Source organism: Malania oleifera, chromosome 3 (genome assembly GCF_029873635.1).
Source record: "Malania oleifera isolate guangnan ecotype guangnan chromosome 3, ASM2987363v1, whole genome shotgun sequence".
NCBI lineage: Eukaryota > Viridiplantae > Streptophyta > Magnoliopsida > Santalales > Ximeniaceae > Malania > Malania oleifera.
In genome coordinates, this window is record NC_080419.1 from 81121006 (window position 1) to 81193094 (window position 72089).

Consider the following 72089-nt stretch of genomic DNA (forward strand, 5'->3'; position numbering starts at 1 on the left):
ACCGGATTCTATCTAGTTCGACGATGCGAAGCAAGTACGACACTCCTGGGGAAGTTCTTTGCATATCTGCTAGAGTAGATTGTTGGTGGGATTAGTTCAAAATTCATCCCAAATTTAGGGTAAGACTTTTTACTCAATATTTGATTTCTTGACAGTGGTAGAAAGCATAGTACGCGTAGAAATATTGAAGTTTAGTTATGGGGAATAACAGGGAACCCTGCGGGTGCATGACTGTTTATCTTAGGGGCTTTTTAGGAATCAGGTAAGGGGATAAACTAAGCTAGTTATTTTATGAAAATGTATGTATGTTATTACGTCATCTGATTTTAGGAAAATAAATATATTTATATATGCTTTATGTTTGGGAAATATTACTATAAAATATGATATGTTTAAATATGTATAAAACCTATTTCGTGTGGCATGAGTGGAATTTATAATGAAATACTATTTTCTAGGAATGTGATAATAATATAGATATGTTTGCCGGCGTACGGGCTGTGCTTTGGATATGATTTGCCAGCATACGAGTCATGTTATGAATATGATTTGCTGGCGTATGGGCCGTGCTATGTATATGATTTTTTGGCGTACAAACCGAGCTATGGATATGTTTTGCCAGCGTATGGGCCGAGCTATGATATGTTTTGCTGGCATACGGGCCGAGTTATGGTAAAATATGAAATACTGGCATACGGGTCGATGATTTTTATGATATATATAAATATGCAAAATGATGCGATGATATTGACTTGACAATTATTAGTATGAATTATCCATGTATCATAGTTTGATTATACGCTATATGTTATCAGAACTTGGTTGACTTGGTTTAGGCTAGCACTTGCATGGTACCGCTGCTATGTGTTCATGTTCATCATGATATTGTGTTAACGCTACTGTACGGAGTAGCGTGAGGACGGATGGTCTATGTGGTTTTAACTTTTAAGAAGTGTGAGCGCCCCTAGTGTACGAACCAGGTCTGGCAAACCCATCGAATTTACAGACTGTACTTTTGATTTGGCAATGGTCGGCCAACCGTTGTCAGCTCCCGCCTTCGAGCCACACAACCCAGTCATGTGGGGGTAATATATGACAACAATCAGCTAACCTACTAGAGTTGTTTTCGTATTATATTCTATGAGATGAATTATGCTTATGAAAATCCTGTATGTTCTGCCATGATATGAGAATATATGTTTCCTAGATATGATATAGATAGTTATACTGATATGTTTTTTTGTAGGATTATATATAGAACACGGAGATACTCATGTTGCCACACACTAGTGTTAGTTTATTTCCCTTACTAAGAGGTGTCTTATCCCGAATTACATGAAATTTTCAAGAGCCCCTGATAGGAGAGCTGATAAAGCTTCGCTAGGATAGATTCAGCTGACCTGCCCTTTTTTGAAGGGTGAGTATGTTGCTAGGGCCAGATGGTTGTGGTGAGAAGTGGCTCTAGAATTCTTTTTGGGATGTATATATATGAACACAATGGATGTAGTAACTCTAGTGTTGAGATGGATGGTTTTGTGTTTATGATATTATGATTTTATGTTTCCTGTTGCTTAGGCTTCCGTTTTGTGTTTCTGTTATATCCGTAGTACCCATGGGTTCAAGTTGATTATGATATGTTGGATTTATTATACTGATTTTTATTATTTAAAAAAAATGTATGAAATTAAGAAGATCGTTACATACATACCCTTTGACTTTCAAGTCTCCTTTGCCGAAACATAAGCACTTATCAATAGTGCCTTTGAGGTACCTGAAGATCCACTTCACTGCTTCCTAGTAAGTATTTCCTGGATTATAGATGAATCTATTGACTGCTCTCACTGCTTAGCCAATGTCCATACTGGTACAAACCATGGCGTACATGAGACTTCCAATGGCTGAGGCGTAAGGTACCTTAGCCATGAAGTCCTTCTCTTCATTTGTCTGGGGAACCTGATCCTTGGAGAGGCGAAAGTGTCCTGTCAAAGGTGTATTTACTACTTTGGTGCTGCTCATGTTAAACCTCTGTAAAACACGGCTAATGTACTCCAACTGAGATAACTGCAATGTTACTTGTCACTTATCTCTCGAGATCCGCATTCCAAGTATCTGCTTCACTGAGCCTAAGTCCATCATGTCAAACTCTGTTGACAATTGTTGCTTCAATTCCCTGATATCTTCTATAACTGCACGACCAGCATGTCATCCACATATAACAACAGAATAATATAGCTATACTGATACCTCTTGAAGTAGCAACAGTGGTCGGCGTTGCACTTTAGAAAATCATTCTTATGCATAAAGCCGTCAAATTTTCAGTACCATTGTCTAGGAGCTTGTTTGAGACCGTACAAGCTCTTATTCAACGTGCACACCATATTCTCTTTACCTTTCTCTGAGAATCCTTCTGCTTGATGCATGTAAATTTCGTCATCAAGATTACCATGAAGAAACGCCGTCTTCACATCTAACTGCTCAAGATATAGGCCCTCTGAGGCAACAATGCTCACGACTGATCCGATGGTTGTCAGCTTTACAACTGGTGCAAAGATGTCAATGTAGGCAATTCCTTCCTTCTGCTCAAAGCCTTTAACTACCAACTGAGCCTTGTACCTCCTAGAACCATAATGCTACTCTTTAATTTTGTACGCCCACTTGTTGTGAAGGGCCTTCTTACCTTTAGGCAACTCAGCTAGTTCCCACGTTCTGTTGGAGGTGAGGGACTTCATCTCATCCTTCATCGCAAGCTCTCACTTGCTCGTATCTGCCACCTGACATGCTTCATCATAGCATTCGGGCTCTCCTCTATATGTAAGAAGTAATTTATATACCTTCTGTTTGGTACATGGGGTCGAGTAGATCTCCTAAGCTCCGAAGCTGGAATAGGAGGCAGTGGTGCGACGATCTGCTCCAATGGTTCCTCCGCTTGAGGATTCTCGACATTCTTTTGTTGTGTCTCGACACATTCTAGGATATCATCCATATCTACATAGGTTGACTCTATCTGAACTAGTTCGATGGATTCTGCTGTGTGCCTGTCTTTGTACATCACCTTTTCGTTGAAAATCACGTCTCTGCTTTTGATAAACTTTTTATTTTCATCATCCCAAATGCGATACCCATATTCATTTTCACCGTAACCGACGAAGGTGCATTTTGGGACTTAGGATCAAGCTTGTTTTTTACATGATCACTGATATGTACATACGCAACACAACCAAAAACTTTCAAATATGAAAGTCTCACCTCTTTTCTGCTCCATACCTCTTCTAATATACGGTGGTCCAATGGTACCAATGGACCCCTGTTAATCAGGTATGCTGCTGTGCCGACTGCTTCTACCCAGAACTGCAATGGTAAGCCTGGCTATATATGCATGCTTCTGGCTCTTTTAGTCAACGTTCAGTTCATGTGCTCTACTACGCCGTTGTGATGAGGCATACCTGGCACAGTTCTTTCCATCCTGATATCATGCTCATAGGAGAATTTCTTGAATGCGATGTCTTCATACTCACCATCGTTGTCTATTCTCAGCTTATTGATTCACAAACCAGTTTCGTTTTCAACCATAGCTTTCCATACGCTGAAAGCATCAAATACTTCCGACTTATACTTCAAAAAGGAAACCCATACCTTCCGAGAGTGATCGTCAATTAACGTGATGAAGTAATTCCTTCTACTTATGGATGAGATGGGCGTTGGTCCCCACACATCTGAGTAGACTAGTTTTAGTCTCTTCTTCTTTGGGGCCGAGTGTTTGTCTGGAAACTGACCCTCAATCCTCACACATGTCAATCTACATTGATTATAGACCACTCAATTTTCCTTTTGAGTGCATCACCTTGAGTCATTTCTCGCTCATATGACCGAGTCATTGGTGCTAGATGTTGCTGTCGTCATTTCTTGTAGCAATTGAAATAGACATGGAGGCATTGGAGGTTAGATAAAGTGTTTTGCTTTTCTTACCTCACGCATTCGTTAGTACACCCTTTAAAACTTTTCATTCATCGCCAATGAATGTCGTCGTGTATCCCTCATCTGCCAGCTGACCAACTGAGATAAAATTCTTTCTTAGGTCTGGAATATATCTGACATCCTTCAGCTTCCATACTGACCCGTTTATATTGATCTTCACAACTCCCTTGCCGGTTATGTCACAAGGTTGATCGTTGCCATGGTACACCTTACTGAAATTACTTGGTGTGTACTCCTCTAGGCAATATCTGCAGCAAGTGGCATAAAATTAAGCTCCGGAGTCTAAGACCCAAGACTAATGCTTGCTCGCTAAAGAGCATATCAATGCATCTTTTTCTCCTGAGGAAGAGGCAAGATTTGCTTCCATCTTCCCCTCATATTCCTTTCTCGGACCTTTGCACTGGTTTCTGAAATGCCTGGCCTTTCCACAGTTCTAGCACTCAACGTTCTTTATGCCCTAGGAATCTCTAGTATTTCTGGATTTAGATAGCCTGGTCCTAGATCTGCCGCGATTGTTTGATCGTCCATGCCCACTTCCTTTTCCTCGGCTTTCCACATTCAAAGTTGAACTTGAAGTGGAGGCATTGTTCGACTGCATTCGGATCTCTTACATTAAAATCATGCTAATAACCTCGTCATACTTCAGCTTTGATTTTCCTGCGGAGCTACTAATCGCAGTAACAATACCTTTCCAACTCTCAGGCGGTTGACTGAGAATCAGTAGGACACGGATCTCACTGTCAAATGTAATTCCAATTGAGGCATGTTGATCCGACAGCTCGTTGAAATTATTCAGGTGTCTGTTGAAACTTTCACCTGCAAACATGCTCATGGTAAACAATCTTTTCATTAGATGTACCTTATTCGCGGCTGATGGTTGCTCGTACATAATAGATAGCGTATCCATAAGGGACTTGGTGGTTGTCAAGTGCTTGATGTTGAAGGCAACAGACTTTGCCAACATCATTCTGATAGCTCTGAGAGCTTTTCGATCAAACAACTCGCACTTGCTCTCCTTTATTGATTCTGGCTTCTCCTTCAATGGTAAGTGCAACTCCTTACGAAACAAGTAGTCTTCAATCTGTATTTTCTAGAAACTAAAGTTTGTGTCGTCAAACATCTCGATCTAAAAGCTCTTTTCATTTGACATCTTGATTTGCTGATTTAGAGATGGAATTAGCTCAAACGGACAACACAGTTGGATTCGGAATGGTCGAAAACCTTAGAAATGGCTTAAGTTGTTCAAAAAATGGACCCAAAATGGCTTCGAAAAGCCCAGTCAAACTCTCAGTCAAATCTAGTCAACTATGACGAAATATTCCTTTGACTGACGGAATATTCCTGACGCCGTTAATTGATGTGGTAGTGTGGGGCCCACTGCTGATGTGGCACTGTGGGGCCCACCAATTGGTGAGTGAACATGGGGCCCATAGTGGACCCCCAGTTGTTGACATGGCGCTGATGTGGCATGGGCTCGTGCTGACGTGCCGCTGGCTCAGCCACTGACGTGGGGATGACGTGGCTGCTGACTGGGCCGGTTCTTGGCGCCACGTGGCAGTGTCATGGATGGTTGACTAGGCGTGGGTCTCGACTGACTGAACGGTGACGTGGATGAACGATATGGCGTTGACATCACGTCGTCTTCTTCCCTCCGCAGATTCGTCAAGCGATCGCTGGCGTGTGACCGCGCGTGGAGTGACCCGTCGATGCTTTGTCGGCATGTGGAGGGCATGAAAACGTCCCCTGGACGTTGGCAGTGCGTTTAGGCACGTGAGGTCTCGTCTGAGGTTGTTTGGAGCTCCAGTTGCCACCGTTAGCTTCGTCTCGACGAGAGAAATGCGGTGGTAGCCTCAAAATTGAATTTTGAGTTATTGGACAGAGGCTCAAATCCGGGAATTTTTCTTTGATCTAGCGATTGTACTCCAACCAAGCTCTTATACCAATTGTTGGGGTTGAATGCTGGAGCAACAATTACACACGAAGAAAATAAACATTCACAATGGAGCACCGAAAATTACGTGGTTCAGTCGAATCGACCTACGTCCACGGAGCACACACCACTTCACTATACTGGGAGAATATTACAAGAAGGAGCTACACTGCTCAACTCTCTCTGTCTCTCTCTCTCTCACCACAACTCTCTGCTCTGCACACACACTCTTTGCGCACAACACAACACACTTCACACCTCTCACACACAGTAATAAACACACTGTAATCTGCACAACTCCACACATAGATATATATATATATATATATATATATATATATACACACACACACAAGGGGGAGAAAAATTCAAAGGAGGTGGCTGCAGATTTCAGCATAGTCTGCAGAAGTTGGTGGCCGCCAGTCTTCAATGTAAAAGATAACTGCTGGGCTGGTGTGGCTGTTAGCGACTCCACACCTCTAATCTCAACATTAAGTTCTCAGTTTATTTTTATTTAAAGTTAAAGTTAGAATTAAATATTTGTTTAAGTTGGCGTGTTTAGTTTAATTTATTATTGAAGAACCTTTTATTAGATTAGTTTTTGTTTAATCTCACTCTCTCTCTCTCTCTCTCTCTCCATCTCTTTCTCTTTCTTTTATCTTATGCTAATTTTATATGTGTTTTGAGTACTCTATTGTTAAGTTTACTTTGCTTTATTTAAAGTTACTGTTAGATTAAAGTTATGATTGTTTAAGGTATTATTGTTTGAGTTTATTTTAATTGTTAAATGCTCGTATTAGATTAATGAAAATTTCATTTTGGTTCTTTATTTGAATATTTGAAGCTTGGATTATTTTTTGTCGTTTATTTGATGCATAATATGTTTGTTTAAAGTTCATTTTTTATTTTTTGTCGTTTATTTGATGCATAATATGTTTGTTTAAAGTTCATTTTAATACACTGTCTTAAATACTTTATTGTTGGGTTGATTTTCATGTGAGCTCATTTTAATATGGATTTAAATTGTTAAGCACTAGGTTTAGTTCATTTTCGTTTAAGACCCTATTTAAGTGTAGTTCATTTGCTTGTTTAATTTCGTACTATTTATTTTATGTTCTTATTTTAGGTTTCATTTTGTTTTAATTTTGCAACAAACTTTCAAAAACCCCAAGATTCCAAATTTGAACTATGTTCAGTATATTTGTTTTCTTATTTTATTCTTTTTGTTTTACGCGAGTTTGGAATTAATCTACATTCCCTGAGGAGATGATCTGACCTTTTGGACTAATTATTACAGAATAGAATTCCTATACATGGGATAGCCTTTGTGTTGCTCATTTCAGAGTGAGTTAGCTTAAATAGGATAATTATTTTGAAATATTCATATATGATTGATCCGTCATAATAAAACTAAAAATGAATGGGAAAGGAAAAAAAAAAAACTAGAGGGTGTACCTAAAAGAAGGCAAAAAGGTGGCATGGGAAAGGGCATCAATGGAGATTAAGGAGATGGGGAAACTATAATAGAATTCTAGAGCCTAAACTTGAAAAAGCAAATGAAGAGATGTTGTAGCTCAAATAAAACCCTAGTGAAGGGGTTATCCCTAACACTTATAATAGATGTTGAAGCCCTAGTGACATGGGGATCCCAAACAATGGATGGGGAATGCCTAACATGTGCACGGGGTGCAAATATCGAGGTGGTACTTGTCACCCCAATTACAATGATACAACTCCATTTAACTCTCCTGCCAAAACGCTATATAGAGGCTCTACCACATGTTGCTCATATAATTTTGCTGAGAGCTCAACGCCTTGAAGAAGCATTTTGTGGTTTGAATTCAAACCAATTACATCAACTTTAAAAACGATGTTGACCTTATAGGTCATGCCCGATTTTGATGATGACAAATACTCTAAGTTTTTGATGACTTTCGAGTTTGTGTGCAGGTATATAATTTGCAGATCAACTAATGGTACATGAAGACTCAAAGTCTAAAGACCTCGAAGACTTCTTTTGTTGTAATTTATATTATATGAGTCTATAATAATTTATATTAGTTTGTAATAATCTCTGCATGTCATGCATGTAGGTTTTGTAAGCTCAAAATGACCGTAGAATGACCATAGGTGTTGAATGACCTTAGGGCACCCTTCGGTCGACCGTCGTCGGGTTTTTAGGACTATCTCAAAACAGCCTCAGTAAGACCCTAGTACGACTATAGGTCTCAACACTCACACACATATCATATAATATATAGAAGTGTTTAATCTGTGCTGAAATTGAATATTATAAGGAAAGTTGAGAGAGCTCGGGCAACCAAACCCTTGGAGTTCAAAACTTCTCGGGCGCCCGAACTATTGAAAAGTCAACAGTTGACTTGGGCTCTCGGGCGACCGAAACATTTTGTGCATACTGTCCACGGGCACCCAAACCCTTCGAAAGGGACGTCCCACCAACTCGGGCGACCGATGGTTTTAGTTCAAAAAGAACCCCGGATGACTGAACACACGAGTTCGGGCCACTGAATATAGGATGGGCTACCGAAGTCATGAAGTAATGCCACTAACTTCGATTCGAGCTGCCGAAACATGACACGAGCGACTGAACTCATTTAAATTACTTTTATTACTGTGTCTATTCGGGTGACCGAACCATGGTTCAGCCACCTGAACCTCGATGGGTTAAAATTATTTTAACCACGGTAAATTAGGGTTAAGTTGGGTTAATGGTGTTTTAACTATTTTAAACTTTTTTAATAATTCCCAACAAGTTCCTAACGATTATAATTTTACCCCTGCGTATAAATATGAGTTCACTTTGTAAGGATTATAAAGTGATTAGCAGAAAATCATTAACAAAAATCCTCTCTATTTCAATATCCCACTTTACTCAAATACCCTCAAATACTCATTCATTTGATAAATCTTTGTATTGTGAGAGCTCTGTGAGAGTTATTGCTTGGGTTATTAATTAGTAAAGGGTGCTAATACTCCTATTTGTGTGTTTGATTGTGATATTATTTTTGGGGAGTTTAGCTTAGGTTTATCCCACATATTTTCATATTATAAATCTTGTGCTGGGATAAACTAGTAAGCTTAGGATATTTGCATTATTATTGCAAGTGTCAAATAACTTGGTTTTTTATTGTGCAAAGATTTTTCAAACGAACAAAATATTTTCAAACTAGAATTGTGCTTATTTCATTGAGAAAAATCTTCTTAAACTAGTTTGATCATCATATTCATATATTTCGAATATTAACTTGCTACTGAACTGTGTTTTGCTTAGATTCCAAGATACTGCTTGTTTTGAATACTCTTGGGCATATCACTGATTATACCATATTGAGTGTTGTTAACACAACTATTAGCATCACTGAGCTTACATAACCAACATTATTAATGTGTATGTGATTGCACGTATTGGGTACATATCTACTTTATATGAAAGTATAATCACTGTACCATTTGAGTGAATATATTATTGTATTTCTAGGCGTGGCCTAAGGGGGCGATAATCCAGCCCGGTAAGAATTGCGTAAAGGTTGGGGTTAGCCCTGTGAATTTGACGTCGGGTCTTCTTCTCCCCGCAAAGAGAATTTGTAAAGATTGAAGCCAGACCTGTGCTAATTGACCTGGTTGTATTAGGTGTCGCTTCACCCATTAAGTGAGCTATTAGTGGAATTTTCGGGCTTGCGAGTTAGAGGCGGGGACGTAGGCACAGTTGGCCGAAACCCAATAACATATCGTGTGTGCATTTAATTTTTTCGTAATTTATTTACCGCACGTGTATGTTATGTTGTGAATGTCGCGCATGATTTAATTTTCCCACGTTATATTTATATGCGTATTTGGAACTGCATAGACAAACCCATGTGTGCAAATACACTGCTGCTACATTAGCTAAACCTAAGAATAAATTTTAAAATTTCAATTCACCACCTATTGGGAATACACCAAAACTAATAAACGATGGCAACGTGACCTGCTTAGTGGGCTAGGAGCAACTAATGGCGGTAAAAATATTAAAAACATATTTGTTGGCGTAACCCTTAAAAGATAATGTCATATATGTGTCATTTACTTAGGATGGAAGCCAATGCTCATGTATTGGAAAACATCTCTCTGAGCCTTTGGGAGGTGAGAATCTAGGACAAAGGAGGGATGGATGCTAGAGTCATGCCAGGTCGAATATCTCACAAAATGGGAAGATGAATCATAGGACCCCCTTTTAAAGGATGGAGTTGGATTCCTCTCTATATATTAGGAGGTAAAAAAGACAAATGTAAGTTAATCCCAAAAACAACTAAGACTACGTGATCTCTATTTGTTTCACTAATTACCCTGTTAATTTGAGCATTTAAGAGGTTTTTTTTTAAAGAGGTGTCACTCCCTCGCTCACTTTGTGTAGGTGTTAGGCCATCTAAAGGGCATTAAAATCGATATTTAGAGATTGCAATCCTACATATCAATCATTAGTATGACCAACCACTTTTTTCTCCAAAACAATCGATCATATCTTTTGCAATGGGGATGAGTGCATGAGCTTAGTAGGGGAAGATTAGTATAGACATAAGTTCGGTTTGATGTACAGTTGATAGTGTGGAAGAAGTTGGGAAAAAGGTTGGAGCCCCTTGTTAATTAATTTTTTTTCATTAACTAACTACTTGCTGATTTTTATTTTATTTTTTAATTGATACTAATGATTTAAAAAAAATTATTTAATTGGTCGAAACTTGCCCTAGTTGTAGCGTTTTTGTGGAAAAATGAGAGGGAGAAATCGGAGAAAAATATTTTGCTGAACCGGACAGAACACAGCCTTTTATTGTACGCGCGGTCCCGCTCGAGGGCCCCAGCCCAAAGTCGAAAAATTCACGCATCGCTCCCAAAGTGCATCTGCAGTCTAAACTTCTTCTTGGCGGTCATCTTTCGGATTTAAACTCATGTGCGACGCCGTGTTCGAGCCCGGGAGCCTCCCGGAACTCCGCAAGGCGCAAATAGCCGCGGCCTAGGGTTCGTGCATAGCCCCACACTCTGCGCCGATCATGGCGTCTGGTTCTCCTCGGGGGCGTATTGATCAGGTGTTGTTCATCTCCCATCTCTCTCTCTCTCTCTCTCTGCCTTTCAAAACCCTGGATTACGTTCGCTCTGTAGCTTTCACTTCGCATGCACGCCCCCTCCTTTCTCTAAACCATTTTACATTCCTGTTGTCCCTGCGATTATGAACCATGAATTGATTTTTTCTGGTGTCGCAAGCAACGGAGTTCCCGAAATTAGATTTTCTTTTTCTTTTAGTGGAAAGATAATTTCTTAAATAAAAATGAAGGCGTTCATTTATGACCTTAATTCATTGCTTGGTTTTGCCATTTGTTTCTCTTTGCTCAGTTTTTTGGAGCCAAGAAAAGGAAGGCTCAATCGCCTGGATTGAAGTCGGGCAGAGGAGAGAAAGATGCAAGAACCGCAGTGGAAGTGTCTCCGAGAGCCAAAGGTACTTTGGATAACTATTTGGTGGCATCCCAAGACGATGAACGCACATTAAAGCCTTCGCATGCAGGCCATGGTCCGTCGACTACGCAAGATACCGTCAAAAGAAATTTGGCATCGGAGATTAATTTGTCCAAATACGTCGATCAACATGCCCCATTATTGGCCCAAGGGAGTTGTCAAACCTTTGAGTTATCAGGTGAGGCTCAAAAGGAATCATGCCGATACAAGGCTAGTGATCTTTCAGTTGAAGGTACCAGTAAAGGTTGCTCTCTTTCTGCGCAGGGTGCAGAAAACTCTGAACTAAAGCAATTTGCAGCAGACTTTTTATCGTTATATTGTAGGTAGTGCCCCTCATTAATAAAATTTGATTTAAATAAAAAATTTAACGTCTTTGATCGTCATTACAATTACACTTTCTTCATAAGTGGCATGATTTTGTTTCTGACGATTGAAGTAAGGTTTTTTTTTTTTTTTTGGCTATATTATTGTGTGTCCTCTTATATGCAGTGAACTTCAAACAAGCCAAAGTTCACGTAAGGGAAATGATAGCCAATCAGTGTTAGTTGATGATATGACATCCAACAGCAGACATTGTATTTCTGACCATGATCAGTTTAAGATCGAAGGAGTAATCACTTGCCCTAAGGAGAATATTCCTGAAGGAATACGGTCTGGTTTCATAGTTGAAACTGGAAAAGCAGTTTTCAGCTGTTCTAGAGAGGTAATTTTAAGTTAAAACACTTTAACCTATAATCTGACTCTTTTAATTTGGATGTGTAGTTTGTTTATTTTATTTTATTTTTATTTGTTTATTTTATTTTATTTTTAAAGGTTATGGTGGGGAGCAATGTCATTGAGCATCAAGCAAGCTTGAGAAAATGCAATAACATGCCTAACTCCACTGTTAACATGATTGAATGCCATACACCTGCATCATTGAATGTTAATGCCCATGCTAGTGAAACACCCAAGTCAATGCGTGGAAGCTCCATATTTTCACCCGGAGAAGCATTTTGGAATGAAGCAATTCAAGTTGCCGATGGTTTATTAGGTCCAACAGATGATTTTTGTGTTCTAAGTTCGGAAAAATTCAACACTGCAAAGATCCAATATGAGCGAAATAACTCGCACAATTTGAGATGTGGAAGTTGTGATAATAATACAAAAGAACTGCAAGATGAAGGTGAGAGCAGAATCCTGCATATGGAAATGGTTGCTTCCTCAAAGTCATTGGGGAAGCATGGGAAAACTTCAGGCGTGGAAGCGTCACCACTGCCTGTGAAGCATTTTGACTTCTCATTAGATGACAAAAGCTTTGATCAAAATACTCCATATGAGTGTTCTGCAGATGAGACGAAAGCAATGAGAGATAGAGGCAATAAGCAAATTGAATGTGGTTCTGTAAATCATAAAGGTTTATGGGTGGCTGACCACCTGACTAGTGGGAATGCTCAGATGAATGGTGAACATAAAGTAAAAGATATGCCTTCTATTCATGCTGTGACTAAAAGGGAAAAAGTGCATGTATTGAGGGAAGACAGTGGTAGCATCACACCCGATGCCCCGGGTATGGAAAACAGGAATGTCATTGCTAGTCATGCATATAATGAAGCGAGCACTCCCTCAAGTTTTCCTCCACCAAGAGACCGTCTAGACCTTAGCAATTGGCTTCCTTCTGAAGTATGCAGTATATATAGAAAGAGTGGAATTTCAAAACTGTATCCTTGGCAGGTATTGAACTTTTGAATGAAACTTGCTGTGTAAACCTTGTTATTTTGTGAATGGATTATGTACATCAATGTCTACGGTTACTTGAGGTAATCAGCCATGCCTCTCACTTGCTTGGCTTTGTCCGGGTCTTGTCTAGTTAGGCTCTATGGGTTTTGGTTTCAGGATTTAAATTCCTGTGGGATTCATGGCAGGTTTAGGATCAGGCATGCTCTTTTTGTTTAATGTTATTCTTAATCTTTTACTAGTTATCTTATGCAAAATGATCCTTAGACATTTGCACTTTTAGTTTTTCCAGTCAACCTGTTTTTGATGGTCAACCTGCCACACTTTTTCCAAATTAGATGAGATTAGGCCATAATAGTCAGGTTAAGGGCAAAGTTGGGTTGAAATCCCTTAATTGGTTCTTCGGTAGTTCTCTTCTGAATTATTTTTACTTCTATCCACGGAAGGAATGTCTTAGAAAGAAATTTATTGACCGTGTTAATTTGATCTAGGCTACACTTTAATCTTTTGCTTTAATCTTTTTTGGTAAAAAATTGCATACTGTTATTAGATGCCCATGACTTTAACTGATATTTGTTTGATAAAATATTCATGCACTTTTTCAGAGGTATGCATCTATACATCTTCTATGAGAACTGAAGCTTATGTGGAAAATTTTCCAATCTCATATATTGAATATAATTGAGCAAGATGTATTAATTTTCTTAGCATGGTGTTTTTACATTCTGTCCTCTTTTTCTAATGAGATTTACTCACATTTTCTGTGCAAAATATGATTTGTTTTGAGTATTTGGGGTTTTATTGCCATTCTTCCATTTCCTTTGTCATCAAGCTGATTAATGGGGTGGTCATTCTCTTGAATTTTATTTGTCGGTAAAGTAGTTGATTTAGATATGGCTTCTGCCTTTATTTTAATTTTTGCTACATATCTATTTTCATTATATTCTGCTTTGAGGTAATACTTACCTTTTTTTTTTTACTTTATTTTTCTTTATTTTTGTTTTTGTTTTCTTCAATCTTTATTTTTTTTATTTGTTTCTTTTTTTTTTGTTTGTGGGTGATCCAAGTATGTCGTTGCCATTTTATGGCTTCATATATTAGTATCACAGAAATATTGTTGTTGTGTTTTGTGGTTTTGAATATGTTATCCTCTTTAGATTAATGCACTAAGAATGCAAAATTTCCATTTTACAGGTTGACTGCCTCCAGGTTGATGGTGTCTTACATAGAAGGAATCTTGTATACTGTGCATCTACTAGGTACTCTCATTAATAAAGTTGAAATTCATGTCAAATTTATTATAAGTTTGATGTTTTCAGTATCTGATACTATGTTTCCATGTAGAATATTCTGACATCAGTTTCAAATTGAGTGAAAAGACATTCTAGGAAGAGAGTATATTGAAAAACTGAGATAAGAAAGAAAAGTTTATTCCTTTGTCTTTAGATTAGTACTGTGTTTGGTTTCCCTGGGTTGGGTGGGGAGTGGAATCACCATTCCGTATTCGGTGTTTGGAATGGCATGCGTCCCCAAGGGACTGCCTTTTCCTTTAGTTGTTCCTATTCCTTAGGGGATAAAACTTGCATGGCGGGATGATCTCACATTCTTTATGACAGAAAGTGGGAACTTATTGAGTGGGGTACCCTCAATGTCACCATCACTATGTGGCCCCTAAAAGAACCAGATTATTTTTGTCTGAATTGTGGATTTCCATCACTCCAAATTTTCTCTTCATGGCCCTAAAAAGATTTTAGAATCTATTTTTCTGTTATACCAGAGAAAGGAATTTCCAAATATGTTTTCATTCTGCATCTCTCCCCAAATTTTATCATGCAGAGTTACATGTGATACCAAATAGATTATGCTTGGTTCACACAATGAAATATGGTGGGAATGGAATACAGATATAATAATTTATCAAAAAGTCACTTATGCAAAAATTTGTGTAGTTCCATTCAACATAGAGTATGATATGGATGGGCATCCCCATGATGAAATATGGGAATAGTCATTTATCTATCCATCTAATGGATTAATAATTATTTTTGCAAGATCATTTGTTTTATTAATGAGAGCAGATTCTCTATTGTAAGCTATTTGAATTCCTTGACAATGACCATTTCATTCTCAGCCTATTTAATTCTGCAAATTAAAAGTAACCTTACTCTCTTGTATTCAATGATGCTTGTCCATTCTACCTTTTCCATTTTATACTTCTTCATCCGCTGGTTTTTAAAATTCTGAAATTACTATATGCTTTGAAGCCATCTCTAAATATAGTCTGCTGAAAGAAACTGAAAAAAATTGTTCTTGGTGGTTCACTTCATCGCCTTCTTCTCATTTAGGTTGTTGTAGATTGTGGGAATAAATATTTTGCCACTGAAGCCAATGCATAAGACTGTTAAGGACAATGTCTTGAGCAAACTTATCATGGTATGGGGCTTGTAACTATTTACTCAGCAAATCCTTGCTTAGGCATTAAATAATTTTTTTTTCTGTTACGCTTCTTGTTCAACTAGAAGTTTTTGCTTCTGGATTGCTATATATATATATATATATATATATATATTTATTTATATTTAATTTGAGCAATCTGAACACAATTCAATTGTATTTGTCGTATATTACAGGCTTTCTGTTGTAGCTGCAATGTCCTTGGCCCTTGTATAGTACAGAAAACGTTGATTTTGTCACTGTTGACTCTTTCTGTGTTTACAAGGAATATACAGTTGCTTATTTTTGTTTCTTTCATTGCAGTGCTGGTAAAAGTTTTGTTGCTGAAATTTTAATGCTGCGGCGAGTCTTGTCAACTGGAAAAATGGCACTACTTGTTCTTCCATATGTATCCATCTGCACAGAAAAGGTGCTTTATTATTTATTCTCTTGAAAACTAAAAAGTTTCTATTCTGTATGTCTCTGCATGCATGACTTACATACCTCTGAGGTGGGTTCAATGGTCAAGGGCAATTGGGAAACACAGATACTGAAATCAATCTTCTCACTCACTCCTTACAAAAGGTCCGTGCCCAATGGTCTAGAAAAGGTTCAAGATTTTCCCATAGTTGTGGACTGGAGTTTGCATATATTCAGGGGACTAGTGGGGCTGAAGATCTAGGCGTTTTTGTTGCCAAAAAAAAAATATCTGTATGTATGAATGCTACGTATGCATGTATATTTATTTCATCTACTTACTTGGTGCAGGCAGAGCACCTTGAGATACTTCTGGAACCAATAGGGAAGCATGTTCGTAGCTATTATGGAAATCAAGGGGGTGGAACACTACCTAAAGATACTTCTGTAGTTGTCTGCACAATAGAGAAGGCAAACTCTTTAATTAATAGATTGTTGGAAGAGGGTCGTCTCTCAGAAATTGGAATCATTGTGATAGATGAATTGCACATGGTATTTATCTTCTAGTCATCTATGTTGTTTTTTTTGGTGGGTTTCTATATATTTTCCCTTTTGCTCCTTAAATTATCTTATATCTCTTTCTTAGGCTTATGAATTTGGATTCATTTCATTGGCCTGCATGCTTAACATTTATTGATTCTAGACAGGTTGGTGATCAGAGTAGAGGTTATCTTTTAGAATTAATGTTGACAAAGCTTCGTTATGCAACTGGTGAAGGCAATGCTGATTCATATAGTGGAGAAAGTTCAGGTACAAGCAGTGGTAAGACTGACCCTGCCCAAGGTTTACAAATTGTTGGAATGAGTGCAACCATGCCAAATGTGCAAGCTGTTGCTGACTGGCTTCAAGTAAGTATAGATAAAAGATCACTGCATGTTCTTGCCAAGTAAATATATAAGTTTTGGAAAAGACTTGCAAATGTCACCAGCGTCTACTTGATAAAGAGTGAGGATATTGATGTCTGCAACCCTCATATCATTTTAATATAGGAAAAGACACTGAACTGCCCTAAGGTTTGATGAAAAGACGAGGACCTCCATGAGATTTCAAAAATCGCAGGGACCTCCTATGAGGTTGGGAAAAAGACACTGACCTACCTTGAGGGTTCAAAAATTCCACAGGCTTCCCTGAAGGTTTGCCTAAAAGATGCAGACCTCCCTTATCTCTGGAAAATATAGAGGGGTATAAGTGTCCCAAAAATCAATGTCAAGGAGGTTTGTGATTTTTGGAACCTTAAGGGAGGTCTGCGTCTTTTTGTCAAACTTTAGGGGAGGTCTGTAAAATTTTTGAAATATCTAGGAAGGTCCATGGCTTTTTATCAAACCTCGGGGGAGGTTGGTGTCTTTTGCCCATTTCTCGAAACAAAATTTGATGCCTTTTGCTTCTTACTTTCTGGGAGCACAAAATGTCTGGCCTCTGGACTTGCTGTTGAGAATGATGGGTAAAATGGTTGGGCTGATCAAATGTTGAATGCCTTTCCATTAGACCCCAGTAAAATTGGCGCCAAAAACTACGAAGGGGCAATAAAGGGCGTGCAATGCTGCTACAGAAGTGAGACCCAATGATCCATCAGCCTCGACAATATACTTGTCTTATTGTCTGAGAAGATGTTATTGGTTAATTTCAAATATGTGGTGTTAGTGTAAGGTTTGCATTCTTAGTTGTGATTCTGTTGTAGGATTTATTTTTAATCTGTTGGAATCCTCTGGGTTACTTTTATCCTACTTTATATGGGCTGGACTGTTCCTTCTTGTGTATGTGAAAATTATTTTACTTAATTTACATTAATTTGAATGCAGGCAGCATTATACCAAACAGATTTCCGACCTGTGCCATTAGAAGAATACATTAAAGTTGGTAATGTCATTTATAACAAAAGAATGGAAATTGTTAGGACAATCTCTAAAGCAGCTGATCTTGGTGGTAAAGATCCCGATCACATTGTGGAACTGTGCAATGAAGTAGGGACTCTTTGCTTTCTGTTATGAATGTAGCTCTGCTTGACATTGAAATTATATCAATTATGACTAGTGAACTGCAGGTTGTTCAAGATGGCCATTCAGTTCTACTCTTTTGCCCTAGTCGAAAAGGATGTGAATCAACTGCAAGACATATTTCGAGATTCCTGACCAAATTTTCTGTCAATATGCGTGAGGATAAGTGTGAGTTTATTGATACCAATTCAGCTATAGATGCCTTAAGAAAGTGTCCTGCGGGATTGGATCCTATATTAGAAGAAACTCTTTCTTGTGGTGTTGCCTATCACCATGCCGGCCTCACGGTATGAATTTTTCGTCTATATCTTCTGGTACCATCATGTCTTGCTGGTTTAGTAATTAAATCTTCTGGCTTGAGTGCATATAGGACCTTTTTAGTTTCTTAATATCTTATTCTAATTTATACTGTGGTTGCAGTTTGTTCTTCGTGTGCATGGATTTATTCACGTGTGGTTTTATTCTATATCAAATTCAACTTTGCTCCTAGGAGTTTGCCTATTTGTTTGATGTATATGAGCCACGCATATTATTTTTTCTTTCTGATTTAATATTTATGAGCAACTGAACTTTTAAAAGGTTCTTTTTTTATATATTTAATTTTAAATGTAACACAGGTTGAGGAAAGAGAGATTGTTGAGACATGCTATCGCAAAGGACTTGTACGTGTCTTGACTGCTACATCTACCTTAGCTGCTGGGGTTAATTTGCCTGCAAGGAGGGTCATTTTCAGACAACCCAGAATTGGTCGTGATTTTATTGATGGTACAAGGTACAAACAAATGGCTGGTCGGGCTGGTCGAACTGGAATAGATACAAAAGGGGAAAGTGTGAGTGTTTCTGTTCTGTCTATAACTCAAATCTTCTTTATTCTGTCTGATTTAATTGTTTCCTTGACACATATGTTCATCCGTCAATAGTTATTTGGTAGCTGTTTTGTACCAGTTTGAATAACTCTTTGTTTTGTTGCTTCCATTTGACTCTCTTGCTCTCTCTCTATCAATCCTATTTGAGGTTGGCATTTCTCTGGTTTTTATTTATTTAACATTTATCTAGAATGTTTCACTTAAACAGGTACTAGTTTGCAAACCAGAAGAGCTAAAAAGAATTATTGGGCTTCTTAACGAGAGCTGTCCGTTGTTGCTTTCTTGTCTCTCTGAAGATAAGAATGGAATGACTCATGCTATCTTAGAAGTCGTGGCTGGAGGAATTGTTCAAACTGCAAATGATATTCATCGATATGTTAGGTGCACCCTTCTCAATTCTACAAAGCCATTCCAAGATGTAGTCAAATCAGCACAAGATTCTCTTCGATGGTTATGCCATAGAAAATTTCTTGAATGGAATGAAGATACCAAGTTATACAGCACCACACCTCTTGGACGTGCAGCCTTTGGGAGTTCTCTTTCCCCGGAGGAATCACTAGTAAATTTTTACAGTTTTTTTTTGTGTATTTTTAAATTTCCTTCTCTCTCTCCCTCTCTATATAATAAATTTACTATTTGATATTAGTGCATGCTACTCAATCATTATTTTTAATTTCTTTGCTTGTTTTTCTTATTCTTGATTCAAACAAAATATCATTGCAAGGGATTTTAAAATTTCATGAGAAATTAAACTTACAGCAACATTTTATTAAACCATTTATGTCCAAATTATCTTTATTTGTATAAGAAATAATGTTTAGTTGATTTATGAATTTCATTTGTATTAACTGAATATGTTTACTACAAACTATGTTACAAATATGTTTAATAATCATATTATCTATGCTATATATAAAAGTATAAGTAGTGTAAATCATTTAGTGGACAGGAATATCTTTATTTTTCAAAAGAAAGACTAAGAAATCCTAAAAGATGTAATTGTAAATTAGTTTGTGGACAGAAGTATCTTTATTTTAAGAAGTAAATTTTTATAAGACCAACATTCTTAAAAAAAGGAAATTTCTATACTATATATATGTATGGAAATTGACAATTTTTATCTCTCAAAAGTAAGGCCAAATAATCTTAAAAGAAGTAATTCTAAAAGTTAACGTTTAAACTAAAAGAAAAAATCTTCCATTTATGTCTAAAAGTTAATGTTTGAACTTAAAGAAAAATCTTCCATTTAGTTGAAAAATAAAACAAACTAACATTATATATTGATATCTATATCTATATCTATATCTATATCTATACTATAATAAATTAATAAAAGTATGAATAAAGTAAATCCTTTGTAGCAAAAATATCTTATTTTTTAAAATAAATACAAAACATTTCTAAAAGAAAATAAATTCAATCAAAATTAGATAAAATTACATTTGTAAATCCATATATTTTATTTTGAATAGGTCAAGATTTGGACCTAAAAAACTGATATAAATGTTAAATAAAATGTACATGCCAAAGTAAATTAGGTAAATTCATTCGATGTCTTCTAGAATTATTGTAAAGTGTCTAAGATCATTTAGATAAATAATGGTCTAAAAGATAAATTTTAGAAATGGAACTGTAGACCTAGAAGTACCCTCCAAAAAAAAAAAATTAAATTTATTAAATTTTTTTTAAAACTCATTAATTGATCATTAAATAAACAAAAAATAACAATAAATAAGATTTTAGGTAGCAATCACCATTTAAAAATTGTAATAAAGTTATTAATATATTTGGGGGAAGAAGTCATATATTAAGGTTTCTATAAAATAAAAAATAATGAAAGATCTGCTTATTAATTTTTTTTATCTATAATGTTATGAAAATATTAAAATTTAATATTTATCATAATTTTAGCTAGAGTATTTGTGTCATATCGTATCTTATATTTTTTAAGGTTTTTCATGTCCCTATATTTACATGGTATTGTAACAGCATCTCATGTCGATGTTTGTTTTTATGATTTTTAAATAAAGTATTAAATTTTATAAATAACTTTCAACATTCACACTTTAATATTTGTAAAGTAAATTACGACATATATGTTATTAAATCTTTTTGAAAATATATCTAAAATTTTTTATTACATACAATGAGGTGCAATGCATGTGATTGTGATGTATTGACTAGTACTACTAAATGTGTCATGTTCTTGCTCATGATTGCATGTAAATAATATTATGTAAAATATATTTTTTATTCTTAATTTAGTTTAGTATTAATGATATATTCTCATAATTTAATTTATAAAAATTAAAAATTGATATCTAAAGTTATTTATAGAAGATTATGTTTTTCTTGATAGGAATGCTCTATTTAAGATCACACGAAATGTAAAATTTAATATTTATATATCATTATAGATGAGAAATTTAATAAATAATATTTTTATTATTTTTTATCTTATAAAAAATTTTAATATATTACTTCTTCTAATGAAATTATTAGTAAGTTTATTTCAAATTTTAAATTGTGCTTCGATACCTAAAATATTTATAATTATTATTTTTGTTTATTTGACGATCAATTCACGAGTTTTTTTTGTATATTTCAAATAAATTATTTGGGAGAACTTCTAGGTCTATGATTTTATTTTAAAATTTAATTTCCAGAAGAATATTATTATCTATTTTTTAATTCTTCAAATAATTTTAGACAACGTCAGAAGAATTTACATATATAATTATGAGTTATATTTTTATTTTGGTTACGTTTGGTCTGCAGAATTCCTGTTCCCAAGATTAGATTAGTTTTAGTAGGTTGATTACAATTAAATATACAATAAATTATGTTGTTACTATAAGACAAATAACAATGTGAAATATTTTATGAGTCCATAATAAGGAATAGACAAGGGCTAACTATTCCCAAATCATCATGGGAATGTCTATTCTTTTCTTATTACATGTTGAATGAAATAGTTACGAATATATAAGGAATAACTATTCCCTTAATTCCAAAAATTTAAACTATATTCCATGTTATTCCAATGAATAGCTATTTTGCCGAACGAAACAAGCTGTTAGTATTTATAATACTATTAAATGAACTTATACTAAATTGAATTTTCTAACTATAATTCTATCTTATTTTTCTTGAATTTTGTTTTTGTAGAAATATTTTGTTAATTTTTAAAAGATAACAATAGTTTTTGTTGCAAATTGATTTACACTATTCATATATATACTGCTAGTTTGTTTTTTTTAGCCAAATGATTGTTTTTTGGGTTCAAACATTTAACTTATCTAAAATATATTTGATAAATATAATATTATCTAATTTTGGTTAATCTTTATGAATATGTGTTTTGAAACCCAAGTCTGTTGGGTAGGGAGTAGGGTTTTGCTGAGTTGGACTAAATTATTATTTTTTGTTTGGTTTTTGCTAGATTGTGCTGGATGATCTTTCAAGAGCCAGAGAAGGTTTTGTGCTTGCGTCTGATCTTCACTTGGTTTACCTAGTAACTCCCATTAATGTTGACATGGAACCAGATTGGGAGTTATATTATGAAAGGTTTGTGGGTTTGTCTGCCATTGATCAGGTAAATTCCTAATCATGCATTGCTACGCTTTTGATTCTTTAGAGTTCATTTGCAGTTCTTAGAGTGAGTAGGTAACTTGCACATGTGAATGGTTTTGAGCATTTTTCCTTTGGCTTATTTTGGAACATTCTGGGCGTTGAATGCAATATATGAAATGCAAAAAATACTTGATAAGTTTAAGTTTGTAATGATTGTCACCTATGTATAAGTAATCTATTGAGCCACACTTTAAGTTTTATGCCATTTTCCATTTTCCTTGCCAAGAGGTTTTTGAATTTTCGTTATTTCTCTATTTTTGAAGCTCTATTTGCATTTATCTGAATAATTCATTAATCATTTAGGCTAATTAATAAACTAAAATTGATATTTAATATAATTTTGTAATTTTATAGTTTTTAAAACTATTTATATTAATATTTTAATATTTATTGTTATTTTTTATGAATATTGCATTTGAAGTGCCCAATTTAGAGGGCTTCTTGAAAGGTTTGAGATGTTGCACCTTGGGTGATTTCTTAAGCTTACCTTGTTTCAAAATTTTGAATTTGGTTTATGGTGTGTTATACTGTTATTGTAGTTTGGTAACATTTGCAGCTTAATAATGGAAAATTTACTTAGTTTTTTTTGGATATATGCCCATGTTTTGTTACCAATTTTTGTAGATTGATATCATAGGTTCATAGGCTAGTTTAGTTTTTTGATCTGCCTTTTAATCTGATTAATTTTGGTGTACTATGGATATTTTTCTGTCCTTTCCTTCATGTTTTCCAAGTTCCAACTGAAAGTTTAGAGTTGAATTCGAAATCAAATAGCCATCAATTGGTGGGCGTATCGTTGATGTCACGCAAGATCCTCCAAGAACCTCTTGACCCTCCTCTGCCTCAGTACCTGCCTGTTGATTGCACATGCTGTTGCCTTCCACAATGCTGTGAAGAGGTCGTTCTATCGACCTAGACATCTTCGCCATTTGCTGGCAGGAAAACCACTGATCTTGGCAGCGACAATGAGGACTCGATATTATCCTCTTGTTGCTTCCACTACAGCACCCATTTGTGGGCAGTCTCTGTAGAGAGATGGCAACAATTCTTTGAATATGGTCAACTGAACACCTAAACAAATATTCTTGAAGGGAATGTTGATTCTTCTTTCATCAAAGAACGCATCCTCAAGGGCTGCAGTTTCTGTAACTGAAAAATTTAGACTACTTCAGAAATTTACCTGCAAAATTTTTGGTCGCGATTCCAGTTTCTTGATTTCTTTTGATGTTTCATCAATGTTCTTGTATGAGTTTTCGTTTGGGTTTGGCTGTCGTTCGCCGTAAAAGCAGAGAAATTTGACATCTTGGACTCTGCCTGCCGCCCTCTGTTCTCTTCCTTCTCTCCATAGTTCTGGTGTACTTCAAGGTGGTTTCTTTTACAAGTGTCTTTGTTATCTTGCAGAGCTTCTCTCTCTCTCTCTCCTCTCTTCTTTTCTTCATCATCCGACTTGTCTAATATGAAATCTTGAGTTACATACTCCCACTTCCTAAATTTTATTTTCTTGGAAGTACAGAAATCAAATCCTCATTTTTTTTTTTTTGGCATTTACGTATCTTCGTCTCTCTAGAAACGTTAAATTTAGAGTTCTTCCAAAGGATTGAGTTTATAGAATTTCGATCTAAAATACGTAAGATTGCACATTTTAGCTCAATATTGTGTTGAAAAGGACATCCAACTTTGATCAAGGTAATGTGTGAGGAGGCGTGAGTCTAATGAGAGGCTATGTCAGCACCATATATTACTCAACTCTATCGCCAATCCTGAATTTGAATCTTAAATTTAGATTGAGGAATTCTTGCAATTCCTCATTGCTTCAATATTCTTTGATTGATTTTTTGTTGGCAACATCAAATTTCCGGCTCCAAGGGGTACTTACTATAGTATTTTCAGTGGATTGTCATTACCTTTTAGTTTCAGCCACTGTGAAATCTTGTTATTTTTATTATTATTATTATTATTGTTATTTTTCCAATAGTTGGTTTGTAGTGTAGATCTTGTGTTTATAATTTGTAGGCTTAATATATGAATTTTTGTGTTTTCCATTTGCAAATCTTGGAGTATACAAATTTTTTCAAAAAGTACAATTGCATGATTTTTTTTTTAGTCTAGCTTGGGTTCACATCCAAAATTGTATGCTTTAAATTTTTTAAATGCATTGTGTTGTTTGTGTGGTTTCTATTGGTCGTAGGGTGTGATCATAAAATTGTCTATGCAAAATAAGTTTCCTTTAAAAAAAAACCCAAATGTGTGCTTCACTTGTGTAACACAAATTATCTTTTGTACACATAATCGGTCCCAAGCCCAGATAAAGGTGCAGGGTTGTGTTAAATAACTGGTAGTTAGTATAAAATTTTGTCATATCTTATTATCATGGATTCTTGCCAAATTTACCTAGATCAAGGGAGTAGACTGGATCGGCATAGAAGGGAGAGGGCTAGTAAGTTAGCACAAGAAACTAAGATTAGATTAGCGAGTTGGAATATAGGGATTCTTACGAGCAAAAGTGTGGAAATAGTGGAAATAATGTTTAGAAGGAAAATTTACTTGATATGCTTTTAGGAGATGAAATGGGTAGGATAGAAAACTAGACAAATTGAAAAACCAAGATTTTAACTTTGGTACACTGGAAAAGAGAAACATAAAAATGAGGTGGGAATTATTGTCGGAAAAGACCTAAAAGGTAATGTAGTAGATGTTAAGAATAGAGGATAGGATCATTAAAATCAAGATTTCTCCAGGCCTAGAGGTAGTGAACATCATTAGTTTGTATGCTTCCCTAAATAGGCTTAGTAGAAAATCTTAAAAGACAATTTTGGGAAGATATGGATAGTATTTTACAAAGGATGATAATGTTTGAAAAGACATTCATAGGAGTTGGTTTGAATGGACACATTAAAAAGGATAATATAGGTAATGAGAGGATACATGGAAGCCAGAGATATGGAGCCAGTGATACAATCTTAGATTTTGCTGTATCTTATGATTTGGGTATATTGAATACTTGCTGTATAAAAAGAGAAGACCACTTAATAACTTTCAAGAGTGGGCATAATAAAAGCCAAATAGATTTCTTAACTTGGAATGAAGATTATCTGTCTTGTAAGGATTGTAAAGTTATCTGTGGTGAAAGTTTGGCGATGTAGCATAGAGTCCTAGTATTAGATATACATATTAAAGAATGGAAGAGAAAGAGTAACATAAATCAACACAAGAGGACTAGATGGTGGAGCTTGAAGGGAGATAGTAATAGTATTTGATTGGATAGTAAGGGGTAAGAGAAGCAAATACTGTTTTGAATAAAATGTCTAATTCTATTGTAAGGATAGACAAAAGAGGTTTTAGGTGAGTCCATAGGAAGATACTCAGGTAGTAAAGAAAGTGGTAGGATCAAGAAGTTGTAAAATACCTTAAGACAAAAAGCAATTAGTATAAAATAATGAAAAATTGTAGAAATATAGAAAATCTTGAAAAATATAAAAGAGGCGAGAAAAAAAAAAAAATGCAAAAAAGACTATTAGTGAAGCTAAACATAGAGCTTACGATACTTTATAAACTAGAATAGATACAAAAAGAAGGAGAAAAAGACATTTATAAACTTGCTAGAGCTAGAAAAAGAAAATGCAAAAATTTAGGTGATGTAAAATGTATAAAGGATGAGAATGATAATGTCTTAATTAGAGAAGAAGACATAAAAGAGAGGTGGCAAAGATAATGAAAACCAAAATGAAATATTGAACTTGGAAGTAACAAATGAGGGGAAGACTAAAAATAGGAAATTTATTCGCAAAATTAGAGTCCTTGAAATTAAGATGACATTAAAAAAGATGAAAAGTGGGAAGTCTATAAGACCAAATAAAATACCATTGAAGTTTGGAAATGATCAGGGGATAAAGGAAATATTTGGTTAACTAATCTATTCAACATTATTATAAAAACCAAAAAAATGCCAAAAGAATGGAGAAAAAGTACGTTAGTACCTTTATACAAAAGCAAAGGTGATATTCAAAACTGTAATAACTATCATAGAATCAAGATTATGAGCAATACAATGAAATTATGGGTAAGGCTAATTGAACATAGAAGAAGACTAGAAATGAGGATTTTATAAAATCAATTTGGTTTTATGCTTGGGAGATCAATAACAAAAACTATTTATCATTTAAGAAGTTTAATGGAAAAGTTTAAGGAAAAGAAGAGGGACTTGCATATGGTTTTTATTGACATAGAGAAAGTATATGATAGAATACGTAGGGAAGTTCTTTAGAGTACCTAGGGAAGTTCTTTAGTGGGTCTTAGAAAAGAAAAGGGTATATAGTAGACATACTGAGGTCATTAAGGATATGTTTAATAGAGTTGTGACTAGTGCTAGGACTATAGGAGGGGAATCTAGAGATTCTCCAATCACAATGGATGTACCTCAAGGTTCTAATTTGAGTCCTTATCTTTTTACCTTAGTGATTGATGAGCTTAATGGAACTATCCAAAATGAAATCCTTTGGTGTATGTTGTTTGCAGATGATAATGTGTTGACTGATGATAGTAGGAGTGGAGTGGATTCTAAGCTAGAATTTTGGAGAGGCACATTAGAGTCTAAAGGGTTTAGGATACGTAGGAATAAGACAAAATATGTGTTGTGTGATTGTAGAATAATCTTAAAATTAAAAGGAAAGTTTTATAGATGGCCATAAGGCCACTATGCTTTATGGTTCAGAATGTTGGGCAACTAAGAAATAACGTGTACAAAAAGTAAAAGTTGCTGAAATGCAAATGTTAAGGTGGATGAGTGGTATAACATTAAAAGATAAAGTAAGAAACAAGAATATTTGCAATAATTTAGGCATAGCACTGATTGAAGACAAGATGAGGGAGGGGCGGTTTACATGGTTTGAGCATTTGAAACGCAGGCCTAGTAGAGCACCTATGAGAAGGAGTGAGTTAGTTATTGTTTCTGACATGGAAAGGGGTTGGAGTAGGCCTAAAATAACTTGGAATGAGGTAGTGAGGAAGGATTTAATAGCTCTTAATCTAATAGAGGAAAACACTCTTGATCGGGGGAATTGGCAAAAAAGGATTCATGTAGCCGACCCCACCTAGTGGGACTTAAGGCTTCTTGTTGTTATTGTTATTGTTGTGCTATGGATATATAGACTAGTTACATTGCGTTGAATTTATTGATATGCAGTCAGTTGGCAATCGAGTTGGAGTTGTTGAACCGTTCTTGATGCGCATGGCCCACGGTGCACCATTGTGCAGTTCAAATAGATCCGGGGACAACAAGCGGGGATTTCTTAACAGGCTTGACAACCGACACAGGATCACAAATAATATTATGCTTTCCATTGAGCACTCAATTCGAGTGTGTAAACGATTTTATGTTGCTCTCATTTTGTCGAGACTAGTTCAGGTGACTTTCTTATGACATGAGATATGAACATTAACCTATCTTTCTTTTTCTTTCCATTCTCTAAATTTGAAATTGTAAGTGTCTGTTAATCTGCATGTGCAGACATTTGGTTATGTGTAGTATTTGTGTACATTTAAGCTTGTTTCTTGTTTCTACATGTTACAGCATTTGGGAGCCCTCCATTTAGCTTGTCCAGTCTTTTCCCCTGTAGTTCATCCTCAAGAAATAGTCCAATTACGTGCAAGGACTTAAATTTTGATGTTGAGGGGAATTTAGAAGTCTCAATTTATAGAAAATTTGACTGAAAATTTGAGTTTGGAACAGATTTTGATTTTGATTTAAAGAAGCAAAGGAAACTTACAGTAAATTATGCAAATTATCTGTGAAACTTTGGAAAATTTTGAATAGATGATGATGAATAATTTAGAACCAAAATGAAAAGCTCCAAAATTTTTTATTTATAAAATTATTAAATTATATTTAAAAACTTAAAATTCAGCCAAAAAATTTCAAGAAAGAAATTGTATGATGTTTCTGTTTTAATGCCTCCCAAAATTTGAAAATTTGGCCAAAATTTAGGTGAATTTACCGAAATTTACTATTTTGATAACCTGTTTATGTTTTTCCTGTTTTATGTACTTGAACCAGTAACTTTCATATTCGAGTGCTGCACCTTCAGCATTAGGTCAAGGGTTACCCCCTCCCTAGACCCAGGTCTTGTATGAGAGCCTTTTGCACTGCATGTTGCTTTTGTGTTTTTATTTATGTTCAGTTTGCTTCCACTGTGATTATGTGATACATGGATTGTGCTTGCCTCAGTTTGCTTGATAAATATGTTTTTTCTAATATTGGGATGAAGGAAGCACCTGTTGTTGAGGTTTGTGAGGCATTTAAAGTGGCTAGAGGCATGGTTCAAGCCCTACAAGAGAATGCTGGAAGGTTTGCATCGATGGTTTCTGTGTTTTGTGAGAGGCTTGGATGGCATGATCTCGAAGGCTTGGTTGCTAAGTTCCAAAACCGTGTTTCATTTGGAGTGAGACCAGAGGTCGTAGAGCTTACTACTATTCCATATGTCAAGGTGAAATAAAGTCAATTTCTGATTACCTTTGAAAATTAATGAGCTGTTGATGTTTGGTGGAAAACTGCCAGTGACTTCATTGAACAGTTATGATGAACCATATTGAGTACCTGTTATTGTTTTTGTTTGTTTGCCCCTGTTATTGTATTTTAGGGTTCTCGAGCAAGAGCACTTTATAAAGCTGGCTTGCGCACACCTCTAGCAATTGCTGAAGCAGCTATTCCTGAAATAGTCAAAGCTCTTTTTGAATCTTCATCATGGGCTGCACATGGTAAACATTTTGTAGGAATTATTCAGAGTTTTTGTGTAGTGGGGTTAAGTATCCATAGGATCTATGCATGTCTGATCAACTTACCCACTTTGTGTAGACATTATTGTTTGGTTTGTGTCCAAATTAAAATAAACTGGGTTGGGTATTTGGGCATGCTATACGTGCACTTGTTATGCAGCCCATGTGGTGGTTGAGCTTGCACCACATTGGGTTGCAAGAAGCACTTATTTGATATGTCGAAGAACCCAGCCCAATTTGGGTTAGTTTGGAGACAAAACTAAACAAATAATAGGCTAATGGCTATATTGAGCCAATTAAAAGTCTGGTGGCACATTGACTTAACATGCATAGTTCAGTGGCCTGTGGGTACTGAATTCTTGGTGCCTAGTGTTTCTAATTTGATTATGACTGTACTATGATTGCACGTTATTTTAATTCTATCCTTAACTTTTTTGTGAGCTGACCTGAGATTCTGGGGTATCTTTTTTCCGAGGTCTTCAGATTTGTTCTTGCACTATTTTCCTTTACTGAGGCTCGTGTTGGATTGAACTTGTAAATTTTTTTGAAGTTTTCTTGCAAGAAATATCCAATTAAAACTCCCTTTTATACAAAAATAGTTTTTTCCTTGGTTATTGTTATGCACACTCTATGGGTTTTCTTAGAACTCAAGAAGGATGATTTGAACCAAAGTTATATACTGATCTATATTAAGTCCTTATGGCAATGAAATGAGACTTAACCTTGTGTAGTGTATGTCTGTTTGATGCTTCTGCTGGATATTAATATTCATTGAAAATTGTACTGTATATTGGCAAAAGTGGATGGCATAAAAATAAAATCTCTGATTTTCTAGTCAGCTATTTGAAACATTTAATTTTGCCTCAGTGGGATTTTGGAGTAGAGGTGCTGTTTTTACATAGGCGTTTTTTGGATTTTCATCCAATTGAGTTATTGCAAATTTGCTGTTTTCTTGCAGTTTAGTGTTAAATTTGTCTCTTTTTGCATCAAGTCGTCTAATTTTTCCATTCATTTAAATGTTCCTGGAAGAATCGGCACAGCGGCATATGCAATTTGGAATAGCCAAGAAGATCAAGAATGGTGCACGCAAAATTGTCCTTGATAAAGCTGAAGAGGCAAGGGTTGCTGCTTTCTCAGCTTTTAAATCACTTGGACTTAATGTTCCCCAATTCTCTCGACCCTTATTAGCTACTTCTGCGGGAAATTCCACTGGGCACGAAGGTGCAACTAACTCGTCGGGTGATGACACAACTAGTAGCTTTGTTGGTATAAAACACAAAGAGCCTGTTTTAGCTAAGCCATCTATAGAAGGATGTGAGAATTATGACAACATTGCACCAGATATTGAAGGAAAAAAACCAACAAAAATATCTGACATTAGATTAGGGACTTCGGCAGAAGTAAGCTCAAGTGCAGTTATGCAATGTAATTCTGGTGATGGAAATCCAGCCGTTGGTGATGCACTTGATCCTGCTGATGATCACACTAAAAATGTGGAGACTATTTCTGTTTTAGGAAATTATGGAAATGGAAACAAGGTTTGTGATGGGTCTCTTGCTAATGGAGCTGAGAAAACTATGCAGGAACTGTCGGGCAGAGAAAATGTGTCTCCTGACAAAAAGGACAGAACACACAACAAGGGTCCAATGAATGCAGCAAATATTCCTGGTGGATTTGATTCATTTTTGGATTTGTGGGAGTCTACCCAAAATTTCTACTTTGACATTCACTTTAACAAACAATCTGGACTGAACTCTGCTGCCCCCTTCGAATTACATGGCATAGCCATCTGCTGGGAAAATTCACCTGTATATTATGTCAATCTTCCTAAAGATCTGCTGTGGTCTCACACCAAAAAAGATGATTATTTACCCATAACTTCATCCAGTGATAAAAAGAATGACCTTAGTTCAAACCATTTGTTGGAGACAGCTAATCGTAGGTGGAATAGAATTGGGAGGATAATGGTTAAAAAGGATGTCAAGAAATTTACTTGGAATTTAAAGATTCCGATTCAGGTGTTTAAAATTCCTGCTGTTTCCATTCAGAGATTTGGTGGCCTGAATCATGCAGCGAGAAATATGGGTCTTGAGCTTGTGGACAACCTATATTTTATCTTGCCACCAATTTCTTTGCAAGGTGTGATTGACATGTGCATTGTTGCGTGGATCCTTTGGCCTGATGAAGAGAGAAGTTCATGTCCAAATCTTGAGAAGGTAAATCTAAATACGAACATAACAAATGTGAGAATTTAAGGTAAATATTGTTTTTAGTGATCCAAATATGAAAATATTTGTAAATTGGTGGAAAAGGATTCATATGGCCAAACCCACCTAGTGGGACTTCAGGCTTGGTTTTTTGTTGTTGTAAATATGAAAATATTTGATATTTTTTGTTTACTTTTCTCTCTGCAGCTCTAACAATAATATAATGATTTAGGAAGTTAAGAAGAGATTATCGGGTGAAGCTGCAGCGGCTGCTCACCGGTCTGGTAGGTGGAGGAATCAGATGCGAAAAGCTGCACACAATGGTTGTTGCCGTCGGGTTGCTCAGATTCGAGCCCTATGTTCTGTTCTTTGGAAGTTACTTGTTTCTGAAGAACTTGTTGAAGCACTTATGAGCATTGAAATACCTTTGGTAAGGGCTTCTCTGTTCCACATTTTGAAGTTCTCATAGTACTGAATCTGGACCATTCTGCAAGTCTTGCCAATAAAATTGCGTTATGTAATTGATTGGTCTCATTGTAGGTATAAATTACAGGAGTTCTTTAGATCAATTGTTAAAATCATGATCTGGATTGTCGGATTTCCACTTTACCAAAATGCTCCTGTTGTAGGATCACAAATTTGTAGAATTGGAGTACGATAAGTGGGATCGTGGTAGGATTATATGATCTTACAGAATATACTAGTCCTTTGCATGCACTCTGTGCGTATTTTAAATTTTTTATTTTTATTCAAACACAAAAACCCAAACCCAAACAAACCAAGCCTTAAGTCTCATTAGGTGGGGTAGACTAAATGAATCCTTTTATGCCAATTTATGCGATTAATTCAAGGCTATTAAATCCTTACTCACTATCTCATTTCAAGTTATTTTATACCCCTTCTATTCCTCCCCACTCTCACAGTAACTAACTCACTCTTTCTCACTGGTGCACTATGTGGCTTATGTTGCAAGTGCCTAAATCGTCTAAGTCACCCCTCCCTTATCTTCTATTGGAGTCATGCCTAACTTACTGCGAATATGTTCATTTCTTAATTTATCTTTCAGTGTTATACCGCTCATCCATCTAGGCATTCTCATCTCGGCAACTTTTACTTTTTGGATATTTTGTTTCTTCATCGTGCAACATAATTGAAAATTATAACTTGACATAATATAGCTTTTAGTGTAAAAATTATAATTTAGTTTAATTTGTAACTTATTAAGAGAGCATTTGGCAATTGATCATTAGGGAAGTTGAGTGGTTATGAGAAGTTATCAGTGAATAAAATAGCTGTTGGTAATTCACTTGAACATCCACTCATAAGGGTAATCTCCTTATTAAGTAGTATAGATTAATTTTTTTTTTAACTGAATTACTTGTACTGGATTCTTAGTAGTTGTCATGTACAGCTTGTTCAAGGATTGGACAACTTAGAATGTAAATTAGTTTATCTAATATTTAAATTTTTTTCACCTGAATTTTTTTTTAGATTGATGTTCATAAAGTGGTTCAAACTTCAAACATCAACATTTAGGTTGAGTATATGCTTAGATATTTAATATACTAGTGCATTGGATGATAATAATGATGATCTTGATAATGCTTTTAGTGATCAGGTTGATGATGTCGTCTATGATGATCTCGATGATATTTATGGACCAAAGAGTGGTTTGAATGCTAACACTAATGTTAATGAGCTAGCTTGGTAGGTTAGCTTTTGTTATGTGTTTGCTAATTTTTAAATGTATTTTATATGTTCATGTTATTTAGTTGTTTGCTGACTTATTTGTGTTAAAACAATATGTTTTTCTTTTCTTTTATTTTCTGTTTTTCCCTGTCCTTAAGTATTTATTCCTTTTCATATAAGCCCCAGGTTAAGACTGCAACAATTTTGAACCCTTGATGTCTTTGTTACATGGGGCCCTGCCCTTATGAGCTACTTGTTAGTTTCCTAGTCTTGAACACTTAGCAGTCAATTTTTTAGGTTATGATATTAAAATTTATGAAAAATAACTTGTAAATTCTTTTTTATTATTTATTTTATATTGTTAGTAGAATCTTTTGATCCTCTTATCTGATCCTACGATCTGATTCTACCCACCCTTTCATAGATCAAATGTAGGACCGTGATTTTTAACAGCCTTCCACATACAAACTCAACAAAGGCTCAGATCCAACTGTTTTCTGTTTGGATAGAGATGTCTTTCTTACCTACATGCTAATCTTTGATGTCTGAGTAGAAATATTTTTAGGTGCATATTATCTTGTGGCTGGTCTTTATTTTTAAACACTCATCATGTATCAAGTTAAGTGCTCAAGATTCAAGAACAGGTCTGGGGAGTATGGAAATGCTATGTATATCTTTCATTCCTGAAAACAATATTGCCGATAATTCTACTTTTTAATTCATATTAGTTAATTTTCTTGGTTTTATTATAGTTGACAGTTATTTTTTATGTTGCAGGTCAACGTTCTTGCAGACATGGAGGTTTGGGGAATAGGTGTTGACATGGATGGCTGCCTTCAGGCACGGCATGTCTTGGGGAAAAAGCTCAAGTGTCTGGAGAAGGAAGCTTATAACCTAGCTGGCATGACATTTTCATTGTATACAGCTGCGGATATTGCAAATGTACTCTATGGACACTTGAAGCTGCCCATGCCCGAAGGGTGTAATAAAGGAAAACAACATCCAAGCACTGACAAGCATTGCTTGGATTCTTTAAGGTATTAAAATGAACTTTTTTTTCCCTTTCTTAAAATGGTTTCACATGAAGACTTTGTTCAAAAGAAAATGACCTGTGAAAAAATATTTTCTAATATTTTCCCCCTTGTGTTTGGGTTTTCCATAGTGAAGAAAAATAATTCAATTGGTCAACAGAAAAAGACCATTTTAAAGTGGAAACCAGTTTCTGCTTTAGGATTCAGTAAGCATATTTTCTTCCATGAAACAAACAGTTGGAACTTTGTATGTAAACTTATGGATTATCAAATGATGCTGTCCCGTAAACATTTTATTACACAGGCCAATATGAATGTAAGCCATGGTGGTGCTTTAGCCATGTTCGTATCCTAGACCAATGTTCTTTGTTCTATATGATTGGTTCTTTTATCACGTATCCATGGTTTAGTGGTAAATTTGAATCATGATTTAGCAGTAAACATAAATTGATTGTATTATTGATTCCATAATCCCCTTTACGTAAAAGACTTTTGTTGCAGTTTTTGGCATCTATGAAAGAGAATAATTTCTAATGGCATCTATGTTTAGATATGGAATCCTCTTGTTGAATATTATATTTGCTGACCTTACAAATTTGATATCACACTACCGTTGAGGTGGGTACTTGGAAAAGCAGGTACCACCTGCCTTTACAAAGATAAGCAGCACTTACCTGAGATATTGGTAAGGAATTATATTCCATAAGCCACGTTGCATATTCATTTGATTGATGTTCCTATGAATAGAGCTGCCAGTGAGCTGGGGTTGCTTGAAAGCGGCTTGGAGCTGGTATCAATAAAAAGATTTATCAAGCTCACTAATCATGGTTAATAAGCCAAGCTTGAACCTGATTTTATTGTGCTAAGCTTATTCCTGGGCTCATGAATAGGCTTGTATATGAGGCTGTGAACAAGCTTGTAAATAGGCTTTTCAGTATCTTGGCTTATGTTCATAGCATTGTTTTAAGAATCCGAACTGGTTACCAGTCCGATAAAGCCACTGGGTTGACCAGTTTGACCAAATCAATAAAGCCACTGGATTGGTCAAACTGGTTGGATTGGTGAGTCAAACTGATAGTTGAATTGGTGATATTAGTGTTACATATATAGTTATATACACTCATATGTATGTATGTATGTATAAGAGGGTTTAATGGTGATTATTGTTGTTGTTGTTATTATTATTATTATTAGAAGTCGTACAAATATAAAATAATAGCTAGAGATGATTTGCTTCAATTAAAATTTATTTGACTGCATAAGAGTTTGATTCATTCATAAATATTAAATAAGAGCGAGAGAGATTTTGGGTAAACGAATTCAGAATTTGATTAATTCTATATGCTTATGTATGTGGGTGTGTGTATGTTTAATTGAACTTGTCTAAACAGATGCGATGGTTGTATAATATATAACTTTTATAATATTTGTTCAATTAATGTTCCCAAGCAATGATGGCTGTATTAGCATGGTTCATATTCCCCCTTCATGAGGTAGTGGGTTCTAAATTTGTAATCTCACTGGCATCAAAACTGTGATTTTATTTTATGACAGGCTGGGTCAATCCAGTTACCTTCCTGGGTTCTGTCCAGTTTAGGCTGTCTCACCCAAGTCCGGCCAGGTTGAGTCTGGTTCATGTTATGTCCAGTTTCATGGTGATTTATGAGAGGGTGGCCAACCCAGTTGGCTCCCCAGGTCTGGCCAGTTTAGGCTGAGTCACCCAAGCCTGGCCAGGTTGACTGTGGTTTGTGTTTTATGTCTGGTTTCATAGCATCGCCCAGAATGGTAGAGCAGCTTATTCTGGTCTGTCCTGGTTGGATCGAACATTCTGGTCCGGGGTTTAAAAGCATGATTCATATATATACTTGTCTACAATATAAGCAGCCTATTAAAAGGCTTGTTAATAGGGTCATCAATATTTGATTTAGGAATTCATATATATACTTGTCTGTACAATATATAAAGAACATGGAAGTTATTGCATAGATATCTTTTGAAAAAGAAATAAATTACTTTGAATATTTGGATGACTTGTCGCTACTGTAGATTATTGATGCAAAAGTGACTTGTACAGCCAGTGACACCATCTAGCATTATTGATCAAGCAACCGTCATCTACAGCTATCCTCACCACTGTAGCTGCTATTTAGGGCTTTTATAAATCTTTGGGTCTCTTTTGGTAAGGTTTTTATCCAAGATTGTGATTTGGTTAACAAGTAGCTAGGACTCATTAGGGCTTCTACACAAAGTAGTGGGATTATTCGTCATGTGATTAGAGGCACCCGAGTCCACGTACCAGAGTTTAGTAGAATTGTTACCTTGGAGCCTCATTGCTGATAATGCTGAAATTAGCATCTGTTGCACCTTTTCGCAGTAATTCGCTGCAGGAGGTGCAGGAACAGAGGAGTCACCTGAAGAAGAGCCAGGGGCTGCAAAAGTCACTACGGGGGGTACAATAACAAAAGTATGAAATGCCTGGGCCCGATGATTCTGAGGGTGGATACGATTGTCTTTGATAATGTGACCCTTCTTTTTGCAATAAGAGTAGTATTTCTTGGAACCATTAGCAGCGATATGCCCAAATTCTTTGTAGCAAAAACACTGGAAGGTGCTAGAATGCGCAGGCGGTCCTCGTTGAGCAGCATAAGCCACAAGGACAGACCTTGAATTACCATGAGATTGTGCTAGAGTAACTTGAGTACTAAGCTGTTGTACTTCACGAAGTAACTCACCAAAACAAACATCAAGAGAAGGAATAGGAGAGCGATTCAGCAGAGTCGAGCGAACAAATTCATACTTGGGGCATAGTTTCATAAGAAACTGATCACGACGACTAGTCTCATGAAGACGTTGAATAATGGAAAGAGAGGCAACAAGAACATCCGCGGTAATTAGATTAGAATATTCTTTCCAAAGAGTCAGAAATGCTGAATAATAGTCTTGGATGGAACGATTGTCATGTTGAAACATAGCAATCGCATGCTTTAACTGAAAACGACAGGCACCGTTATCTTGATGATATACTGTTTTTAAGTAAGTCCACATGGATTGAGCAGCGTCATAAGGTTGCAAGTTGGGGACAATATGTGGCTCAGCCGAGCCAAGAAGCCAAGACATAATCCGAGCATCAAGCACAACCCATGAAGGACAAGCCGTTGAATTTTTGGATTTATCAGGATTGGGTGCACAATCCGTGCCATCAATATGACCCCAAAGATCTTTTCCTTTAAGGAAAAGTTCAAATTGAAAAGCCCACGTAGAATAATTGTGCCCGTAAACTTGGCACACAGGTGCGGAGTCCATGCTAAATAATGGAGAAACTCGAGAAGCCCAAAAAAACAGACTGTGCCGAAAGAAAAATACTACCAGAAAATCGAATCAACAAAGGTACAAAGAAAACCAAGATCAACCTGCCTACACTAAAAATAAATCGTGAACCAAGAAACCTGCTGTGCCAAGAATCACAAGGACAGAGAAGTACCAGAAACAGCAATAGAATGCTGTTCCTATCGACCTGCCTGCACTAAAAATAAATCGCGAACCAAGAAACCTGTTGTGTCGAGAATCACAAGAACAGAGAAGCACCGGAACAACATCTGAAAGCTGTTCCAACAGCCACTCAGTCAAAGAAATACCAAAAAACAGAGAACCAAAAAAATTCCAGAAGAGAATAAATCCACGATAGCCATAGAAACGAGAGACACCTCCGAAACCGAGAAGACAAAGAACTGAGAAGACAAAAAAATTCGAGGGAAAGAAATTAGCATTCAGCTGACTCTGATACCATGTCAAAGTATTGTGTGAATGGCCGAATGGTTTGGCCTTGAGTTTTGTATATTATATATAGACTTTACAAGAATGCTATACATGGAAAGAAAATAAGTTCGAGCATGATTCTAGCCCTATACATGTAAACTATAATCTGTCAAGCCCTATACATGTAAACTATAATCTGTCAAAAATATATGCTAACCGTACAAAATAATGAATGGAGAAATAAGGAAATAAGTGTGGGCTGAAATAAGGAAAGAAGTGTGGGCAGCAAGGTTGAAAGAAGTGTGGTGTGGACAGCAAGGCCGAAAGAAGTGTGGACAGCAAGGCATTTTCTGTTTACTGTTCTGTTGACAACCCGCAACAGGCCTAAGAAGCTTGTGACAGAACACAAAAGGGGTGCATCAAATAGTAAGGTGGGTGGGTGCCTGGCAGCACTAGAAGTGGTTGGACAGCTGTCCTTATGCATGCTAACCAACCAATCAGCAATAATAGTAGTTAAATGCTGCAGATGCTTCAAGCTTGGCCATAAGTCTAACGAGTCTCCAGAAAGGGCTGAAGGCAGAGTTAATCTTGCCGAGGATCCAGAGGCTGATGATGAAGAGAATTTTGCAATTCTTGAGGACCAAGAGGAGCAAGTGGAAGCTGAAAGGGATATGGCAAAAGACAGGATTGAGCATGATGTCCTTAGTGAGGCTTTAGTCATTTGAAGGACATTACTTTCCCCTCCAACCAGCAGCAACAATTGGCTATGTAAGAATACCTTCTGAACTAAATGTAGAGCTGGTGGAAAACTTCACAACTTGGTAATTGATAGTGGGAGCAGTGAGAATCTGGTTTCTCAAGAGATGGTAGACAAGCTAGGATTTAAAAGGGAAAGACATCCACAGCCATGCCGAATTTTGTGGTTCAGCAATGGAAATGAGGTAATCATCTCTTCAAGATGCCTCGTTAGTTTCTCAATTGGTTTCTTTAAAGAAAACGTTTATTGTGATGTGGCTCCAATGGATGCATGTTCTTCTTGGGCAGCCTTGGAAATGTGATAGGGGCACAATCCAAGATGGTATCATGAATTAATATTCATTTTTTGTGCATGATGGTGAGAGAAAGAAGAAATTTGTGCTGAAACCAATGAAGGATGTTGATGTTAAGAGGCAAGAAAAAATGGTTGTTCACTTGAGCTCTTAAATAAAAGGGATTTTGCTTAAGAAAGTAAGGAAAATGGGTGATTTACTTCCTTTTTCGAAAGGAAGGGAAGCTATAGTTGGAGTTTACAAACGAAGTCAAGGAGATTCTTATTGAGTTCAAAGATGTGATGGCAGATGAGTTGTTGGCTAGACTTCCTCCCAAATATACAACATCAAATTGATCTTTGATCAGGTGCTACATTACCTAATTTTCCCCACTATTGAATGAGCCCAAAGGAGCATGAAGAGCTTCAAAAATAGGTTAGGGAACTTTTTTTGAAAAGGATTTATGAATAAAGCCTAGTTGGAGTTTCCAAATGATGTCAAGGAGATTCTTAATGAGTTCAAAGATGTGATGTCGGATGAGTTTCGTGATAGACTTCCTCCCATGAGGGATATACAACATCAAATCGATCTATTACTAGGTGCTACATTACCTAATTTGCCCCACTATCGAATGAGCCCAAAGGAGCATGAAGAGCTTCACAAGCAAATTAGGGTATAGTAGTTAGAGGCGCGACGTGAAGGCGCGTGCCTCACGAAGGTGAGGCGTACAATTATTAAAATGTGTAAAATGTCTATTTGGGGTAATTGATATATGAACATATGAATATCTAGTAATATTAGAATTTAAAATTTCAAAACATTCAATAACAAAATTGAAAATTTAATAAAATTGCCTGGACGAAGCCCAAAAGCATCAACAATTCAACATAGTTCAACATCAAAAGAAAAGAGTACAAATAAAAAAATTTCAATAAAAAGAATAAATATTAAGTATTAGTTATAATTTATAAACTTACTTTAATTAAACTAAATATTACAAATTAATAAATAGTAGCTAAATTTCAGTAAAAAGATTAAATATTATGTATTAGTTATAATTTATAAACTTACATGAATTAAACAAAATATTTAATTAGTAATTACATATAAAGAAGAAGAAGAAGAAGAAGAAGAAGAAGAAGAAGAAGAAGAAGAAGAAGAAGAAGAAAAAGAGTAGCTAAATTTCAATAAAAAGAATGATATTATGTATTAGTTATAATTTATAAACTTACATTAATTAAACTAAATATTACAAATTAAAAAACAGTAGCTAAATTTCAGTAAAAAGAATAAATATTATGTATTAGTTATAATTTATAAGCTTACATTAATTAAACTAAATATTTAATTTACAAGCTTACATATAAAGAAGAGGAAGAAGAAAAAGAGAAGCAGCAGGCAGCAGTCAGCAGCATGCAGCACTCACAAGAAGAAGAAGAAGACTTACGAAGGTTCGAAGGCAGGCATACGAACTCGCGAGGGCTCCTGTTGGTTCGAAACGAAGTCGTGAAGGGTTGTGCTTCTTCAGAATGTCGAAGACGAACTCATGATCCTGGTTTGAAGCTCGGAGACGAAGTCGCAAAGGCTTTCAATTGGTTCGAAGGCTCGCAAATGAGCTCACGCTGCTGGTTCAAAGGATCGCGAAGGCTCCTGCTGGTTTGAATGTGCAAGATGAACTCACGAAAGGCTTTGAAGGGCTTAAAGGGGCCAGGGCTCTGTTCGTTCGAGTCGAATGAGGGCTATGGGTCTGGATGTGGCTATTTCTCTCCTTTAAATGACTAAAAATTCACAAGGCGTGACTCATTGCGCCTGTCGCCCCATTGCGCCTCGTCTCGCCTAGCATCACCTCTTGCAGGTTGCCTCGCCCCACCTAGTTTGAGGCGCAAGCCTCTTCACCTCACTACGCCTTGCGCCTAGGAGGCGCGCTTTTAACTACTATGGATAAACACGTTGACAATATCTAGTGAATTTTAGAAGTTGATGAATACTCACCCTCTCCTAAAGAGCTTTCTATGCAATTCTCACTCTGGCACTAGGAAACATCAAAGTGATCGAGGAGTCATTTTGCCTTATTTGGTATAGGGAGAAATTACTACTAGAAAATAAAACTACACTAGTAAGCATAGGAGCGAAATTACTACATGATGGAAATCCATCCCAAACGCACGAGACAAGCGATCACAGGTAAGCATAATGCCCTAAACAAGCTCGGCTCGTGACGGGGTTGCTCTGAGAGAGAGATTTTAATTTTTAGTTTATTAACTTGTTATTAAAGAGTGCAAGAATTTTGTAAAAAATATTGACACATTAATTTAGCCTAAAATAAATAGAGGAAGTTACTAATTAATTGTCGTTTTTCATTTATAGTATACATAATTTAATTGAGTAAGAATAATAGTAATGTTGTTATATTTCCCTCATTGGAATTTTTTTTTTTTTAAAATGACATTTAAAATTTTTGTGAAATTGTTAGTTTAATGCATATATATATATATATATATATATATATTACATAGATATGAAATATTAATAATAAGCTTTATATTTTACTATGCTGATGTTAAAAAAAAAAAGCAGTTTAATTTGGATGTATATTATTCTCTTCAATTACTTTTCGAACTGTTGAAATAAAAAAAGTGATTTTTAGTGGAAATATAAAATGATGTGTTACAGTTACTATTTTTTTAAAAACTCTGCTTATGCATGAACTTTGAATTATGATGCAATTATATTTTTCTGTATTCTGTATCCCATCCTAAAATAAATAATTCAAAGCATACTGTGATTCGGCATAGTGACCGGCTAATTGGCCATTATTTGACCCTAATAAGTAGTTCATGCATACCACAATCTGAAATGGTGTTAATGCCTAAGCTTCACCTCAAGAACTATGTAACTCTTAAATAGTGTAGCCCATCCCATACCTGTACCATGATCTGAAACTTACTGCCGCAGCGCCGCTCCAGGTAACTACTCTTCCAATGTCCACACTGTGGGTCTGCCCTTGACCCTATAGGATCTATCTTCCTAACGCAGAGATTGAAGACATTCCACAACAAAGCAGTGTTTTTGGCTTTATTTTTCAATATTATGTTGGTTGTGTTTGCCCGCCTTTATGTAGTTGTATTCCTTGTTGGCAACATTTGGCACCAAGATTTTGCTTTTGATAATGTTCTAGCTGTCGATGGAGATGTTACTATGGTTTACTTTCCTAGAACCATGGCTCTACCTGGTATACTGGCCTCATTGCTTTTGGCTTATAGATCATATTTTCTATGCAAAACTGATGGTATTGTTTCCCAATATTTCTCTTTATATATTAGGCTTGGCAAATAGATGTGAATCCTTGTCTAATGTGAGTGTGTGTGTGTGTGTTTTTTTTTTTTTTTTTTTTTTTTTTTTCAAATTTTGGGGAATTGCTACAACTTTCTTTTCCAATTTGTATGCTAATGTATACTTTTAATCTGTTGCCTTGCTAGCTGCTATACAAGTATAATTATGTATTTTGTCATGCTTAGCAGCTCAGTGCTCTATCATGCATGCTTATTTTCCATTATTGTCATACTTGTCGAGTGAATGCTTAATAGCAAAACAAATGTGGATTTGTTCCAGGAATGAACATCCTATTGTTCCGGTCATTAAAGAGCACCGTACATTGGCAAAGCTAATGAATTGTACATTGGGATCAATTTGCTCACTGGCCAGGCTATCTGCAAGAACACAGAAATACACACTGCATGGCCATTGGCTCCAAACAACTACAGCAACTGGACGACTTTCAATGGAGGAGCCTAATCTTCAGGTTTGAGTTATTTTTTGTTTTCGCTCCTATCCTGACCTTTCCTTGAGTTGAAGTCAATAATTGGTATGATGAAAATGGTTAAACTTGTGTGTGTGTAGTGTGTTGAGCATATGGTTGATTTCAAGATGAAAAACAATGACCAAAGTGGAGTTGACCCTGATGCTGATAGTTATAAAATTAATGCACGTGAATTCTTTGTGCCTACCCAGGTTAAGTTTTTTCCCCCTTTTGATTGATTTACTTGAAAGATCCTGTAAGGATTTCAGGCTTTTTTGGTTCGTGGTTGAGTTTGAACCTGATTTTTATTGCAGGAGAACTGGCTACTGTTAACAGCAGATTATTCACAGATTGAACTTCGCCTGATGGCTCACTTCTCAAATGACTCATCACTGATTGAACTCCTTAGTAAGCCGCAGGGTGATGTCTTTACCATGATTGCAGCGAGATGGACTGGGAAGCTGGAATCTACTGTTAGCTGTCATGAACGGGTTCAGACCAAAAGGTTGGTCTATGGCATTCTCTATGGAATGGGTGCAAACACCGTTGCAGAACAATTGGACTGCACTTCTGATGAAGCTGCAGAAAAAATTCAAAGCTTTAAAAGTTCTTTCCCTGGTGTTGCTGCCTGGCTTTGTGAAACAATTGCATCTTGTCGTCAAAAGGGGTTAGTCAACTTTGTTTTCTTTTTCTGCTGGTTACTGGCCATCAATTTATCCCGTTGTTTTTAAGTTAATGCTAAGTCTTAGAAGTTAGAAGCAGCAAATTGCAGCTCTGAGTAAACTTGCTATATTGGCAATATTTTACAAAACCATCATTATTTTCATGGATAACTGTAATTAGCTGTGTACCAATTCTAATATTATCTTGTCTTAATTGTTTGTCCATGTATGCTCTGAGTTTATTTTTATTTTCATTTTTTAGGTGTTTTCCTTTCTGGATTATTTAATTATTTTTTTAACTCATTGAGGGCTTCCTGAAATTGTATCATGATCTCTATCCTGTTATAGTATTTTTTTTGTTTCTAATTTATTGTTTGTTTTGTCAGTGACTCTGGAGGTTCAACTGCTTATTTGGTGATATAGTGAAGGGGACATAATTGGACTAGATTCGAGGATATTTAGTTCATAGTTTTGTGTAGGGATGTTAGATCTTGACATTGCCTGAAAGCTTAACCTGCTAGCTTATGGGCCAATAATCCGTATATATATGAAGCCCTAACTTTCCCATGGATGTTTAGTCTGTTGCACGTGTAGAGGTAAAGAAACAATGAATGACACGCACTATGGGGGATAAGAAAATTTTTAAGAAATAAATGAAATAATTAATGCGAGCAACAGGAATAGAAACCTGGTCTTCTTCACAACCATGGATCCAATACCATGTTAGGTTGTGGGCTAACAGTGTATGTCAAGCTGTAACATGGGAAAGAAAGGATAGTTTTACATATTGTTTTGTTTGACATTATGAAGTTTTACATATTGTTTTGTTTGACATTATGGACTTAAGTTAAAATATTTTATTCATTCCGAGTTACTTGGATTATATGTTATCTACTCTGATGTTTTCAGATATGTGATGACTCTTAGAGGAAGGAAACGCTTCCTGTCAAAAATAAAACTTGGAAATAGCAAAGAGAAGTCAAAAGCGCAGAGACAAGCTGTGAATTCGATTTGTCAGGTAGCACATTGCTCCTCCCCATTTTGGTTTAAATGTACCAGAAGAAAAAGAGAAATTTGTGTTGAATGGCAATTTTGCAGGGATCTGCCGCTGACTTAATCAAGATTGCAATGATAAACATTTACTCTGTGATTGTTGAAGGAGTTGAGATGCCTAATCCAAGCTCTGCGTTTGCAGCAAAATTTCAAATGCTTAAGAACCGATGCCGAATTCTTTTACAGGTTATTTTAGAAATCTGGTGTTGATTATTACTTTTCAGCTGCTTAGAATCTGTGAAAATGTATATTATAAAAAACTGATAAAATGCTATTGATTTTGTTGGATGCTGCCCAGGTACATGATGAGCTAGTACTAGAAGTTGATCCTTCTGTTATAGAGCAAGCTGGATCATTGCTACAAGTAAGCATGGAAAGGGCTGCCTCTCTTCTGGGTATGTTTTTAGCTTTGAAATTTTATTTTAATATTTTTTAAGAATATATTTATTAGACCTTATGATTATTTTGTTTTCATTTTTCAGTTCCTTTGCATGTAAAACTGAAGGTTGGGAGAACATGGGGCTCTTTGGAGCCTTTCCAGTCTGAAGAATGTAAGGATGAAGTTCTTGTGCCTCGTTCTTAGATTATGAAGTAATCACCTTGGAAAGCGAAGATAGACGGCCATCAGACTGATTGGTTCTTCTTCATTTTAATATGAGGTCTTAAAGGCGAAGATCTCTGGCTGTCATTGGTTTTACTTCATCTTTATTATGAGGTCTTAAAGTGGATGATTTTCCAGTGCTTTTGAGCACACCTATGCATGTGGCAATGCCATTCTAATTATTCAGGTTAAGTGATATTCTACCTTTGAAAAGAGGAGGGTCGGGTTAGGGGATTGATTACAAGTGGTTGCTTGAATTGTGATCTGAAACAAGGTTTGCCTTCAGTTGACATCCACGAGGGATATGAAAAAGGAAAATGGGTAGGTTTGGAACGAGCTGGTGGTTCGTCTCAAGTTGTCTATCCAATGAGCCAATGAAAAGCAACATCTTGTTTTATTCAATTGGATAATTACAGCTTCAACCTTTTTATTAATGGAATTGTAGAACCTGTAATTCATGTCAAATAAATCACACATTTTGCCTCCAAGCTTGAGTTTGGTAATATAACGAACAGATAGGCATAGTGCAGTTCTAGTGATGTTTTCTAATGCTTCAATTGCTGATTGGTTTCTAAGTTCATTTTTGTTATGAAAACAAGTCACATGAAAAGGACTTGCTCAACTTGGCAAGTTTGCTTTATCAGAAAGGATATAACAATGTCTCCAAGTTTTGTTGGTGTCATTTAATGAAGTTTGGCGTCTCCTTGAGAGCAACCTGTAGAGTCATATCACCTTCGATTGTTTTGAAATCTTGCATCTCATGTAGCAGTCATTATGGGATGAATCCAGTTGTCTGCCTCTTGGGAATTGTTTCCAGTTTCATCTTCTAGTGGCAGAGTTACTTTCAGACTTTGAATGGAGCAGGAAGACTTCAGATGGTTCTATACTATGGGAAACTTACATGGCTGAAAAGATTTTACTGTTTCGGGGATAATAAGCTTTTTCAATAAATTTTGATGCAGCTTGTGAAATGTTTTGAAGTAGGGAGATAATGTTTGATGGTGTGATGGTGTGAACTAATGTAAACTTCTAGTGTGCTTTCAGCCTGCATTTGGTAAGTGAGGATCTTGATGGTATATGGAAGTGCTCATGCAGTTTATAGAAGTAGTCATATTGATTCAAAGAGGATGGTTGCCTTTGTGATGGATGCATCTAGTCATATGCCTTTCTGGATAGTTTCCAGTTTCCTCTTCTTGCGGTTTGGACTGGAGTTAATCTGAAAGACTTTGAATGGGGTGGAAATATTTCAGATGGATCTATATAATGTGAAACTTGTCATAGCTGAGAGGATTTTTTTGTTGCAGGGATAACAAGCATTTTTTCTGAATTTTGATACAGCTTGTGAAATGTATCAAAAGGCAGGTAAGGTTTGATGCTGTGTTGGTGTCAACTGATGCAGACTTCTAGTGTGCTTTTCAGCCTGCATTTGCTAAGGAGCTTGACACTCTATTGTGTTGGTGGGAATTTAAAGCATGTTCTGAGGTATATCTGTGCTCAGTATTTGTTCAGGCGTACTCTGCACTAATATCATGACTGCATGGTATAACATCCAAATCTCTGACAGCAGCTAATTGGAATGTCTGCATGTTGTGCCCTTCAGTTCAACTTCTTTCGTGGTTCTGATTTGTCTAATAAGATGTCTACAATATTCTTTTTAGCAAACTTGAATGAAAATCATTGGATGCAAATGTTATTATAACTGATTAATTCCACTAAATCAATTATTGATTTGACTGTGTATTGGATGTTTCCTACTATTTTTGTGCTCTTAGTAAGCTGGTAACTAGTCCACCTGTATGTAGGGGTGAGCATAATTCGGGAAAACCCGAATTAACCGACCGAAATTGGTTGGTTCGTTTCGGTTAAGAAAATAGGATCGGTCGGTTCGGTTATGGTTGGATTATGGTTTTACAAAGTTCGGATAATTGGTTAATTGGTTCGGTTAGGAGGAATGTTAATTGGGTTAACTGAAATAACTGATTTAATAATTAATTAAAATTTAAATATAAATTAGTATATGTTAATTTGTTAAAGGCGGGATGGGGGAAAAAAGGCGGAGCGGAGGCTAGTGCTAGGGCTAGGGTTTTGTAACTTTTGTTTGCTGTCTGTTCGTCACCACAACTCCACTGTCTTTTGCGCCGTAGCGAAGCCTTGGTTCTCCACTAGTCCACTTCTCCTTCAGTCCTTCTCCACTTCTTTGTTCTCCCTCTTCATGAATCACCTCTTTGCGGCTTCACCTGAATCGCTTGAGACCCTCTCGGCTCTTCTTGTCTTCCCAATTCCTGTCTCGATCCCGAATCCCTCTTCCTTGATGTTGACTTCCCTCTTGATTCTTGGCCTCTTGGACCTCTTCGGCTCTTCCCTTCCCTTCCTAGTTCTCGTGAGATGTGAGTTCGTGACCCGTCCCGAATCCCTCTTCGGCTCTTACCTCGCGTGGGTGTGGCGACAACTCTTCACGCAGTGACTCAGGTACCTTCGAGGCTTTGACCTTATCCTCTTCTCTCATTTGGTTCTTCTTGTTTTTATTTTTATTTTTTTCTGTTTGTTTTTAGTTCTTATTCTGCTTGTAAATTTCAGTAGTTCATGCTTCATTCCCAATAAGATTTTCTTGGTTAGATTGTATGGCATCCGTGACTGTGAGCTTCCGGTGGATAATGCCATAAATTATAGAAATGCGTTTAGCTTAGATGGTGTTCTTATTTTGGCCCATTATGGCCCATAATGGTGCTCTTCTTTTGAAATGTGTTTACTTAGATTATAGTAAATTGATGAGATATAGTTTTTGTGGAAATTTTGTTGCTTAGTTCTTAGATCTGCTGGTTCATTTCTATGTTGTTCTTGGAACTGATCCTGTGTTGGGGTTGTTTGCTATGATATTGTTAGTATGTAGGATTTGTATAATTAATTGCATAATTATGTTGTGTTGGTGCCCTCTGCTATGTAAATTTGGAAAAGGAAAATAAAATTTAGGGCCTTGTTTTGATTTGATTTCTATTATTCCCTGTTTGCCAATATTTTAATATCGAACAAATGGCTAAGCTAGCAGATTGTGTTTGATAATTGTTCATTCATATTGTGTTAATATTTTTGTTGTTTTGGCTTTGATTATTGCTAGTGAAAATGGAGTTGATTAATGTGATTATATCCCGTTTCATGTAATAAAAACCACTAAAAATTCATAATTTTTATTATGTTGCGTTGTTCATAACTATTGTCACAAGTTGCAATTCATAGCCCTATGCCTATATGATGGAATTTACTACTTTATACACTTTATGATTGCGCTTTACCCTTTTTTTTTTTTTTTCCTCCAGATATTAAAGAGAAAATGAGCAATGACTTGCCTATAGAGGTGGAGGTGCCAAACTTGGAGGATGCAATAATTATGCAAGCTACTTCCCAACATCAACCTTCAAATCCCAGCATGACAAGTGAGAGTGCTACTAATCCTCCCATTGAATCTAATCAAAAAATGAGGAAGAGAATGAGACCAAGATTTGAAATGTGGGATCACTTCACTAAATTGTGACTGAGTCTGGTGAAATTAAGGGTAAGTGTTATTATTGTCATATTGATTAGATTGATGATCCTAAAAAGAATGGTACGGGCATACTTAGATATCGTATGGTTAGATGTGCACAAAATCCACATGTTGAAGAAACAAAACAGACAATTAAATTATCAACCAGCCTCAAAAAGTGTAGAGGGCTCAGAGGCAACTCTTACAAATTGGAAATTTGACCAAGAAGCAATTCAAAAGGCTTTATTTTACTTGCATACTGTTGATGAATTGCCTTTTAAATTTGTAGAGAATATGGGTTCAAACATCTTATGAAAGTTGCATGCTTTCATTTTCGAATTCCTTCAAGATGGACAATTTCTAGGGATTGTTATGACTTGCATGGAAGAGAGGTTAAAGTTGAAATTTTTTTTGAAAACCTCCTCTCAAAGGGTTAGTTTCACAACTGATACATGGACTTTCTTGCAAAAGGTCAATTATATGTGTTTGACTGCACACATTATAGATAATGATTGGAAATTGAACAAAAAGATCCTTAACTTTTGTCCAATTTATAGTCATAAAGGTGAAGAGATAAGTATGGCCATTGAGAGGTGTTTGCTTGATTGGAGTGTTGATAATGTGTTTACAGTGATTGTAGATAATGCAAGTTCAAATGACGGTGCAATTGCCTACATAAAAAGAAAAGTTTCAAATTGGAAAAAAGACATTCTAGGGGGGCAAATTCATTCACATGAGATGCATTGCACATATAATTAATCTAGTTGTGCAAGATGGTTTGAAAGAAATGGGGGATTCACTTGCTCGTGTTAGAGACGCAGTCAGATATATTAGGCATTCATCGGCTAGGTTGAAAAATTTCAAGTGTTGTGCAGAAGTAGAAAAAGTAGAATGCAAAAAGATGTTATGCCTAGATGTTAGCACTCGATGAAATTCTACTTATCTGATGCTAGACACAACTCAAAGATATGAATTGATTTTGATAGGTTTAAGGATGAAGATCTTTTATTTAGAATTGTGTTTGAGACTAGGGATGACATACCAAGTAGATTTGATTGGGAAAAAGTCAGAAAATTTGTGATGTTTTTGGAACACTTCTATGAGCTCACTGTACGAGTTTCAGGTTCTTTGTATGTTACACGTAATACATTAGTGGGATTGATTGTCTTCTAAAAGAGTGGGAAAGTAGTGATGACTTGGAGTTGAGTTTAATGAGCATGAAAATGAAGGATAAATACAACAAGTGCTGGTGAAACATTGACAAAATGAATATGTTGATTTTTGTTGCATCCGTTCTTGACCCTAAACGTAAGTTGGGATTTGTGCAATATGCTCTTTCTATGATGTATGAAGGTGACAAAGGTCTATTGATGGGGAAAAAGGTTCAGGATACAACATTTGAACTGTTTGCTGAGTATAATAGGTTGTCACGATCTAAAAATGAAGATTCAAACAGAAGTGAAACTTTAGGCTCCACTTGCTCCACTGGTCAAGGGGAAAACGGCACAACGAAAGTTCAAAGTTTTGTATCAAAAGTACAAGACTCAAATTGGAGGTGGAGACAATAAATCATAGTTGGATAGGGCATCTAGCTGGCTAGATCTGAGCCTCTGATGGTTTCAATATGGATTTTTTTTTTCTTGTGAATTAAGAGCTGCTTAATTAAGCTGATGGTGGGTAACGTAACATTGTAAATTCTACTCTTATAGTTCAATAGCAAAATGTCCTTTTTATTAATAAAATTAATAGATGAGGTGCTTAATTAAGTTGGAATTGGTAAAAAAATCTACAATTATATTCTGTTTTTATTAATTAATTTCAAATTAATTCGGTTAACCGAATTACCCGAAAAGGTAATTCGGTTGGGTTCGGTTCAGTGAGGCTTCTCTATTCGGTCAGTTCGGTTAATAGTTCTCATTAACCAAAAATTTTGGTTAATTCGGTTAATTAACCGAATTTGGCTGAATTGACCGTTTGCTCACCCCTACCTGTGCATGTGATAGAGTCATGAGCTTAGTGAATTAAAAAAATAAAACTGCAAAAATTTTTGCAATCTTTCACGTAAAACTTACTAGAGTATAGTTAAATAGGCTCCTTCCTTTGTGGCTTCTCTGGTCCTCTGTTATGGTATGTTACTGTCATGGACCTTAATTATCTGCACTATGTTCCCTTTTACTGTATGTTGTAGTCTCTACCTGCATGCCAACGGCATTGCAAAAAGCTCCTGTTTGTCTAAACCTCACTTGAACCGGGTTTGATTTTATGTAATTCTCCATCACAATGCAAGACAGGAAAGACCTGCGCTCATGACATATATGCCTAATGGCACCGTTGGACAAGGGTAGTTAGTTGGTTGCATAACCAAAATCTTTAACACCATTTAAGAAACTTCTGCTTGCAAATCTGATTGCTAGGCCTATTTTGCCTCTGAAACAGTGCCAACCATGCTTGCAAATTATTTGGAGATATAATTTTAGTACCTTTTAGTGTGTACAGTGTTTATTTCTGCGACCCTGCTGTATGTGTGCTAGTAATGTTAGTACATCATTTTATAGTTGCATTGCCTCTACACAACTTTGTTTTTGTAGAGGCAATTGGTCCTCATAAAAGTTGCTGGGATGGCTAATTAGAAGGACACTGGTTTAATATCTCTACAGTTGAGGATTAGAATAGAAGACACATACTATAACTAGAGAAAAAAGAGGTGAATATGTGAAAAAGGAGGTACAAGGGCAGAAAAGTGAAGTCAATCTTAATAGATTTAATGACCTTTGGTTTAGTTGCATTAACATGGAATTGGTGTTTTGGACAATGATGGACTACTCATGCTGTATATCAATTATATCATTAATTGAATTCCTTAAGAAGTCTGTGCGGTGATGTCTACCATAATTGCAGCTGGATTGACTGGAAAGCTGGAATATACTGGTGCCCTGCAAAACAAAAAGTTGGCCTATGGAATCCTCTATGGATTGTATGTTAATATACCCATGTGGGACAACTGGATTGTGCTTCTCATATAGTTGCATAGAAAGTTCAATGCTTTAGAAGTTATTTCCCTTGTATTTCTTCCCGTCTTTGTGAAGGAATTGTGTCTTGCAGCGTGCTGTCAAAAGAGGTGAATCAATTTGTTATTTGCTTTTCTGTGGGTTGGTATTCACCAGTTTGTTCTGAAACTTCTAAATAGGGTTAAAGCTAATGGCTTAGTGCTAAAATCTCAAAAGTAGCAAATTTTTATTTTGATGAAATTTGGAAATATTTGGAACATTACTTTACAAGATCTATGCATGGATTCACAGTCAAGGGACTCATCTTTTGGCCGGAATGGGGAAGGCCTGACTTTGACTCTCGGTAGGGGAGGTTGTACATGCCCTGTGGCATGTCCTATATTTTCCAAAAAAAAAATTTAAAAAAAACTAAGATGCATATTCTTTTTCATAGATTATTATTGAAGTAACATGCCATTTTTGGCCAATTATCCAGTTTTAATTGCTTTGCCATGCATGCTCTGAATTACTTTTATATTTAATGTGTGTTCTCTTCTTGACTTGTATTCAACACATTTGTTTGATTGCTTATAGGCATAGGCTATCAGGCAGCCCACTTTGCCAACTTGGAAGGCCATGATGTCTCATTGAGAAATGGTGAAATTATTCAGTGTGAGAAGGGAGATCTCTTAGGCACATTTGAAAGGCATTGCTGGTGTTTCATCTACCCATTTGTTAAATCATTAGGTTAACAAAAAATCAGGATAAGCTGAAATAATTACATTTTCTCAATTCTCAGATTTGATTCCAGGGATTTTAAATATCTCTATAGTCAATATTGATAACATTTGCTTTGGCTTATATGGTTGCTTCTGATGTGTGATGATTGGAGGTCTGAAAAGCTTAGCAAAACCATTAAAACCTTGAGTTGATGTCAGTCACCTCAGGAAATTAAAAGATTTTTTTTTTTATTCTTTGGGCGGGGGGAGGGGATGTGGTCCCTTGAGAAAAACTTACTCTTGTTTGCTTGCTTCCTTGATGCAAATGATTGAACCTTCTGTTGATTTTTATCTTTTTATTTTTATGTCAAATTACGCGAAAATGTAGATAAAAAGTAACTGATTATCAGTTTATCAGCTCCATCTGTTGTGCATTTAGTCACAAAAGCTGATGCTTACATTGCTCGTAGCAACTAGGTCACAATAATATAGTTACAATCTTGAAACATTTTGCACTTATGCCAGTGTATCATAATAGACAATGAAAAGCTGCTGCTGTGTTATTATACTTAACTTGAGTTGGAGGTACAGTGTGCCTTGGGTGTTCATTGCTATAAAAGACCCCTCTCTCTCTTTCACGCGCTTGCACACACACACACACACACACACACACACAGACACATCTCACAAATACATCCCCATTTGGTTTTCCTTTGTAACTACATGATTTTACATGTGTAATTTAGTGGAGTTAGTCCACTTGTTGAGACATGGTGAAAAGATGATTCCAACTTTTCTGCACTGGTTGGGGCATGCGTAAGAATGGACAAAATGTGATGTAACAACAGTTGCATCATTTAATATTTCATTTGGGAGATCCTTGTAATAATCAACATTAGGATCATATGATATTGGAATATCTATTGTATTACAAATTTTCTGTTGAACGCAATTCTGAATATTTCTTTTAAAGGAACGTGGCTACACTATTTATAATCTTCTAATTGCTTCTATTTTTTTTTTTTAGTCTATACAGATCTCTTAGGTGGGGGATGAGAAGGCCAAACTTGTCATATTGTTGACTTCAGCAATGAAGAAAAGGGCTGGCGTTTTTAGTTACATCTGGGACCTCCTGAGAGAACAGTGTTGAGCATTTTATATGATTTATATATAATGAAAAGTACCATGCCAGAACAAGTGGCTAGTGCCTGGTGCATTAGTAAAATTCTTGAGCTCTCTATCAGACTTTCACATGTTTTGAGTTTTAGAGCACTTGCTTCATTTGAAAAATACTACAGATACAGGCAATGCATGTAATTCTGCTTATGTGACAACCATAGATTCTTTTTCCATTGATTTTCTACTCCCGCTTCTATTTTATAGTCTCAACTGGTTCAAAATTTATGGCAGCTTGTTTGATGAGAAGGGAATTACCATGTCATATTTGCTACACAATGAAATAGCTTTATTTGTGCTTTTAGTGACCGGTTTGTCAGGGGTTCAAGTCCAAGAAAACAATGCATAAAAGCAGTACTAAGACTGTATACACTGTGGCGACCTTCCCCCTAATCCCGCAAAGCGGGAAGCCTAGTATCCTGGGATGCCCCTTTTTTTTTTTGGCGCTTTTAATGAACTGCAAGTTCGTGGGTGTGCTTGGATGTGGGATCCTTTTCCATGAAGGAGATGCTCCATTCTCGTGGAATTGATTATAGTTGGAGCACATTTGTATAAGAACGGTATGGGTCCTGGATTTAATCCAGCATAGATGGGCCTTTTCCTTTGTGGCTTGTATTTCACATATACACTAAGATTGATATCAATATTAGTTTGGTGGCTGACCTTTCTAATGCTGAGACACCTTTTCCTTTTGCTTTGACCCAACAATTTGCCCTGTATTTGTAGCTGTCCACCCTCTCTAGCGTTTATTGAAGGGCCAGCTGGGTTTTCTTTTTTGATACCATGCACCCTTACTCCTACTAAAGTGCTTTATATTATCGTCAGTCTGCAACTTGAATTTGGAAATTGTAAGATCTTTTGTGAACAAAAATACTTGGTGAAAAGGTTGTGCAATGTCTTTCAAACATGCAAATTGGTTTGAACTTCAGCTTATTTGATTGCCATATTTAGTTTACCCTTGAAGATTAGCCAAAACTTTGGCAACTTTGACTGTCATGTTTTATTGGCTTGGCCCTGTGGAACTGAAGATGTGAGGGAGAAGGGGGCTTATGAAGTCCCAGATGTGCCATTTTCGGGATTTGCAGAGGAGAAGCTCTCGCAACGACGGCGGTTTCGGGAACGTGAGGGAGCCGTTTGGGGATAGTAGAGGAGATTCAGATGGTGGTAGGTGCAGTTTCGGGTTTTGTAGAGGAGTCTTGCGACGACGGTCTAGATTTCAAAACCAGAGTGAAGTTCGACACCCACGGGGGCTTTAAGCTCTGCCTCTCTCCCGCTCGCATCCCATATCCACATCCCTAGCCTCCTCCTATTGTGCGCGATTCGCCAAAGAGTAGAGTCACTAGTTGCAACCACAGATGGTTGCCCATCTCGTCACCTGTCAGATCTCCAGGACATTGAATTGGGTAAGCCATTTTTCTACCTGTACTCTAAACATCCTTAATCAGATATGTCTCTCTTCAACCATCTAAGATTTTGTTGAAGACACCTATGCTCTAGAGTTTCGATGGCGGCGCCTGTTGGTCCTCTTGGGGGTCCTCCACCAGTGGGGCCTCTTTCAAAAGGTGGTTCAGGACCTTTGTCGTATGCCCAAGTAGTATCACGTTCTTATGTTGTTAACTCATCGTCTTCCTTTTTCAAACTGCCCACTGTTGATGTGGATGGAGAAATTGGTTTCATATTCTTTGAGGCTGAGATGAACAAAGTGGCGAAAGATTTCTGATTTGCGTTGGTTTTAAAATTTTTGCGCTCTAGATCATTCATTAACGTTATTCGTTTGAATATCATAAAGTCGTGGGACCTTTCAGAGATCCCTTTTGTTAGTTTCATGGATGATTTTCATGTACTGGTTTAGATGAAAAATGAACAAGTTTCTTCATGGATGGTCTCGTGAAGGAAGGATTTTGGTTGGATTTCCGTTTCGTCTTTTTCTATGGACAGGATTTCAATCTGAAGCAGGAACCATCCTTGACCCTTCAATGGTTATTTGTCCCTGGTCTTTCGATACATATGTACATGCCTGATTGTTTACAAATTCAAGCCACAAGGTTTGGTCGATACTTGGGAACTGACAATGCTACGCTTAACTAAATTAGGGCTACAAGTACGAGAATGTGTGTGGAGGTGGATTTATTGGTAGATCAGGTGGATGCATTTCCGATTGTGGTTTCTGCAAATTAGAAAATTTGGCAGGAAGTGAGGTACAAAAAACAAGGATTTTATTATGAGAAATGTCATAGACAAGGGCATTCAAAGGTGGTACGTCGAGTGGGTGAAAGAAAATAGAAAATTGGAGATAGAAGTAAGGATACGAAAAATGCTAGACAAGAAAATCGACAAGAAGTTTGGCGTGTGAAGAAATTGGACAAAAGGAAAGAAGTTTAGAGAGAATTGATAGATTCATGCATTGTTGAAGAACCTTTAAAGGTGACTCATGTTCAAGAGGGAGCAACGACATCACAAAGTTTGCCAGTGGTTGAGACAGTTTCGCAAAGTGAGATGGAAGAGGGAGAGTTTGTTCCTGAAGATCCGAGGTCTAAAGTGGAGATTTTGCAGATGAGCACAAAACAATATGAGGTTGTGCAGAGGGAGGAGATTGTTAAATTAGTCATGGATGCTCTCGACACTGATATTTTGTTAGTGGAAGATGGTATAGTAGTGCGTGATCAGTTGATGACATCTAGTGATATGGTTTTAGAAATCTTGGAACAAGAGTATACAATCATGCCTAGGTATGTCCCACATAATTGTGAATTGGATAGGGAGGTGGAGACAAATACTTTAGAAAAACTCTCATTGGAAAAAAGGCTATTGTTCGGATGATGATTTAAATGTTTTGTTGGTTAAGTTGAAGGATATTAATGGGCAAAGTGAGAAGAAGTCTGAACGGGTTATTAGTCGTCCAAATAAACTTGATTTATGATTAATACAATTCTAGTGTGGAACGTGCGGGGTTTAGACACGACTAAAAGCCGTTTACAAAAGTTAATAAGGAAATTTTTGCCTTTTATTTTGGTTATTTTAGAGCCATTTTCTGAAAAAATTTTGATGTCGCAATGGGTTGACTTTTTAAATTTTTTGAATTTTTTGTGCGAATGCATCGATTGGGGGGGGGGGGTAAACTTTGGATGTTTTGGGAAGAGGGAGTGCACTTTGAGTTACAACATATGTCTGATCAAGTTATTTCGGGTATTTTTAGTTCTGTGGAACATAATTTCTTGGCTTCATTTATTTATGCTAAATGTCATCAAATAGATTGTCGAAAACTTTGGAATGTTTTGGAGTTTGTAAAGAGGGATGATTTCCCTTGGTTAGTGGCGGGAGATTTTAATATCATCCGTTTAGATTCGGAATGTATTAGTGGTCATACGAGGCCGTTATCGGCTACGAAGGAATTCGATACTTGCTTGGACAACTGTGGTCTTATGGATTTGGTTGGTATTGGCAACAACATGTCTTGGTGTAATGGTCACAGTGGAAATTCTCGGAGTTGGGCAAAATTGGATATGGTCTTCTATAATTTGAATCTTCCCCAATCTTTGCCAAATATTTATTTTGAGTATGGAAAGAGGAGGACTTCAAATCATAACCCATTGATTATTCAATTTCATAGAAATTTGCATCGGTATGGTCCTTCTCCTTTCAGATATCAGAATATGTGGTGCACTCACCAGTCTTTTAAGTCTTGCGTGGAGGAAGCCTGGAGGGAGGAGTCACATGGCATGAGTTTAGTTAGACTTGCTGCTAAATTGAAGCATACGAACGTTGCAATTCGAAACTAGAACAAACAGGTTTTTGGACATGTGCATCAGAACATTAAAAAATTGGAGGAAAGTATGGAGGTTCTAGAGGCTCAGTTTCAGGAAGTGTATTCGCCAGGAATGGAGGAAGATTTCTTCCTCACTAAACTCAAGTTGGAAGCTTGGGAAAAGAGGGAGGAGATTCGTATTTCTCAGCTAGTCAAAAAGAAGTGGTTGGAGGCGGGGGATAACAATACAAAGTTTTTTCATGCATTTTTGAACCAAAAGAGGAAGAAGACTATGATTCATTCATTGAAACTTACGAATGGAGAAGTGTTAGATTCTATGGAGGCTGTTTATGAGGGTGTAGTAAGGTATTTTCGAACAACTAATCTCGTTGATATAGTGAGAATATTGCTTTTTGTCATGAACCATTTGAGGTGGGGGTAAGGGATGCTATTCTTTCTATCCCGAGAAATAGTAGCCCAGGTTTGGATGGTTTTGGTTTAGCTTTTTTCCACGATTGTTGGGGTATTGTAGAAGAAGTGGTGATCGATGCAGTTAGAGATTTTTTTGCTGGGTCTCCTCTTCCTAGATTTTATTCTGTATCTTACATTGTTATAATCCCAAAAGTTCAGAATCCCTAGAGTTTTGACAAGTTTAGGCCTATTAGTCTTTGTAGTGTTATCTACAAATTTTTTTCAAAAATTATTGTTGGAAGGATGACAGGTTTATTGTCTGCATTGATTTCTTCGGAGCAGGGAGCTTTCATTCCTGGTAGAAGTATATTTGAGAATATTTCATTGGCACAAGAAATGATTCATTCGCTGCATAAGAAGTCTAATGGTGGAAATGTAATGATCAAAGTGGACATAGTTAAGGCATATGATAGGGTCGATTGAGATTTTTTAAACTTGGTTCTGGAAAGTTTTGGATTCTCACGGAGATTCTGTGGTTTAGAGGCGGAATGTGTTTCCTCTCCTTGGTTCTCCTTTATGATGAATGACACTTATAAAAGTATCTTTAAACCTTCTCGAGGGCTTCGCCAAGGAGACCCTCTATCTCCTTATCTATTTATTATTTTATAGGAAGTTCTTTCTCGATTTCTAAAGAAATTTTTATGGAGAATGAGATAGGGGCTTACTATCATCCTCGTGGGGCGCCTTTGGTATCTCACCTTCTTTATGCGGATGACATTCTTATTTTTGCCAATGGTAGGAGAAGTTCCATTTGAATGCTTATTAAGACTCTTAAGAAATATGAGGATTGGTCTGGTCAAATGATAAATAAAGACAAGTCAAGTATTTTTTTGTCAAAGAGAATTGCTTATGCTTGGAAGAGATTCTTGTTAAGGACAACTGACTTTGTGAAAGGAGGGTTCCCTGCTACATACTTGGGTGTTCCTTTGGTATTGGGTCGTCGTACGACTCGTATTTAAGAGCCCCTAGTTGCTAAATTGAAGAAAAAGATAGCGGGGTGAAAATTTAAGCTTTTATCTTTAGGGGGTTGCTTAATTTTAATTAAGCATGTATTATCATCAATGACGGTTCATCAATTGGCGGTAATGGACATTCCTAATATTGTCTTCGCGAAGATAAATTCTATGTTATTGATTTTTTTTTGGAGTGGAGTAAATGATAAAAGGAAAAGGAAATGGTGTTCTCTGTCTAATATATGTAAGCTTGTTTGTGAGGGTGGTTTGGGTATTAGGGATTTTGAGGAAATAAAAAAATCATTGCATATGAAGTTTGTGTGGAGATTGTTAACTATAGATAATGCGTGGACTCAATTCTTTAAAGCCAAGTATTTGTATAATAGACACCACTTGAGAGAAATGAAACCAGATAAAGGAATTAGATTTTGGAAATCGATTGTTCTTGTGATACCTGAAGTATTAGAGCATGTTCACGTTCAAATTAAAGAAGGATCAACCTCTTTTTGGTTTGATCGATGGTTAGCCTCTAGTTCCCTTTGTGCTAAGGTTTAGGAAATCAGAAAGCATAAGCTACGAACACGAGATTGTTGGGATAGAGATGGGTCGAATGTTGATTTATTAGTGGATCTGTTGGGTGAAGATCAGGCTGAGGAAGTAATGAACTTTGCTTTTCTTGCAAGGAGGGTTTAGATATTGTAATTTGGGAACCTTAAATAGATGGTAAATTTACCACAGTAAGTGCTTGGAAAATTATAAGGGAGCGTAAAGAGGAATTCTTAGTTGCAAAATGGATTTGGCACCCTATGTTGCTGAAAAGGGTGTCAATTTGTATGTGGAAGCCTTGGTTTTCTTGTCTTTCGGTTGATACTCGTATTAAAGAAGTAGGTGTTCAGATGGTCTCTCGGTGTGATTGCTGTTCAAATGCCAAGATTGAATCTCTATACCATGTGTTTTGTACGCGATCTTTTGCTCAGGATGTATGGAAACAAGCAGAAGTGGCGTTGAGTGTTAGTTGTATTGCAACAAATACATAGAAAGCCAGAGTTAATGTCTGGTTTAGTTGTGCAAGATGGGCCTCATAGTTAGGCATTTTGGTAGGTCTCATACCTAGTCTCATCATTTGGAGACTTTGGACTCGTCAATGTAGAGCCAAGATGGAATCAATTCATGATTTGGTGAGAACTGTGTGACTTGATATTAAATATTGGTTGAGATCCATTTCGGACAAGTTAACTAAATGTGCATCTGCTTTTTGCACGGATATTGCAGTCTTTTGTACTTTGGATATTCAAGTAAAAAATGTGAGAGTTCGTCTTCCTTGTGTAGTCAGATGGTGTAAACTTGGGATAGGTTGGGTTAAGTTGAATGTGGATGGAAGCTGTAGAGGTAACTTAGGTAATTGTGGTGGTGGAGGCGTGATAAGAGATGAAAAATGTTTATTTAAAGCAGCTTTTTCCTCATTACTAGGTTATGAAATCAATAATATGGTTGAATTGAAAGCGATTATTATAGGGATTAAATTGTGCAAAGAACTCGGATTTGATCAAGTGGAGATTGCATGTGACTCTGCTTTGTTGGTTCTGTGGATAAATTCCGGGAAGTGTTCGACTTGGAACTTATGGGAATTGTGGGAAGAGCTTGTGCTAGCATTGAGAGGCATACAGTACAAAGTGGAACATGTTTACAGGGAGGCGAATAAAAGTGTAGATTTCTTTGCTAAGTAGGGTGAATCTAGTATATCTCGATCATATAGTTGTCAGGATGATCTTCCACAGCAAGTGAGGGGAATGATATTATTGGATTTGTTGGGATTTTCTTCCTTACGCTCGTGATGCTTTGTGCTATTTTTCGGAGTTTTGTTTGTTTTCCACTTATAGTTGTTTAGTTCTTATTTATTTGTTTGGTTGCTGATAATTGATTTATTAATTTTGAATAAGTTGGTTAAGTTAGTTTTAGAGTCTTGGGGTTTGATTTTATTGTCCCTAAGTCTCAAGGTTGGAACCAAAGTATTTCTCCGTCATAAGTGAGGGGTTTTCTAATAAAAATAGGTGCCGCCCTCTTTTTTCAAAAAAAAAAAACAAAAAAAAAAAGAGATTCGAATCGTGAATTGAAATTCCAATTTAGGGAATTGAGAATTGAGAATTGAGAATTGAGAATTGAGAATTGAGAATCAAATTGAGTCTAAGATTGTGTACAAATTTCCAAAATTAATTCTAAATGACATGCATATAACAACATGCATATATTGATGTACATTTGTATTTTGACAACTAAAGAAATCATATTTCATGTGCATGCTTTCCCTAAACAAATGAAAAGTTAGGGAATGAGACTAGAAATATTAATATAAAAATATAAATTATGTTGTTTAAGGGAAGGAATTGAGAAAAATAATAAAAAGAAACTGAACTTTTGGTGTTTATCGGGAATTAAAAAAATACATTTCATGCATATTCTTTCTTGAGTTAAAAGGAAAAAAATATTTTTCAAAAAAAATAATTGAACAAAATGTTAAAAGAAAACTAACTTTTGAATCTTAGCAACATAACAAATCGCAAGTAGTACCTTAGTTGATGTGTGTTTCCCCCTTCTTAATGGCAGAGCATTGTACTCCAAGAGTGAAGAATGGTTTTGTGAAGGCAAGATAAGACTTAAAGTTCTACTTTCTCCTCTATTTTTAGCACTAGAAAATTGACATAGACAAGGAATGGAAGGTAATCATTTTAAAAAAAGCAATTAGAAAAAATAAATGAGGTTTTGAACTAGTCAGGCTTGTCAGGATAAAATAGGTCTAGAGTTGCGTGAATCGATAGATTCAGATTGATTTGCTAGATTCATAAGGTGAATCGATAGATTTGGCGACGATTTAATCGATTTTAGATACGCTAGTGAGATTCGAATTGAATTGGTGTGGAGTAGATATGAATCATATGATTCTAACAACTATGAGTTCCACTAGCACAACTATTATGATATTTCATGTCTCTGATTCGAACTTGATAATGAATACCTTTTCTATGATGGGTTTGGAAGATCTTTAGCCTATCAAGTCTAGAAGTTATCTTTGGAATGATAAGGACTTAGTTGTAAGGTTATTGTATGTGCGTACATATTATTGGAAAAATATTCAATTTGTGTTTAGTGTGAAGATTTTTGTTTTCTAATACATAAAAAATCGTAACTTTTGTGATATAGAAATTCATTTTTAATTCTTCTAGTGTGTCACCATGTCATCAAAGAGAGTAAGTTGTTGCTTGATTATGATGATCATGGTTTATATCATTATTAATGGACTTTGAATGTGTGGATGAATTTTCCAATATGTTCTTATTTATTTATTTATTTACTTATTTTGGGCATAAAAGGAGTTGCTAAGGATGTTTTTACTTGCCACTGAATCATTTCTTCATTATTGTATGATTTAGTAGTTGAGCATTTAGGCCATGTCTTGTACGGTTATATTTTAATTAGAAAGCCATACTTGAATTGTGGCTTTGTTTTAACTCTATTATTTTTTCTCTCCCTCTATGTGTGCGTGTCTATGTCCAAGTGCCTCCTTTTTTTCTTTTTCTTTTTTTCTTCCCTTTCACTGTTACTTTGATTTCGAAATCTCTCTTCTTCTTTTTTTTGGTTGTTTGACAGAATGGCTGCTTCGTTCTTGAGGTGGTTGCAAGTTAAGCCTTTAATTCTTAATTTTAGCATTGGCCTTATTCATTGTCACCAAAGCAATCTCTCCCTATCCCCCAGCTCAAAAGGAGTTGATTAGTTTTGTGCATGCCGTGTGCTTTGCATTTGCCAAAATAAAAACACCGGATATTTTGTATTTTGGGAGCAATTGTTTGTGGAGTTGCATGAAATAGGTTCTCTTATTAATAATATTGTTTTGTTTTCAATAGGCCCTTTTTACAGTATTTTTTCGGTGTTCAACTAAGTCTCAAATATGAAGAACCTCAAGAAGTTTGGTTGCTTAATCTTTCTAGTGAATTATAAGGTACAATTGAGGTTTGCATCAAGACTAGGCATGTGCAAAATGCGTCAAGGATAGTCTAAAATACCTGACTTTTGAAAGGCAAATGCAGAGTAGTGTAACCTAATGCATTTGTACAGAAAGTGCGCCCCTTTTGTGCTTTTTGGTTGAGGTTTATGCATTATGATTTTGTGCATTTTAAGTCAATTTTGTTTAAACTAGACTAGCAAAATTTAATCCTCATGTATATAAGAAAGGATTATTAAATGCTTTTATCAGTGCGAAACCCTAATATTGCTAAACCTAAATCTTTGCAAAACAATTGCCTTGATCAGGAACCTAATTTAAACTTAATATTTTTGTGATTATTTTTAGCATAGTTGAATGATTTTACTTAGAATGACCAACAAATTGTTTATAAAGCATACAGTGCATACTTGATTTTTCTTCTTTAAATCTTATTTATAGTTTTTGAATGATTTTACTTAGAATGATCAACAAATTGTTTATAAAGCATTCAGTGCATACTTGATTTTTCTTCTTCAAAACTTATTTATAGTTTTCCTAATTTTCCTTATGTTTGATATATATGTTATTTATATACTTAAAAAGAAAATACTTGAAAGGATTACACCTTAAATCCTTGAGGCTTCTGATCTCACTAGAGCTAAAAATGAACGTTGTCTCCTTTTAAAACATTGATTCTTTCTGCATTCTCACTCTTCGAACCTGATTTGTATTCCTTTTCAACTAGTGACAATATAAAAATCCTCTTAAAATGTATTATATAGAAATGAAAAAAAAAATGGAATTGATGAATCACATTCATGCGAAGTTGATCCTTCTGTTATGGAGAAAGCTGGATCATTGTTACAAATGATCATGAGAAGTGCTTGAGAAGTAAGGTGTACTCCCAAGAGGGGGGTAAATTGAGTTTTTTTAAAAAATTATTTGTAAATTCGTGTTATCTCTTTTTAAAATTAATTAGATATGATCACACAACTTCAACAATCTTTATCAGCTACCTTACTTAAACAACCAACAATCCTATGTATGAATGAAAATAAATATGTGATTATCAACCAAATCCAATTTTCAGTGTTTTAATAGATAAGTTATATTCAAAATTAGTTTTCTTTTCAACAAATTTCAATGAAGATATCAAGATTAAATTTTACAAGATTACTTTTAGATGCCTTGTAATTTATTTTTAATGAGATAATCAATTTTACGAAATATACCTCAATTGTGTTTTAAAAACTTAGTAATCCAAATTTTCTAAACCATACAACCAATCAGTTTCTTGATTCAAGTATTAATCAAAATCAGTATTCCAGCAAACTCTCAATATCCAGCAAGTACTCAACAATTAAATAAACATACACACAATTTATATGCTTGCAAGAATGTAAAGAGATTAAGGAAGAGAAGCTGAAGACCAAGTTTTTTATAAGGTTCAGTCAGCAGCCTACGTCCTTGCCCCAAGCAACATGCTGTGAGGATTTTCCTTTTCCTAACTTTGTTACCAGGTGAAGTTACAATCTCTCTCCCTCAAAGGTGGAGTTCGCCTCTCTAACGAGAATCCCCTCTCGCTAGGCAATGGTCCAACAATCCTGAATCGTCAAATAAATAAGAAACAAGAAACAACTTTTGTTCGTACAACAAGTACTCTCAGTTAGAGCAGATTTGTACAATTGAAATCAATATACTTCACTTAATAAACAATATAAAAATGAAACTTAGATGAATATCACCAGGGTTCTGATTAGATTTGATAATCTTAGTAGAATATATCAGAAATTCATGGATTGGTTTAACAATAGCACAACAAAACTTTTGAGAAGATTTCAGTAAGATAACTTTGAATTTGTAGTTCGTATGTGCTTGATTGTTCTTTTTAATTTTTGAAAATAACAAGTTTTTATAAAGTAATAAAGCATATTACCATTTTCCCAAGTTTCTTGCCGTATTTTCCAAGTTTGGGAGTCAAGAAATTAGTTTTGGAAACTTTACAAACGCTATTTAAAAGTTAAAACATGTACCTCAGTCGAGTGTGACCCGAGAGTCAGTCGCCTATGCCTTTAAATTTTAGTGTATTTTGAAACACATTGTTGAGTTAGTCGACAGGACTCTAAATGGCCAATTGCCTATTTTGGCTCTGTTTGTTTAAAATTATCAGCTTAAAAATGTCAGTCGCCTGATGAAAATCCATCAGTCGCCTGTCTTGCTTGCAGCTTATGTGTTTTACAAAATTTGATTTCAAAAATTTAACTTTTGATCTTGGAAAACGTAAGTGAGACTTTGTGAAAACATTTTCATGATTTTAAAATCAGGTCTCTAAGTCAATGAAATTTCTTAAGAGCTTCATACGTCCATATTGAAATTGTGAAGTACTTACATGAGACTTATAGAAAATTAAACTATCTAAACCCCACGTCTTCATGCTTTGGCTTCCATTCTTTGTATCCATCTTGAGCTCTTTCTTCAACATATTTCAACTTTATCATTCCTTGTGGCTTTTAGCTCAATCTTTATTCAAGTTCTTCCAATACTTGATCTTGATCACGTGAAAGCATTTCAGCCCTGAACTATACTTAAACAAACATGTTAAGTATTCTTAATTTGTTATCATCAAAACCTAAGATTAAGGCTTGTTAGGCCAACAATCCCCCCTTTTTGATGATGACAAATAACGTGCAAAAAATAAGTAAGCCTCAACATTTGTCAACTATAACTCAATAAAATGTCATCATACTCAATTTTTTTTTTTTATCATGCTCAGGTTCATTAGAATGTACATCATGCTCAGAGTAGAACAAATTTAAACTCAGTGTAGCTCAGTTTAAACTTATGGAATTGAAACTTAGTTTTTCCCATACTTCTCCCCCTTTTGACATCAATCAAAAAGAGAAGGGTATCAAGAAAAGTAGACAAAGTCTAACGCATTGAGCCATCATAAGCACAAAATAGAAAGCTAGGATTCAACAAGCACAAAAGATAGGCAATAAGTGACAAAATAGCATGTGAAAAAGCATAAAGATAAAAATAGTAACATAGTCAAATATTATAACCAAAGATTTTTTTATGCTAAGAAAATATCTAAGCATCATCTGCACCTTCAGTTTCATCTTCACCGTCCTCTTCATTTTCATCATCATCTTCATTCTCTTCAGCGCTAGTCTCCATACGAGCCTTAACACGAGAATAAGATGAACCAGCCTTGTGTTATTCAATCCGTCCAAGCCTTTGATCAAGAGAAGAGTATTTAGCTTGAAGTGAGCTAAAACCTGAACGCACTTCATCACAAAAATCAGTTATTTGCTGCTGATAGGACACAAACCATGAAGGAGTGTCATTTTCCTGAGGAGTAGGTTGCTAAGCAAGTGGTTGTGGTCCCTGAGCCCGTCGACATCGTTGACCATGTTTGGGAAACCATCCTTGATCATGACGTTCATACCCCATTTGCTTAAGTGTAGTGGAAGAAAATAGGTCATAATGAGTTTGCTTAATGAACAATGTGGATGGAGTGGCTACACTAAGATGTGCAAAGACAAAGTTCAGAACTCCACCATATGGAAGAAATACTCGACGAGCTTCTTCTCTAGAAATCATCCATTTCAGAATTAAGCTTGGAAAATCAAGTTTTTTACCTTTAAGTAGGCACCACATGACAAAGCAATCCAAATAGGAAACATGATCGTGTGATCCTATCCTTGGCAAAATATTGTAAGTGACAAGCTTCTATAGGATTTGGGCTTGCAGGTTAAGTTGATTGTAAAGAGGTGGATGATCAAAGTAGACAGGATCCTCAGACATAACTAGAGGTAGAAATTCCTTAGGGGAGAAATCTTGAGCTATGATCCATGATCCATGATTGACCAAGAGATGGACACTCAAACTCTCCTTGTTTGATATCTAGAATGGTTGCTAGGGATTGTGGAGTAATGGCAAAAAGTTTATCCATGACTTGGGTAGAGGTCACCGTGTCCCCTTTTATGACATTGGCATAGAAATAACTTAACTAAGTTTGGATACACTCCCTTTGCCTGATAAGTGATAAACCGTTTCCATCCTAAAGCTTTGAACATAGTGATTACGCGTCAAAACTGCGTAATTGAGCACTTTAATCCGGTCTTTACGGTTTATATTTTTAATTAAATGTCCAAATTTATCCAATATTTTAATAAAGTGTCATATTTATCATTCTTAAACTTTATTGCACCATTTATGAATTTTTGGTAATTTTTTTATCGCAGGAAAATTCTCGGGAACCAAACCCGACACCTGTTCGTATTTCATGCATAATTTTTTTGTATGAACTTTGATTGAGATGATTCAAATTTTTGGAGAAATAGGAAAGAATTATCTACAACTTTTATGTTTTGAGTTTTATGAGAAATGGGCTCCAGGAAGGTCAAAACGAGCTGTGTTCATAGAGAACAAAGATGAAAAAAAAGAAGAAGGAAAAAACAAAAAATATTAAAGTGGTTGGTGTGACCTGGCCATGCATGGCTGGGTCGGGTCGTGGATCCAACGCCGAGTTGTAGGGCTTTCTTCCCCCACCTCTATTTATTCTTCTTTTCTCCTCCTTCTTGGGTGTGCCCCCGGCACCACTCTCCTCTCTTAACTCTCTCCCTTTCTCCTTCTCGTTCTCTTCCTCTCTCTGTCTTTCCTTCTCTCGGTCTCTCTCGGTCTCTCTCTCTCTCTCTCTCTCTCTCTCTCTCTCTCTCTCTCTCTCTCTCTCTCTCTCTCTCTCTCTTTTATCTCTTTATTTTTCTTTTCATTTTTTTTATGTTAAGTTAAATGTTATTTTATTTTATTTTATTGAATTTTGTTGAAAATTTGACAATCTTGTTTAGTTGCTTATTCTTGATTTCTCTATCTCTCTTTCTTTTATCTTGTTCTTTTTATTTGTTATTTAATTGGATACTCGTAGAAGTATGAAGTATAGTTTTTTTTAGTATTTAATCTTTATTGAACTTATTCATTTAATCAAGTCCGGTTCGGTTCTAAAATACAAAAAGGAAAAGAAGTGTTTTTTTTTGGTCAAAGCTCGACTTAGTTTAGGGTCGGTTTTATTCAAGCTCATATTCTTATCGTGTTTCGTTGTCTTTTGAATGTTAATTTTTTGTTCAAGTTCATGGTTGCGTTAAATTGTGATTTTGTTTCGAGTTCTTAATTTCGTTAAAGGTTCGATTTTTATTGTGCATGTGTGCGTTTGATTGAGTTTCATTGCGTATTTTTAATTCCATGTTCTAGGTTGCCATTTTTAATTAATGCATGTTTCAATGTTTCCTTAAGTAGTCTAGAGTTTCCATTAGTATTCTTTAATTCAATGCATTCTAGTTTTAGGATTTCAATTTACGTGTTATTTAATTCGTTAAAAGTGAAATTGAACAATCTTGAGATCTTGAATCTGAACTAAGTTCAGTACCCTTTTAGTTTCGATTGGACGAATTTAAAATTAGAGATTAAAACACATTCCCTGAGGAGACGATCTAGCCCTTGGGCTGAGTATTACACGACGTAACTCCTATACTTGGGATAGCTTCCGAGCTACTCATTTTTCGAGTGAGTCACATGGGTAAAATGGAAGGACAGTCTTCTTCAAAGAAAGTAGTATCTAAGACTTTATCGAAAATAGGTTAAGTAGATTGAAGTGATCCTGGTATAGTTGCTTTGCATGAGGAGTCATAAATCATTGCTCTATGTTATTGCTATCATCTTTCCCAGATGAAGAACCTTTGTTTGCTGTAGTATTTGTTCTAGGCATGATGGTTTTGATGAAAAACAATTAGTGAAAATCTTGAAAAGAATGTGGGAATGCAGTAGGAAGATGATCTTCAAGGTTTAATCGGAAGATTTTGCGTGAGGGAACACTTGGGAATGAAGGAGAAAAGGTTTTAAAGAAGAGAGGAATAGAGTCAGGAGACTGAGGATTTAAATGGTTAGGATTTTACACACTGTTTTGTATTTAAACCACCGTCAGTTAGTTGACTGATCTTGATATGTAAGTTGTTTGACTAATGTGTTGCTTCCAAATTTCACCAACTAGTAGCAAGTTAGTTAACTGTGCCTCAATGGTCAGTCGCTTGACCTTCACTTATCTAATTTTTCTTCTTCAAACTACTTCTCTACTACGCAATAATCCTAGTTCACATCTTATAGAGATGTATCTATCCTCTGAAAGAGGTTTTGTAAAGATGTTAGCCCATTGATCATTGGTATTCACAAACTCAAGTATGATATCCTTTTTTTTGCATATGATCTCTCAAAAAGTGATGTCTAATATCGATATGCTTGGTTCTATAGTGAGAGATAGGATTTTTAGAAATATTTATGGCTTTGGTATTATCACAATTTATGGGTACAACTGAATATTCCAAATTGAAATCCTTTAATTGTTGTTTTATGTAAAGAGTTTGTGCACAACAGCTACCTGCTGCCACGTACTCTGCTTCAGCAATAGATAGTGCCACGAAATTTTGTTTCTTGGAGAACCAAGACACAAGAGATCTTCCTAGAAAGTGGCAAGTATCACTAGTACTCTTTCGATCAATTTTGCATCTGGCATAGTTCGCATCTGAATAGCTTATCATCTCAAAGCCTATATCGTTAGGAGTCAATAGTACCTATCAAGTATATTAATATTCTCTGAATGACTATTTGGTGAGATTCTTTAGGGACTGCTTGAAAACGGGCGCACATGAAGACACTGAACATAATGTCCAGTCTACTGGCTGTCAAATAAATCATATTACCTATCATGCCTCAGTAGTATTTCATATCTACTGGTTTTCCTTACTCATCTTTATCAAGGTTTATAGAAGTGCTCATTGGAGTCCCCAATGGCTTTCCACCTTCTATATCAAACTTCTTGAGCAAGTCTCTTATTCATTTTGATTGATTTATGAAAGTACTAGTTTTGGCTTGCTTGATCTAAAGACCAAGGAAGTATGTCAACTCACCCATCATACTCATCTCAAACTCGTATTGCATACATTTTGTAAAGTCTTTGCATAAATCTTCATTTGTAGCACCAAACATGATATCATCCATATAAATCTGAATGATGAGCATCTTTTTGTCTTTAGACTGAATAAATAGCGTGCTGTCCATTTTTCCTCTCAAAAAATCATTTTCCAACAAAAAAACCACTTAGCCAATCATACCAAGCTCTAGGAGCTTGTTATGATCCGTATAAGGCTTTTGTTAGTCTGAACACATGATCAGGGCAATGAAAATCCTCAAATCCTGGAGGTTGAGCTACATATACTTCTTCATTTATAAATCCATTTAAGAACACATTTTTCACATCTATTTGATAAAGTTTAAAGTCTTTATAAGATGCATAAGCTAGTAGAATTCTAATTGCTTCCATTATTGCTACGGAAACAAAAGTCTCATCGTAACCTATTTCTTCTTCTTGATTGTAACCTTAAGCTACTAGTTTGGCCTTGTTACGCACTACTATGTCGTTCTCATCCTTCTTATTCCTAAATACCCATTTGGTGCTGATAACTGAATGATCAGTGGGGCTAAGAACTAACTTCCAAACTTTATTTCTTTCAAATTGATTTAACTTTTCTTGCATAACTACTATCCATGAGTCACCATTTAATGCATTAGTTATGTTCTTAGGGTCCTCTTGGGATAGAAATGCACAATAAGTACACATGTTCTTCAATGAAGACCTAGTAGATACTCCTCGTGAAGGTTTGTTGATGATTTGATCCTTTGGGTGATTCTTTATGAATTTCCATTCCTTAGGTAATTCTAATTGATCTAGTGGGCTGCCATTTAAAGATGAGCTTGATTCCTTACTCTCATCATTTACTTCTTGAATTTTTAAGTCTTCTAGTCCTTGTTTTATTTCAGCTTCTTCAGTATCAGATGGTTTAGAGAATGGATTTGTCTCATCAAATGCTACATGGACTGATTTTATGATTGAAATAGTACTCTTGTTGTATACTCTAAAGGTTTCACTATTTAAGGCATATCCTAAGAAAATTCCTTTGTCTAATTTTGCATCAAATTTTTTGAAGTCCTCTTTATCATTCAATATGAAGCATTTACACCCAAATACATGAAAGTAAGATATGTTTGGTCTTCTTCCTTTCCAAAGTTCATAGGTGTAACAACCTGCTATTCATTTTCCAATTCTTTTTTTTATACTATAAAATTTACAATGCTCTGATACCCAACTGGATTAAACCAAACCATCGACCTAAACAGCAAGAAACGAAATTCATATAAACACAACGATATATAAATATATATAATACCAAAGTGCTAAAATGTTCCCCAAAATATACATATATGACTGTTTCTCAAAATACCCTTAACTGGGCTAGGGCTACGCATAAATACTCTCAGAAATACTCACTTTACTAACAGGGCAGTACTAAAGCCCTCCTATCTGCGAGCCTAATCTGCTCGCCTACCTGGATCACCTGAAAAATGTTAAAGTAATGGGATGAGATGACGCTCAGTAAGACGAAATATGCTATTACTAGTGTGTGGTAGATGAGTTACAATACTATGAAAAACTGTTTCTATATAATTATGTATAACTGAATCTGTAACTGCAGTACAAATATTGTAACCACCACCTTTCTCATGTTGCTTAACATATCCATATTTATAAGTTTTCCATTCATAATACTTCTACTATATATAAGTACACCCACTGTTACTGTAAAACTGTATATACGTATAATAGTTGAAAACTTCCTTGTGGATAACTGTATGTCATGATTTAACCCCTCATGACCGGGTTGTGCGGCCCGTAGGTGGGATCTAACTTGGCTAGCCGACCAGGTTAAACCACTATACTCCGTCAGTCTGATCAGCCCTCCTCAACCCATATCTGATGGAGAGCCTGTCCACTCGTGGGCTCTATACGATCGACTTATACCACGTATTATCTAAATAGGTGGTTGCACTCTATACTGTATATAGCTACGGTACCATGCTTTGTAAACTGTATGGTCCAACAGGGTCTGATACTATATAGTATAGTTCTATATACAATTATCTGTTTTACCATGATTCTGTAATAACTGTATTAACTGTGACGTTATAATAAACTGTAACTATATTAACTATATTTTTGAAATAGACTGTAAATCTGTATGTCATGGTACTGTAAAACTGTATAATCATGGTATTCTGAAAGATACTGTAAAACATTCTACTGTTTGTATATTTTGTAAAACATAAACCTGAAAACATTGTAAAATCTATTTCAGTATTCATTCCGTAAACATGATTCTGTGCTATATTCATAATCTTATGTCACACAGTAATTTAAAACATTTAACATAATTAATATACTGTTTAAAAAAATATATATATAAACTATACTGGAAATCATACTAAATTTGCCTAGCATAGCATATTTCCCTTACCTAATTCCT

General features: G+C 35.8%; 1 protein-coding gene across 6 annotated transcripts; it reads left to right on the forward strand.

Moving 5' to 3' along the window:
* The first annotated feature begins 10785 nt into the window (after nt 1-10785).
* On the forward strand, nt 10786-53755 carry LOC131150592 (helicase and polymerase-containing protein TEBICHI). Of its 6 annotated transcripts, none has more exons than XM_058101409.1 (28): nt 10786-10989; nt 11294-11736; nt 11903-12116; nt 12227-13126; nt 14324-14388; nt 15887-15992; nt 16331-16531; nt 16687-16887; nt 17839-18000; nt 18081-18320; nt 18651-18863; nt 19108-19458; nt 22342-22494; nt 27715-27936; nt 28796-29014; nt 29168-29285; nt 30333-31519; nt 31743-31940; nt 33977-34236; nt 42627-42816; nt 42915-43025; nt 43128-43480; nt 44385-44493; nt 44574-44714; nt 44827-44923; nt 45011-46669; nt 48444-48679; nt 53383-53755. In XM_058101409.1, the coding sequence occupies exons 1-26, from the start codon at nt 10954-10956 to the stop codon at nt 45109-45111; spliced, it is 6591 nt and encodes a 2196-aa protein (XP_057957392.1). In that variant the 5' UTR covers nt 10786-10953; the 3' UTR covers nt 45112-46669; nt 48444-48679; nt 53383-53755. The 6 variants fall into 6 exon arrangements, with proteins under 6 accessions (XP_057957392.1, XP_057957395.1, XP_057957397.1 ...); XM_058101412.1 differs by having other exon boundaries at nt 45011-46611; XM_058101414.1 differs by having other exon boundaries at nt 44598-44714.
* The last annotated feature ends 18334 nt before the right edge of the window (nt 53756-72089 follow it).

What these genes read in the sequence shown, in the direction of transcription:
- LOC131150592 (XM_058101409.1), top strand. Translation starts at nt 10,954, where the DNA reads ATGGCGTCTGGTTCTCCTCGGGGGCGTATTGATCAG. An exon ending in CTACTATTCCATATGTCAAG is followed by an intron (nt 29,015 to 29,167) that starts GTGAAATAAAGT and finishes ATTGTATTTTAG; the next exon opens with GGTTCTCGAGCAAGAGCACT. An exon ending in GCATCTTGTCGTCAAAAGGG is followed by an intron (nt 43,481 to 44,384) that starts GTTAGTCAACTT and finishes TGATGTTTTCAG; the next exon opens with ATATGTGATGACTCTTAGAG.